The sequence below is a fragment of the Phytophthora infestans genome, genomic scaffold (genome assembly GCF_000142945.1).
Source record: "Phytophthora infestans T30-4 supercont1.8 genomic scaffold, whole genome shotgun sequence".
NCBI lineage: Eukaryota > Oomycota > Peronosporomycetes > Peronosporales > Peronosporaceae > Phytophthora > Phytophthora infestans.
This window is the reverse complement of record NW_003303751.1, coordinates 2,927,082-2,996,751: the sequence shown is the minus strand read 5'-3', so window position 1 is coordinate 2,996,751 and position 69,670 is coordinate 2,927,082. Positions and strand designations below refer to the sequence as shown.

Below are 69,670 nucleotides of genomic sequence, written 5' to 3'. Positions count from 1 at the left end.
TTGCACGGCGGAGCATGAACGCCTGTGCCTTGCTTAGTTTCTCACTGTCAATCTCGGTCATAAAGCTACCTAGCCAGCCTCTCACAAATTAAAAAACGCTCAAATGAACGAGGCGGAGCGCTGCGCAAAAAAGAAACAAATGGTTATCTTTTTCCGAACGGAGGTAGTAGCTTCAATGCGACATATTATCCCTTGAGCTTGTGGTCGATGTGGCGATGACTTCCGTCTCCTCCGTTGGTAGGCATTCGTCGTCTCGCACTCGCTCTTTAGCCACTGTAGCACTGTTGTCTTGCTGTTATTCGTGTCCTCATGACCACACTCATACACAGTAATATTTTTTGGCATGTTTGTCTCATTTTTGAAGTTTTTTTCTTAAAAGGAACTTGCATACACTTTACAGGAAGTACTGATATTTAGTTTCAAGCAAATCCGATAAGACAGCTGGATTCCTCAGTCTGTGAAATGGTAGTATGCTCTGTGAAAATGACCCACCCTCTGTGAAATGACCGTTTTCGTCTGTGATTTTAACGCACTCTCCATCTACAAAGCACGCCACTTCCACATTTAAAGCACTTCGTCGAATTGATCGAGGCAAAGAAATGGCATGGTTATCTTGGGCGGACGATCCTGCCAAGAAAGCCTGTCAAATCATTTGACTCAAATGTATGGTCAGATGGTCGAATAAGCCCTTTCGCAGCACACCTGCTGGTGTTTACGCTCAGCAATAATGCAGGTACGTGTACGCTGGTCACCAACTTCCTGAGGCAGGACTTAACCCTTGTTCTGTAGTACCTGTATTACAGTGCCCGCCAAATCATTAAGACCCCCGATTTGGCGGGACAATTCTGACAATATCTCGGCTTCTAGCCTGAGTTGAGAGCTGCTACTTTGATATGTTCTCTCTATTAGGCTTACAGAGGTGCCACTTGTGTTAACAACTTAGATTTCTATGTATCTGACAGGGCTGGTATACAAATTCAAGGTTTGGACATCAGCGTCAAATTATGAAGACCACATCCTTTTTATGACGAAAAAAACACTTTTATGAACAGACCTTACAAATTTCTATATTTAAAGAGTGATGGTCAAAATAAGTAGATGGTTGGCGGAAATGAGCGGGTAGCTAGACGCTACGGAGGCTGTGAGCCTTTCATTTTCTAATGGGCCACGGCAAGACCCTCTCCCAACAAGAGTACTGGTTTATCGTCGGTCTCCACGACGGAGGCGTCTCTCTGCACGAGATACAGGTCGGTCCCGTACGTCCGTCCGGAACGCAGTCAAGGCGGAGCGGGGACGGAAGGAAGACAGGGGTGGAGAGCGAAGGGCTGGGCGGCAACCGGCACTGACGGAACGAGAGCTGCGGCAGCTTGTGCGTGCCGCGGCGACAGGTGAGTTCTATGCTGCGGAGCTCAAAACGAAGTTCGACATCAAGGCGTCCGTGAGGACGATCCAGCGGGTTCTGCAGCGTGTGGACCATCTGGTTTACACCAAGATGGACCGCACGCTTCCCCTCACGGCAGCGCACAAGGCTGCCCGCATGCAATGGGCGGAAGATTACATACTGAAGCCAGGTAAGCCTCTCATATTAAAGTTTTGCTGCAATTTTGTATTATAACAATATTTATTTTTTAGAAACTTGGATTTACACTATTTTTTCAGATGAAAAGAAGTTTAATCTAGATGGTCCTGATGGATTCAAGTATTACTGGCGGGACATGCGCCAGCCTGCACAGTCTTATCTGCGTCGCCAAAATGGAGGAGGGAGCGTCATGGTGTGGGGCGCTTTTAGTGCAGCAGGTAAGAGTGAGCTGGCCATCTTGCGTGGACGTCAGAATTCAGGTGACTATATTTACACGTTATCTGAATATCTACTCCCTTTTGCTCACGCTAACTATGGTGTTGACTTTGTATTTCAGCAAGACAATGCTTCGATTCATGCCTCGCATGAAACGAAGCAATTCTTGCAGGAGATGCAACTCAACACCATGGCTTGGCCAGCTCGCTCGCCTGACTGCAACCCCATCGAGAACGTCTGGTCGGCGATGGCGGCCAAGGTGTATGCACATGGCCGCCAGTACCAAAACGTTGCTGATCTGGAGGCAGCAATCATGGCTGCATGGGACTCCATTCAGCTAGACTACTTGCTGAAGCTGATAGAGTCCATGCCTCGCCGCTGTCTAGCGGTGATCAAGAAGAAAGGTGGTCTGACTAAGTACTATTTTTTAATATAGAAATTTGTAAGGTCTGTTCATAAAAGTGTTTTTTCGTCATAAAAAGGATGTGGTCTTAATAATTTGACGCTGATGTCCAAACCTTGAATTTGTATACCAGCCCTGTCAGATACATAGAAATCTAAGTTGTTAACACAAGTGGCACCTCTGTAAGCCTAATGGAGAGAACATATCAAAGTAGCAGCTCTCAACTCAGGCTAGAAGCCGAGATATTGTCAGAATTGTCCCGCCAAATCGGGGGTCTTAATGATTTGGCGGGCACTGTATACCGTATGCAATTAGCCGCAGGACCCACCTCATGGTGCAGCAAACCACCGTTGACTCACTTTCGCATTCGCCTTCTAGCACTCAAGTCGTCAACCTCGCTCGACCGCAAGCACAAGGCAACTCATGGTTACTTCGGTATCCGGCGCCACTCGGGCGATTTTCGCTCTATGCTCCGTAATCGCTGCCAACGGCGGCTTTGCCACTGGTGCCGGTGCTCATGCCGACGTCGGTTCTTGCTTGACCAAGGCTGGCACCGAAAACTCGGTCCCCACCACCACGACTTGGACGATGGATATTCAACCGTGGAACTCGCGTGTGAACCCTGTGCCTAACGCTGTCGCCTTCCCCAAGACGGAGAAGGAGGTGACGGCTGCGCTTAAGTGTGCCGCTAGTGCTGGCGTTAAGGTGACCACGCTGGGTGGCAACCGCTCGTTCTCCAGCATGGGTTTTGGCCGTAACGATGGAGCTCTTGTCATTAACCTGAAAGCTCTTAAGCACCTAAGTACGACACGTCTACGAAGCTGCTGTCATTCGGTGGCCCTGTCATGATCTCGGAAGGCGCAAACTTCATGTGGAACAAGTACAAGCGCACTCTTCCCCACGGCCGTTGCCCTGATGTCGGCATGACCGGTGTGGCTGCTTCGGGTTTCGGCACCCTTTCACGTGCTAGTGGTACTGTGCTCGACAACATTGAGTCGGTCCGTGTGGCTCTTGCCAACGGTTCCATCGTGAATGCCGATGCTAATCACAACTCGCATGTCTACTGGGGTGTGCGTGGTGCAGCCAGCTCGATGGGCGTGGTACTGGACTTTAAGATCAAGACCCTTGAGCCCCCTTCGGAGCGTGTGACGAATTACACTATCGCTTTCAACTCGAGCTACAAGCCCACGCAGCAGGACAACGTGGATGCACTTATTGGTACGCAGACGTGGGCCCTCAGCAAGGATAATAACGACATGGTGTCGATCCGCTTCAGCCTCAAGACCAAGTCCGCACTGCAGGGTTTCTTCTACAGAGGTGGCGCCAAGTCCAAGGCCGTGCTTTGCTCGCTCATGAAGACTCTACCCGCTTCGATGGTCCTGACCACGAGCGAAAACGACTTCTGGACGTCCGAGAACATTTCGACTCCTGGCCTTCAGGAGGAAACTCTGAGTCCCCGTCGTTTCTTCTACATCGCATCGGTGACCATTCCTCGCTCGACTCCGCTTGACAACGCTTCCGCGTGGGAGCTGTTTTCCGGTACAGCCTTCGCTCCCAAGCTTCCGGACGCGTTAGCCTCCGGCTTCGTGGACATCTGGGGTGGTGCGTACGCCAAGACAGTCAAGGCTGACGCTTCGGCCTGGAAACACGACGACAACCTGCACTTGGTTCGTTGGGACATGCGTACGGCTACGTTCGACGTGAAATTTGCCGACAGCTCGATTGCCACGATGCGCAAGGGCTTCTACAGCTTCGTGGATGCTTACAAGGCTTCGCGGTGTGCCCGCCGGATTCACGACCTACCGTGACGAGAAGTGGACGGTGCCGGAGATGGCCGAATACCTGTACGGCGGTGGTAACTTCAAGAAGCTGCAGCAGATCAAGACGGAGGTCGACCCGAGCGAAATGTTCAACACGGACCCTCAGGCCATCCCCGCTTTGGCTTAGACGAGGATATTTACCTCCAGACTCCACAACGAAGCAGCTCAGACTCCACAACGAACGCACACTCTCCCATTGGCTAAAATACGTCCGTTTCAAAAGTTGTTCTTACGAATTCGCGCTGGAGAAGTAAAATGCCGATTGACTTATTGGGAGAGTATGGCTACAGCGATATTTCCCTTCACATTGCTTTCGCAAATGCTGATATTGCTGGGAAATTTATCAATGACTCTGCACTGAATACAAACAAGTCTGTACGGCTCGAGAACAGCCAAAACTTGAAGGGGTACTTGAAGCAATGGTGAGCCAGACTCTAATGAACGCCACTCAAATGCTGCTCCGCGAGGACGAGACCAGCGTTGTATTAGACTTGATCATTGAAGAGCCCACGTTGGTCCTCCCATTGAGCTCGGAAGGTGCTCCTCATGTTAAAGTCACTGCAGATATGCTGCGGCTTGCCCACTTTCCATCCAGTGTAAACGTATTTCCGATTCACAAGGTACGACACAACTGCGTATAAGTCCAGCACATTCATAATTAACCTCAGCGCAGAATTTAATGCAATCACTACTACGTACTCTGTCTTGACTGATGCGGTAGACCCACGAAGAATCGTCGCCTTGATGGTGCAGCGCAGGAGCAGCACACCCCATATTCCCAGCTCATAGCACTTCCAACACATTAGACTAGGTCGACTCGCCGCACTGCACGCGACTCCAGTCCGGATGCGCCAGGACACAGCGTCAGATCTTCACGAGCTCCAGCAGCACGTCCGGGCTCCAGTTGCGGCCGCTATCGGGCAGCAAGTCCTCTCCATTGACCTTCACGTCCTGCAGGTCCGTGATGGGCGGCGGCAGGACTTCTGTTCCGAAAAGGGCTGCTGCAGCTGCAACGATGCATGCTGGAACGCGACGACAAGGTCATGTGTACGGTGGTCGGCCTTTTTGTAGCAACACGTGGGAGATGAAACGGACGTATTTTAGCCAATGGGAGAGTGTGCGTTCGTTGTGGAGTCTGAGCTGCTTCGTTGTGGAGTCTGGAGCTTAGACGATCGTGTACATCGATTAAATTGGTGCTTCTATTTAGAAGATTCGTCTCAAGTGCTACAGTAGTAGAAGAAAACCGTGAATGTAACCACCACCCTCGAGGCTTTTGAGGCTTAGAAAAATGAAGAGGATCCCGTCTTGTATGTTTTTCGACTATTTTTTGAACTAGTACTACGTAGTATCTATGACTGGAGATCCGACATATGCGGACACCACTCTATGCCGCCAACTAGCAAAGTTGAGCCTAGCGCAGGTGTAATTTGGCTACGCGAACACGTATTAAATAATGGCAGGTGTTGGAGGCCAGGATTATTTACATGGAACTGTACACGATTAAGGTCAGGATTAATCCTGGACGTCAAATCATTTCTTATTTCAGTAGACATATGGGGAAGATACGGGAAGATTCGTTGAGGACGAGAAAGATACCTAACGTGTGGCTGTCCTTCTTCCAGGATTAATCATGTACGTTTCAGGATTAAATCATGTTTTGAAAATATGTACAGTAATGTCAGTAGCTTTTTACAGGATTAATCCTGGAATTTCCATGAATAAAATCCTGGAAAGATCTCTTAAAGGCTATTATCTCGTCAATCGCATTGAGTTACGTGCATAACAGATCCAAGCTCTCCATTCATGTGCTTCAGTTTACTGAGATCGCTCTTTATTCTGCAGAATCAAAGTTGAAATGACATGTATTTGGGTTTTTGCAGGTCTTGAAAGGCAACCATCCAGCCAAAGCTACATTTAGACCCGCGTTTGTGCAGCTTCTTGTTTCTGCGTTGGCTCCACCTGTTCTTCTTCGTGGGTTTGCTGCATATCTTCATGTTGAGCAAAAGCAGGGCGCTTTTCCTCAGTGTCATCTTGTTCAGCACTGACCGATGGATGTATGGGCAGCAGATGACCTTTCAGCATGTAGCAGAAAAGATCGAAACGACGCTTCGTGAGAGACGCAACGCTAATATCCACGGGGTGTCCAGTAGAGACTTGCCTAATGAACATCCAGCAGACGTAAACGCCGCAGCTGAAACCATCAAACTGGATGGGATTGTTTTGAGGGATCACGTCGTACTCGGTAAGTCCACCAATCTTGAGGCTGTTAGCAACAGCGTTGGCAGCTTTAATGTACGGACCTTGGTTTAGCGGGTCGTAGTAGTAGATCCGCTTTGCATGAACTTTCACAGCAACGCAGCACCAATGAAAATTCGAGAAGTTCAACGGGAGCAGTACCGTATCGACGCCATCTTCACGGGCCATCTTTATCACTCGTTCACGTGTGTTGTGGTCAACCACAGGCTCTTCGGTCCGCGTTCGCTTGGATCTTGCTACTGCTGACTGAAAGCCGGCAAATCTGCACGAAGAATAATTCTCGCAGAGCCGAATGCACAAAGCCCTTATCGAGGCATCTGATAGCCATGTTCGAGGGGAAGCTCTGTAGAGCAACGCATACTGGAAATCAGATAGGTTGGGAAGGCCCTCGATTCTCTTCTTCGGGTAGGTGGACAGGATTTCGTCGGCAACTGGGGTCGCAATTGCGTGGTACTCAGCCGGTAGTGAAGGACATCCTTCTTGTACGAGCCACTTATGCGTATCCAGTCCAAGTTTCACCACTTGCATAAGATTATGCACTCGCTTGAAGGTTTCAATTTGAGCTCGCGAAAAATTGCCCACATCTTTTATCCAAATCGTCTCCACGGATCCTTGAAGTTGAGCAGATCCGCTGTCTTGGCTGTTTTGGGAATCATCTATGGATATGGCATGGTTTGCTGTGTTCGACACCGGAAGGATCTTCATAAAAGCATCCAATAGCTTCTCCGGGAGTATGTAGAGCGGGTCCTGGATGATAACAGGATTTTTCAGGATTTTGAACTTAGGCTTTTTCTTCTCGGCCTCGCCGTGTTTCATAAGTACCCCAGACAATCGCCTTTGTGTCTCCATCAAACCCGGTTGCTCACGGTCCAGAGAGTTAATTAAGCGGTCAAAGTTACCTCTCCTGCGACCTTTCGCCCTGTTTCCGAGGCCTCATACCACTTTCGACCTTTTTTTTCGCCGGCGCTGGTCGATTTCTTCTGTTTTTGAGGTCGACCCACCTTTTTGGCCTTGGGATTGAGCCGAATCTTCACCTTCCCACTCGATTCGGAGGCTTCTTCACCTTCGCTCGAACTAATGTTGAACTCTGCCTCGATGTCATCTTCTGCGAAAGTACGTACAGGGATCTGTTTATCTGCATCCTCTTCACCTCCATCAACGCACTGTTCATCGCCTTGCCATTCATCCCCATCTTCAGATTTCCTCATCGGTACACTTTTCCGCTGGCGCACGTTCCTCCACTGATCTAAAACGAGCCGAAGCATTTCCTCAAACTCCGCTTCGTTCTCTATATCCGCCATTTCATTAGCGATATGGTGAGTGGCCTTCACCGCTTCGCGATATCGTTCTGAGTGCGTCCTCAGTTTTTTTTTGTCGATCCACGTTCTGCATTAGTAAACTTCTCATAACTGAACTGTTTAACCTTATTCAAAGGGCGCGACGAAGAGGTCCACCTAGACAATCGTCCACAAACCATGACAACATAATGCAAATATGCTGTATTAGTATAAGAACAAATGATGAGTAAAAGTATCGAGATCATGGAAAAATCCTGGATTCGCCACAACAAATCATGGAAAATCATGAATCATCACTATTTTACCTTTCATCGATGCGATTCCAGGGGATAACTGGACCGATAACATTCGTGTGCTTGCGGTATGCGATGGCATGGCAACACGGAAGGCACATCGACAAGGAGAAATCGCAGTCACGTCTCCAATCATCAATCCGCAGATTGTGCTCCGAGAAAACCCCTCCAACGACCACGTGATCAGCGTCGTCGGGATCAACAGTGAAACTGTACACTGCCGCTTTTGACAACGCGGTGGTGTACTGGTGTTCAATTTGTTGCGCCACAAAGTGAGTTGTAAATCGTAGGACGTTGTTCATCTCCTCGCCGTAATTGCTATTAACAAACTTTCCAATTCGGGACAATCTGTACTTGTACTCGTTTTCAACCCGGCGACCATAAGCAATCAGAGCCTTTACACAGCCTGCCATACTCATACTTCCATCGACCGCGTCCTTCAGTTTTCCAAAGAAATTCTCCAGTCGATTGTTAGTGTGATTCTTGAAGTCAGGCAGTTTCGATCGTAGATAGTAAACCCACCCATCTTGACAGGAATCCCAATTTTTCTGAAAATAATAAAAAAAATCCAACCCGACCAATGCGCTGACACAATCCTTTCAGAGACTCGTGTGCAGTCTTGTACTGTTCTTCACAAACCGCGTATACCATCTTGTGAATAGCACCGTCGATCTGACTTGTATCTTCGCTTGAAACTTTTCCAAATTCTGGCCTCGCTCGCATCTCTTTAAGGTATTTAATCACATGAAAGTGACAAATAAGAATTCGCGCCTCGGGAAAATTTGATTCTAGAACGCGAATTTCATTCATATCCTTGTCGACGACAAGGACTCGAAGCATGCTAATTCGCGTAGGATGAGACCTTTTGAAATGGTCTATGACCCTCTCCATGTGCCAGTCTCCATTGGCTTCGATTAAGGACTGCTGCACCACTGCCCCCTCTCCAAATTCATTTATAGCCATGAGCGTAAGAAGCTGGTAATTGTATCTAGAAATAAATTATTGAAAAATCCTGGTTAATCATGTAAAAATCCTGGACAATAAACTAATGCAGTACCGGTTGGTCTTGTGACTGCAATCAACAAGCAGAACTTCGCTGAACCGACTGTAAATACGGCGCATATGTGCTGAAACAAGAGATATCACACCGGTCTCACCAGCATCCGTTGTAGACACTAAACAGACATTTTCTGGGTCTGCAGCTGCAATTATCGCAATCTCCCGAGCAGTGGCGTCGTTATCGTCCAAACTGGAAATGCTAGAGCCGTGGTCACGAACCAAGTTGTCGACGTCTACCTGGATCACGTTCTGATCGTGTGTAAGTAGATAATCGTAGATCTTCGAACGTTTTGCGCCCACAGATAGCATTCCTTGCACTCGAGCATCTACGAGTGGATCTGCGACGCCCCGAGATGCTGGATAAGTAGCGAAAGCAGCCGGTGACACTCTATGGTTGTGCACGAAGGTTCCGTTTTTCCGTTGGAACTCACCACGTGATAAATTCCACTGGATTACGAACCGGAAAGGACCGTCAGTCAAGCGTATGTGCTGCCGCGGCCTGCTTCCTTCACTGCATGATTTTCGCTTCTTCCAGCCATGAGTGCAGATATATGTTCGTTGGTAGGGGTCAAATTGCTCTGGTACCAACTGCGAATCGTCTCCTCCCTTCCTTGTCTTCTTTAGGCGCTTGTTCCTCTCTGCTCTTGACATTGTCTCCTTCACTGGTAACACTTGCATCGTTCTCTGGCAGTAATCGGCAAAGTAGGTTTGCCATGCCTCCCAGCTTGTGTGCCAATTCACCGGCGCTTCAACAGGTACAAGAGCCAATTCTGCAGTAAATCCCCCATCATCCTCTTCCTCTCCACCATCCGATTCTGAACCACGCCCTGATTTTACATCCTCCACGTCGGGATAGTCACTTCCACCGTCGTTTCCAGGGATGGCGGGACCGCCACCGGTTTCCAGCGGATTTTCTTCTTCGTTACTAGCCGCTTCCGCAGCTTCAGACACTCCAGACACTCCAGCTTCTTGCGTATCACTTAGCCCAGGACCTCGAAGTCGCGGAGAGAGACCCCTGTTGCCTTTACGCGCGCTCCGGGCGCTTACATCGCTTCCGCCGACGTTACGCGTCATCTTATCGGGAAGCGGTAGAAACGCGAATGAGAAAAACCCGAAGTTATACATTTCGGAAATAGTCGAATCGGGGATTTTATTTTACTTTCAATCATGATTGGAATCCTGTACTAATTCATGTAAATAATCATGGCCTCCAACAGGCGCGTTAAATAATACTGTACATGTAGTACCTTACCTTACTACGTAGTATTATAGTACTTGAAGTACAGCAGTAATTAACCTCGTCGCGACGGACACGATATAAGAAATGCTTATCCTGGACTATACACGATAAGTAATTTCACTTAATGTTTGTATGTGGCTTACAATTTTTACGTAGAATAGGGACGGGGTGCAGAATTGTCTCTTCAACTGCTCGTCGGTCGTCTTTTCATTTTCTAAGAACTAAGACTTCGAGGTTTTACATGTGTGTATGAGCTACGTACGACATTTTTTTACAGTCAACAGTTCACACGCCATTTCCTCTCATTCGAGAATTTGCAGCGAATTTCCAAAGATGTCTGGTGCCCGTTAATAGTAATAAAAGCTTGGGCACTTCTAGCAAGCCGAATTACAGTCTAACACGTTATATAGATACAGATAAAACTGCTAGAGAAGCGTTTCCTTCTATACTACCAGAAACAATTTCAACGGCGACCGGCGAAAGCGTAAAGCGCGAGGAAACAGTCGCTCAAACGGCTAGCGATAAAATGATGATGTGCCATCTTATTTAATACAGGATATATTTAGGCTAAGCTTGTACGATACACAAGTGCCCTAACAGCAGTGCCAATACACGAGGAAGAGGCAAATGATCAGCGTATGAGCGACAGCAGGATGACGAGTGATGTTGTTGCTCATAAATAATATAAGAGAATGATAAGACGTGTCACTTACTTGTATTAGACTCTTTAGCGCTCTATCTCACCTGTATATTGCTGATCTGTTGTAGCTGATGACATTGATGACTCACGCAGTGATAGTGATCATTACTGTAATGGTAGCCAGCTTCCGCCAACGTTGTGTCGCAGCTCGCCTTACCTCTCACCGACTCCACATGAGTCCCGCCATGTGTCAACTCGTATGACGTATGATCGCCAGGCTGACGATGCGTCAAGCTCGGAAGAAGTCCCCGATAGTTAACGCAACTGGGCAAACGCCTTGATGCAGTTGATGAAACCGCCCGCTCAGGAGATGGTGCTGGCTCTCGCCGATCGGCCCGAATTACTGCGATAGCTTCTGGTGGGGTGTAACGGGGTACGTAGCCCTCAGTGTACCCCTAGCTACATGAAGTATGACGTGTCACACTATGACACGTCATACTTCGGGATAATTGGTACAAGGTGTAAAGGTCGTCCGAGGCCAAGCATTGGCTGATGACATTGCTTATCTATAGGTGACTTATAGTTTGTATATTTAACTCAAGCTTAGTCTACCTATAAATATACACAGCTTACAACTTACCTTGAACTAACACTTCGCTCCCTTTCGGTAAAAGGGGACCTGTGAGCTGCCGTTCGCGGAGAGTTTGTATACTCTCGGAAGCCAACTTCCTCTAGCGCAAGGTACTGTTTGACCCCGTCACACTTGATAGCGCTTGTAGTCAATCCACGCCAACACGGGTAGACTACCTGAACCTCTCTGAAGTTCGTTGCCTTGAATAGGAACGACTTCTCCAATCTGAACGACTCACAGCTCGAGTCGGTTCGGAAGATGGCAGGCATCTTCTGGATGGAGGCCCTGCAGAGCCTGGTGTCATCAACACCGGCCGAGTAGGTCGGGCGCGTCAATGCCTTTGATGCTTATGAGCAGTGGCTTATCGCGCATGTGCGGGAGAACCGACAGGCTCCGGCGGCGGAAACAAATCCGCCACACCCAAGGCTAATACGGCTGAATGTTAAGTCGTATGAAGGGAAGAAAGGTGAGAGCCTTCACTGCTGGGTCCGAGAGGTAGAGCTTGCGATGGACGCGGCTCTGATCCCGACCGAGCTAGTTCGTGTTGCTTTTGCACTCTCCAACCTTAGCGGTCGTACTAAGAGCTGGGTGTACACGCGGGAGGAAATATCCCCTGGATGTTTCACATCCTGGGCTCAGCTGTGCGAACGGCTCCGAGCCGCGTTCCTCCCGGCGAACTATGAGTACCGCCAGCGCTCGCGCTTCCTCTCGTGCAAGCAAGGGAGGCGTCCAAGAGATACAAGAACTCACGGCGTTCCTCGTGGAAAACCCACTCAGCGAACACATCAAGATGACTGTGTTCATGGACGGCCTTCGAGTGGGCCCTGCGCGCTCTCAGCTGTTCCAGGTGCAGTCAAGCACCCGGAACAGCAGATTCAGGTGGCTCTTCAGAAAAAATACAGCCATCGCCAGGTGCGTACGCCGGCCTCAGCATGGCCTGGGAGATTTTTGTCGTATATCGGTAGAGCGAGCCCCATCGGACCAGCTCTTATGGAACTCGGGTCCACCGAGCAGTGTCACATTCGCTGCTTCGGCTGCGGAAAGATGAGCCACTTCAAGCGCGATTGCCCTGCGGAAAGACTCTGCAGACGGACTTTCCCCAAGCCCGTCCTCAAGGGTCGCTGGCAGAAGCCAGGATCCCGAGGACAGGATAACGCCGGAAACCAGTAGGGGCGGGGCGCCCTACTGGGGAAGAGCTGAGGCTTCGTGAAACAAAATGAGAGCAAATAAAATTTGAACGGTGCTTTTAAATACGATGTGTCGACCATATACAGTGTGTCGACCACATAATGCCGATTTTAAACCAATAGGGGCTGTCTTCGATGCGATTGGCGAATTTTTAGCAAATCGACTCCGCCTTCGCTTCGCTTGGCAGCCAGTAGATCGCGTGGGTTTTATTAACCCTAATCGCGGACGGACTGACTGTTGTTAAGCTACTAAAACAACACTGCCGTCAACAACAACAACAACAGCACGGAGTCTTGCGACACAAAACTGGCACATCTAATAGCTAATTCTGAATCATGAACGCATGTTACCATTTGAAATTGTTTTAGCTTTGGTATGAGAAGTGATCAATCTTTAGTTATTCAAATAGGCAGTACAAGCGGGTAAGTAGTGCAAGCTGGACCTAACTTTTGCGGTGATGTGAGCTAAGCTTCATAGCGGCCCGTGATATCGAGCACAACGCTAAACTAAACATATTATGTAGGGTTTATATTAATCTTATTTGAAGTGCAGGTGGAAGATGAAGCTACAGTGATGGTCAACAATAATAAAGAGATTGTATCAAGAATCTTGATTCAAGATCATTAGAATAATTTTTTTTAATCAGGTAAGCATCATAACTGACCCAGATTAAAAAAATTAAAAAATGGCACGTAGGGGTTCAGCGCTTTTTTTTAATAATTATCCTGCCGAAGCATTAGGGAAGGTAAAAAAAAGTAAACTAAACCTAAGCTATTAATACCGCCTCGTAGCGGCGGCACTCGGCTAGTTATGTAACTAGTATAAATCCCCCGAGGAAAATTTCATTTGCCTCATACTGGCCAACCTGCAGGAAGAGATCCTGATACAGTAGATTTGGCCTTCTGCTTGGACGAGCTCGGGTCTACTCACGAAGTTCGTACAAGAAGGCGATATTAAGCGCTTGTGGATGCAAGTCCAGCTTATCATGAACCAACAGACCGATAACGATGAGGAGGAAGAAGGACATAACAAGGATCTATTGTACTGGCGAGATGAAATGCACCACCATTTTTTTGTTTTGCCCATAAATACAAAAGTAATTATCAGATTATGGCCGACAGACCCGCAATGGAAACAGGGTAGCACAGAGATCACAGACAAACACACATTGTTTGACTTTCCTGTCTTTTATTAAAATGGTGGACGCTCAAACGTCTGCGGGAAATTGATGCTGATCATGCATGCACAGAACATTTCTTGCGATATTTTTAATAAACAAAAAAAGCCTAAAGTGACAAGCTTTACGCCAGAATGCAACGCATCTGCAGAAGTTGGTTTTAGCTACAGGAGCAGCGTAGGGATTGCTGCATGCAGTGTTAAACGCATCGCCGACAGCCCCACTTCCTAGGATCAAATGTGCATAGAAATGAGTAAAAAGGGCATTGTTGATTGTAATACTAAAGTTTGTAAGGACCAAAACATCTGATGCCATATGTCAAGAACATAGCCTCGATTTTTTGGGCGGAACGAAAGACACGCACTTTTCGATTAAGTGTAGCATGTGCATTTGAGCAGATATTCAAGGAAGATTATGACTACTTAAGAGAAGAAATCGTTATCTTTCCAACAACAAAAAAGCTCATATAAATTGGGTAATTGGGTGAGAAGTTGTGAAAGGGGCAATGTTTGGTGTTGGGTTTCATCTTGCCAGTACAATAGATAACCTTCCACATTGCAGTGAAGTTTCTATCGACGCCGCGGGTGTGAGAATGAGGGACTTGACTTTCTTTCGAAAGACTTTCGGGTGGACACGCGCAGTGATAACACCACCGACAGTTGAAAGTTAGCAGAATAAAGTTGTTCTCAGCAGTTTGGCGAAAGTGTGCCATTCGTGAAAAATGTTTTTTAGACTAAAAAGTTTAACAGTGGGTTGTGACCACCTATTACGCAGCTCGAAAAACTGCAGGAGCAGTAGCATGCACCAAGAGTGGCAGCACTTTCAAGATGGAAAACCAGTCGCAGAACCATTCCAGATGCATCATCGATGACAGTCCGGCAAGGAACGACCTCAAAACCAAAACCCCGTTGCCGATACCTAGGCAGTAAACGGACTGTTCAACTGAAAGGCTTGTGCTAGGAAACCGGAAAGCAATCAAACATCAGTACAAAGAGCAAGATTGACGACTGTGAAAGCTGGGCCTTGAAAGGGTATGATCGGCAACATGGTTGGGCACAAGGCGTCCACCAACGAGAAAACTTAGATACCCCAAGTGTCGACGGTGAAAGCAATCAGCCTTTTGCATGCCATCGATGGCGATGGACGTCAAATCCAGCGAATGGAGCCTTCAGTCCAAGTAATTTCATCGTGGTGTTTGGCGCGACAATACTTAGTAGAAATCATCAAAGCTTTAAGCAGGCGGCGATGCATCGATGTGATCGGCCGTTAGCTCACAAACTCTCCGCTAAGCCCCCACTTGCGGAATCGAAATGCAGCCCACGAGCACACGCATACGTAGCACTGTAAGGCCCGTGAAGCCTCCATGCCAATCCAACGTCTTCTGTCCTCAAGTCGAGGCTCAACTGTGCACAATTTCTGATCATTTCTGTCCAGCTGTACAATGCGACGATGATTGGCTGAGCTCACTATCAAATCTCACTCTTTCGAGTCATGTCGGACCGGGTGGCGCCCCTCGGCTTCGTGTCGGTGGCGTGCGGCGCCTTCTTCTCGCAGATACGCGAGGAGACCCACACACAGCTGCCCCTACTGGACCGCACAGAGTCCACCCAAGCGTCCGAGACGTCCGCAGACGAAAATAGCGGAGATGGGGGCAGAAATTCTCCATCAGGTGGCGACAAATTGTTCTTTTTGGATGAGATTGACGTAGAAAACCCATTTAGAGACGTCCAGCAGCCGCGAAAGCTAAGTGAAAAGCCCCATAACGGGATGGAGACGCGTATTATCGTGCCACCTCGCAGTGGTGTCAAGTCCTCCTTGTCTGTGGGTAGCGGCCAGCTGGCAGCTTCGAGTGGAGACACTGGGAGTTTGTCCGTGAAGCTCTCGTTGAACAAGAAGCGACCTCTGCAAGTGAAGAGCGAAGAAGCGCAAGACGAGGCTAAATTGACAGACCAGTGGGATCTCGACACGTTCATGGCGAGCTCAAGGTCAGCTCTCAAGCAGGCAGAAGTGGAGCTCAAATTCCAATTATTGTGGAGCGAGAAGTTCGCGGCAGGACAATCGCACTCCATGATAACGTTTGACAGAGACATGGAAGCTTCAGACGATACGCCGCGCTTAACGGGAGGTGGGAGACCTTGCTGTTCCCTTCCTGGATGTACGAAACAAGCTCAGACTAAGGGCAAGTGTATCGCTCATGGAGGAGTCCGGGGATGCAAGGTGGATGGGTGCACTGCTACTGCAAAGTGGCGCAGTCTGTGTACGGAGCATGGCGGTCGACGTACGTGCTTGAAGGTTGGCTGCGAGAAACTGGCATTAAGTGGTGGGAAATGTCTTCAACATGGCGGCGGGGGAGGGAAAACGTGTTCGTTCCCGGACTGTGTGACGAGACCGCAACGACGAGATTTGTGTGCTGCTCATGGCGGCTTTATTGTGTGCAAGACCGAGGGTTGCGAGCGTAGAGCTGCCAGTAAAGGACAGTGTTCTCGTCACGCTATTGTGAAAAAGTGTAAGACGGACGGCTGTGAGAAAGCTGGGGCGAATCGTGGCTACTGCTACAAACACGCAGTGGAGGCGGGAGTTATAAAAGCCTCTCGAAAGCCGAAATGTAAGGAGGAAGGGTGCTTAAAGATCCAACTTCGACAAGGCTACTGCTCCCGACATGCCCAAGAACGAGGTATCAGTGTCGGTCGTACGTGTAAAGCCGAAGGGTGTAGCAAGGTGGCCCAGGCTGGAGGTTTCTGTGCGACACATGGCGGTGGAACACGATGTAAAATTGCTGGATGCAACAAGTCCACTGTGACCAAAGGATTGTGCTCTACTCATGGTGGCCGGAAGACGTGCAAGGTTGAAGGTTGCGAGAAGTGGGGGCTCGCTACTGGGTCTTTAAAAGGTTATTGTGTTGAACACGGCGGTGGCGATCGCTGCAAGCATCCAGGATGCACCAAGAGTGTGCAATACAATGGCTTGTGCTGCACGCATGGCGGTAGACTGAAATGCGAGGCCAAGGGTTGCAACAAGGCGGTCCGAGTGAAAGGATTTTGTCCTGCACACCATAGCAAAGAATTATAGATAAAAACGTTGGTCGGTTGAAAGAATCACGGTGGGTAGAAAAGGCGACCTTTGTTCCGTTGGAGTGAGCTGTTCGATGAATACAAGCTTGTTCACCCACTGCGAATGCAAGTTCTACAATATGTCGCTCATTTTTAGGCGGAAAGTTGATTCACACCCGCCCCCCCCTCTTCAATGTAATTCTATATGAACAGTAGTCTTAAATACAGTTTAGAGAAAAAAGGAATGTTTTCTACGCTTTCATGGCATTAAATTCTTACCATTTGGCAGTTTGCGTCAATCCAGGCACTCTTACCCCTGTCAGTGAGCGTAATGATATCCCCTAACAAAGACCTTTTCAACCGGGCTTTGATTTCTCCCGCCAACTCCAATCCCAGTATGTCACGAGGCACATCGCAGCCAGTTCACCTCAATCGCCTCAGTACACTTGTACTGCTGCCGCTCAAGAATACCCACTAAGAGTCGCGGTTCAGCCTCTACAAACGCTCAAAGTGACGCTCGATGTGGCTCTAGTAATGGTGTGGATTGTATCTATGTTCACCTTCGTTGATATCGACCTCGACACAGCGGAAAAGAATGAAGACCAACGCAAGGAACTTATCGATTATTACAACTCCGTCTCCGGTTGTATTGCAAACGCGATCGAAAAGTTTATTGGGATTGTTATCGAAACAGTGGTTGGTGTGGGGATGCTACTGAGTTCGCAGTGTATGACTACAGGTTCCGGTACAGTCGCTATGCCGTTTTGCTGTCGACTGCAGCGATCGGCTACTTGATTAGCAGCGGACTAAGTGCTTTTTAAATGTCCAGGTAGCACCTAGTCGTGCTATGATACAAATGGCCGCAGAGGATATGGTGCTCTCTAGTTCGGTAATAGTCGCAGAGGATGAAGTATTAGCACCGGCTTGGGACAAGTCGATGTCCGTGTTGACGGTCGGAAATTCTGTGTCAAACACAGTCTTCCAGTCATTCGTTTATCCTCCCCTTCGACGCCTCCAGCGATAAGATATGTACTCAGCTGGAGTATTCCTACATGTATTATCAGTCGACCGTCAACTTTGGATACCCGAGCTGTCCGTGGCACGCACGAGTGGTTTTGAACACGTCTGCCGAGAAGACACTAAAATTCAGCTAAAAAAACTGAGCTTGATGACTTGGATGACGAAAACCTTCCGATGGAGCAAAATACACTAAATGTTTTCTTAGACCTATTTCGCCGTAGCTGGAGTTGGCAGCGTGGATTCATCAACAAAAGTAATCCGTTGGAATCGCCCTTGATCGGAAATTTGAACAAGATGCATCGCCAAAAATGTCAGTCTCGGCGAAGTGCTAAACCTGACGAAAGCTACACGCCGGGAAATCAACTTCCTTCAGGTGTCCACACGAATGTTACGGTCAAGCCTGAAATTTTGACGAGGAAGACACGAGCACTACGACATTCGATTACTTTACTGTCAAGTATTCTCGCCCGAATAAATCGGATACCGTTGTCTTCGACAGTATAACGTTGGAAATGGCGTATCCGATCAACACGTCGTGTCGAGAAATGTGTGTCGGCTTACAAGAGATGATACTGAAAGATTCAGCCAATATATTCGATACCAGCAGTGCTTACACAAAGATGATACTGTACCTAAGAGACCCGCGAAGGTGAAAAAGCGTCGTCGTTTGGCTTAACAGTTCCTGCGTCGCAATGTCAAACAAGTCGATGATCTTTTTTAGCGGATTTAAACCGGCGACATGGGTAGAGACAAATTCATTCCGTAACAACGGGAAAAGTGTCGTGGTACCTCCAAGATTTGTCAGATTTACCGGCATATACTACATATAAGTACGGGTGCGGATTTTTCTCGAGTAATTCACGGATTTCTTTCGAGTAAGGCCCTTATTCGGCGACACTTCGAGTAAAAATTTCAATTTAGATTTTCTACATGCCAGTAGATATTAATATCTATCGAGTAAGCTTAAAACATGGGAACACCGTAAGCTCGCCGCAAAATCAAGCATTTTATTCAACAGTGGGAACCCACTGTCTGACGATGACGGCCCGTACTGCCCAATTATGCTATCAACTGGAATGCTGGGACCGAGCGACACCGTGCTCGACAAATGATACGTGCAGTAGCGTCGGCACGACGGTAAGACAACAAGAGAAGATGGGGGCAATAGCAGTGGCATGCTTCAGAAGCGCTGTACCGCGTCATCTTGATGGTACGACTTCGACAGACTGGGCCTCGACTCGAAGCTGCTCCTGAGAGCAGTGCGCGTTAGTCAGGCAGTTTTAACAATTTCCTGGCTCTCCAATCAATTCGCTTTTCAACTTACCTTCATGAGCTCAAGCCCCCTCCACCAAGCGTCGGTATTTACCCCTGCTAATTTCCAACAAGGTATATTTGAGCGTCAATTTGACGTCGAGAGCGCATGACATCAACTATCTGTTACTGAAAACTCTGCCCTTCTTAAATAAAATAATTCATTTTACTTAAGTGACCAATTATTGAAAATACTTTATTGCAGTCCCGAATAGCGCATAAATATTTCAAAACAAATGGGCTCGAGAAAAAAGGCTAGGTCAGTTCACATTGTCCTTGGAAGCAGGAAAAATGCATCCTACAGCAGTGTAGACACTTCCACAATGTTGGCGCCCAATAGAACACACGAGAATCAGACACATACTTGAAAAGTATCCGGTTATCGACACAATCTTATTGCACATTTTTACTCGACAAGCATCCGTTTCTAGCGGCTACTTGCAGGTGATCCAACATTTACTCGAAACTAATCTTTTCCCTTTAAGTGGGGCTTATTAATATTAATAAGTACGATGCTTAAAAGAGTGCCGAGATATTCGTGCGATACAGACGCTAATTCCACGCATTTAGTTTTGGGAGAAGATGGGATCCCTCTCCAAAACCTGAGGTTGGTTCTACCGGGTATGGCGATTTTTGGCCAGACTACAAAGGCAAAGTTGTTTTTTTACCACCGATATTTGATCACCTCAACGGAGATGCGGACCTAATGAAGCTAGTTACGCGGTGCTCCCACGAAGTAGAGACTTTTGTCGACCGACCTAAAAGAAATCATCTTTATATCGAGGACAGCCATCAAGCTGCGTGTATCGGTATACTTCATTTGAAAGCCCAAAGAGCATCAAAAGCTTGCACCGGATGGAGTATTGCAAGACAGCTTGCCAGGGTGGCCGAAGCTTCAATTTAGCGGCAACAAGAATCATGTGGCGGTCCGCGTGTCGATTCCGATTGCCAGCATGGCGCTATCATTATTATGTTGCGCCGTACTTGCCACCATTGGTGTCGCCAGTGTATGTTATCGCAGTCACTGACAGAATTGGTCAGCTGACTGACGCACGGACAGTGGCGAAAGCAATCATAAACGATCGCAAGTTTCCACCTTGGTTGCTTGAAATGAAGCTGGAGCACCAGCAAGTCCCGAGGAAAAATATAAATGACGAACTTAACAGAGGAACACGTGAGCCCTGTGGTGTGTAGGTAGCTAAGGCGTCGATGCTTCTTTGCTTGCCCCTTTTGCTTTTGCCGCTGTCCACTTTTCATCAGTTCCTGATAAGCGCAACAGCTCCTACTTAGACCTGTATGTTGACACGTACGAGAGAGAATCCATAATCGCGATGAAACGAGAGTTCATATCGCGTTGAATTAAAGTGCTTGAGTTCATAACGCGTTGAAACTTCAGTTTGATGACCACAAGTTACGAGGCCGCCAGTGTGTTCAAGCGAGTCAAATTCTCGGCGATATTTTCACAAGCGCTGATAACGCAGCTCATGACGATGAAATCCTCCATGGTAATCCGCTTCTTGTGATCGTCCACATACCCTAACAAACACTCGCCGTAGCTATGTTTCAGAGCTATCGCGGCTTCTGTGAGCGTAAACGCCTCGACGTTGAGTAGCGCTTCAGGAGCTGAACTTTCACTAGCCGACGACATGGCTCGGAAACGGTGTCGTCGGTTGGTCTTCAGAGTTGCCTCCGGGTCGTTCACAGGGGAAGATTCAGACTGCGACGCAAAAACTGCCATATCCACAAAATTTGACGAAGCTCGAGGTCGAGAATCCTCTGGCGCTGGTGGTGACACCATGGAGCTGCGTTTCTGCCTCCCTGGAGTTGACGGATCATCCGGGTCATCGGTTTGAAGAGAATTTCGACGAAGGATACTCTTACGAAGTAGACGGCCGCTCTTAGAGTGGGTCAGCTGGGACCCGTTGGGTCCAGTAATGACGTCGCCAACTGGGACTTGAGGCTGATCATCGTAGATCTCCAATTCCAGTCGGAAACCTTCGTTTAGCGCTTGCATGAACTCGTTGAAGGAGATTTTGCCGTCTCGGTCCTTGTCCACTAACTGCATGAATTCATCGACATACTGCTCCATTCCTCCAATGCCCTGACTGCCAGAGTACGGCATGAGTTTCTCGAGTAAAAGACTCAGCTCCGAGGCATCGACAACACCTCGACGATGCACATCAGCAATACGGAAAGCTTCCTTCATCTGCAAGTAGATGGCGTGGTCTTCAGCTGTGGAGCCTGAGAATTCCTCGCCAAATAACGTCACCAATGTATCGAGAGCCCCCTCGACTCCCGCCTCCACCACAGCCAGACTCTGATCCCACTTGATCTTGGCCACAGCAGGTGACGTTGTAGTCACATTGGGCAGCGGAGACGACGGAGATTGGACGTAATACTCTTCAGTAGTCGACTCTCCTGCCATCTCTGCAACCATCGCAGAGGTAGGAGAAGGAGGCTCTTGAGCTGCAGCATACGCCGCGGTACACTCAGCCTCGATACGACTCTGTTGCCAACGTCTCAACGGCTGGTCTTGTCCGCTACTTCGACGGTTCTCGTGCCAATCCACGAGATCCACCAGGACGTCAATTCGATCGAGGATCTCGCGACAGACGCTCAGGACATTCGTGTACTTGGCCGTCGAGAACTGAGGCTTCCACAGTGTCGGCTCCATACTAGAACCATTCAGAAGCTTCGCCTGCGTCTTCAGAAGTTCAGGGAGCGTATCTTTTAGTTGATCTCTCAGCGCCTTGATCTCAGTGGGGCTTAGTAATGCGTTAGCTATCTCAATGTCCTCCTCCGTTAGAACCCCCGTCGACGTGGCTCTCGGATGACTATACGCGATATGATGACGGAACACGTCGTGGAAAACCCCACAGTATTTCGTCAGCAACTGCTGGATGTTACTTCGCAGCAGACCACGCGCACTCCGAGGGTGGATCACAACTTCTACGATCATGAGGATGAGAATCCCCAGCGCATTCTGCGTGAGACTTGCGTACGATACTGTGGTCGAAGCCGAGGAGCTTCGGCAGCTGTGGTCGAGCAGCACCGAAGCAGCCATGAAAGCTGAGGTCATGCCGGCCAACGCCATGTAGCGACCACAGAACCACACATACATGGACCCCACTGTCCACACGAACAGCACGATGTTGTTCAGTGCGTTGTAAATGTTGTCGTCCGCCACTTTGCACACGAAGAAGCTGAAGATGGAGGGCACCACGGTTCCAGCCACCAGGCCCCCCACACGGTTCACGGTGTTGCCGTATGTCCCTCCAATATTGTCCTCCGCCACCATAGCGATCGCTGTCGGGGCTGTCGAGCTGAAGGCGAAGATGAAAGTCGCACAGCAAATTCCGATGATGATTGCCAGAGTCGTTCGGAACGCAAAGATGATAAGTCGTCGAGGGTAATTCACAGGCTGCAGCAGACTTCGACATGCCAACTTTATGAAATTCTTGACTCGGTAGCGAGCTGAAAAGTTCTTGCGGTTGAATTTGTCCTCAAACTCCAGCAACGAGACCACGAAGACGTGGAAAGAGTACACGAACACGTTCAATGGCATGGTTTTGCCCACGTCGTCTGCCGAATGAACGTCGGCCGAGAGGAGGTTCCCATACAGCGTCGTGTACTTTGCCATGAGACGCTCCAAAGCTTGCTGTACACTGGCGAATTTTGATGACGACATGGCTAGAATCATTGAACATAACAGTTAGGTTAACCGAATTCAGAAATAAAATATATCAGAGTTACGTACTTCGCGACGAGTTAACGATCTTGAGTGAGATATCATCGAGAAGATCGTTGGCCTCTGCTTGCAGCACGTAGAACCTCGTTTGCATCTTCTGGAGCAGCACCACGTGCGTCCAGTGACACGTCTCCGCCTCGATTGCAAATTTCATGGCGCGTAGATCTGCGAGTAACTTGGCGTACAGCTTTACGAGCTGCTTGGCCACTGTCTTGTTGAAGTGGAAACAAACTCCGAGTCCGATCAGCTCCTCCCACCAGCAGTCGCTTAGCAGCGATTCCATCGTAGTGAGACGCTCGTGGGCATTGTCGAGTAACCGGTCAAGGCGCAACTTGAAGAAGTCCATCTTCTTGATATCTTTGGCTCGGAAACAGTACGAATCGACGATCAAGTTCAAGATATCGCGGATGTCGTGAGGAGACGCAGCCATGTGGCGCCGGATCTTTCTCATTGCACTGCAAACACACAAGCATCACAAAATGGTGAGCACTTCCAGAATAATTATAGAATTAGAGTAACCCACCCATATATCAGACGTACAAGATAGGATACGGAAGAACCATAATCGCCAGCGCAATTAGAGTGCCCACAACGCCAACCGCACTGTAAATCGACAGCTGCTTCAGTAAGTTGTCCGTGCCGTAATAACTGTTACCCTGCGAGTTGTCCTTGAGAATATTCGTGAATACAGGATTCATCGGGTCCACAAGAGTCAAAGCTGTTAAATTACACACAAGATCATGATTAGTGTAAGGTTCTAACCTTCGATACAGAAAGGTTACAAACTTACTGAAGTACAGATTCGTGCTCACTGCGAACTTCTTGACGTTCGATTGCTACAAAATGCCACCCCAAACATCAGTATAAGATTCGTAAGGACTGGTAGTAATGTCCCTACTACAGTACGTACTATTGGTGAGAGTAGAACCACCAGCGTAAAGAGCGCAAGCAGTGGCAACGTGACGCCCCAGTCTTGCAGACTCACGTAGTACGTGCTGCCGTTGATGTTCTTTGAGACGGTCATGAGGTCTCCTTGGGTAATCGGCACGCAAGCGAACACAATAAAGTTGTAGAAAAGTGCAATGGCGACACCAACGTCGATCTGCCACACTTGTTCGAGCACACCGCCCACCGTATTGGAAGCAGCGTAGATGACCATCATGGAGGCGACTGTGAGGCCTCCCAGATAATAACTGGCCGGCAGAAACATCCACTCACGATCGTTGCCTTCGGTCTGGATCATCCCTGCCAATAGAACTCCCACCGAAAAGCGTACTGCCAGCTGCAGACGCTGCTTGAATACTCGCATTTCTTTCGGGTGTTTATTTTTCTTGACGCGAGCTACGCGACGACGTAGTTTCTCGGACGCCTCAGCCGACAGCATCGAGATGCTGTTCGACTTTTGCTTGCGAAGACGCAGGCGCATGGATTGCGTCTGAGGCGGTGGCGACTGCAGGTCTACGTAGAAATCGCTCGTTTCAGTGGCGGATGTCAATGGCACTCCAGAGTCATCGATATCCAGGTCCACGGAGATGTGGTCGTTGCTTGCCGAGCTTGACAGGTCATTTTCCGCTGCACTGCTGGTGTCGTATTGGAGAGGTGCCATGCGTTTAGGCTGGAGATGGCAATTATGAAATAGAGGAGCGGGTCCTGGAGTTGCAGGATGGCAGTCTCTCCGTTACACTGCTGTACGCGTTGCGCACGTCGAAAATGCGATTTTTGAGTGATTAGCGTCGCTTCTGCTCAGTCTCGAGTTGAGATGTGATACCCTTAGTAAAATATACTGTCAAAAAATGAAAAATGCCACATTAATTAAGAGCTTTACAAGTAATAAATAGTACCCGACATAGACGATTTCATTGAAAAAATAGACATAGCGAGGGATGTCAAAAGATGCTTGTCGCACAAAACGTCGAAGACCATCCAGCGAAAGACTAAGCCTCGTGGACTGCTACCGCAGCTCACAACGACGAAATGATTGATCCCTAACGTTGTTTCCCAAGCTCTGGCTGCTGAGAAATGTCTTGGATACGGCAACAGTCCGGCCTTTCAGCGCACTGGAATTGTTCGCCAAGGACGGTGCAGTTTCGAGCTGGTGGCGCCGTTCCAGCGCTAGACGCATTGGACAGGCACGAAGTCATTCCCGCAACTGGCACCCTTCAACACCACTAGGACCGGTCTGCGAAGCATGCTCGAAGTCAAGCTGCAGCTGCACTACAAGTACAGTGGTGGAGTTCCTTATCAAACGTTATGCTGCGTCTGATCGAGACTTTCAGAGTCGGAAGTGCGTTTTGCGGTGGCGGACCAACTGAGTCTATAACAATTTTGCCAACGCTCACAAGCGCCTTTGTCAACACATGCATACTGTTGCAGTATTACTGCATGCTGCTGAAGCAAGATACTGCTTCAGGATAGAGTAATCAACCTATTAACCCATGTAGACCGAACTCTATTCTGTATTATACAGAACAATTGTTTGACTTGATTAACATATTGCTGTTAGCTCGGTAAAATTAATCCGTTGCAAGCCGTTCGGCATGAGCAGTGTCGTAGACGCTGTGAATTGGGACATAGGAGATGTTTTGGTTGCCATAAATGCAACAATGTACCCACCATCTGTACGATATCTCTGTTTTTATTGGCTTAGAAATGATGTGCAGCGAATCTGTCAAAAAAAACTTTGATTATCAGTATCCCCCGGAATCCGATAGCAAAACGGTTTTGGCGCCAGAATGACTGGTCGCGCTAAAGGTTTGTCGGCGCATCGGCGCGTCGGCGCGTTCCCACACCAACTTTTCGGCCAGTTCTAGACTAGACGGAAGTGAAGAAGAACTAGGCTAGAACTTGGCTGAAATGTTGGTGTGGGAACGCATAGAACTGCTGACAGGGAGAAGGAGGTATTTATTTCAATGCGGCATGAGAAACTAATACTTCGCTAACTAACCTCGGCATGCTCTCATGCATCTTCGCTGCGTTTACGCTTACGGAATCGAATATTCTTTCTCAGGTGAGCAGGTATGGCAGTGCCGTTTGCCCAAGAGTCATGCCAAATTTGATCGCATGTGAGTCGGTTTCCTGCTTCGTTTTGGCGCACGCAGTTGCAGAGGGGGGCATATCCATCGTGCAGCTCCTCACAGGCCTCGCAGAAAAAACGGCTCTCAAACCCTTTGGTTTTTGGTGGAGCCATAGCAGAACAAACCTTGCATAGGTGCTGACGTCGCTTGTCCTTGTATTTTCTCTCTTGCTCTTGTAGTTGGTACTCAGGTCGAGGCAGTGTAATCGAGGCCAAGTCTTCTGCTTGCTCATTACTAGCCAAACTTGTCGCGGTGAGTGCTAATAACTCGACATGTAAGAGACGCATGTACTCTGCATGACTTGGTACTGGTTTGCCATCTTTTCGCATTTTTATCTTATGCACGATGAAGCCGTTCACGATGGCCATGTCGACGAACCCGAGAAAGAGCTGCCGGTAATACTTCTTGAAGGCAACGCATCGCTGGATTGAATACCTCTGGAGACGTAACTGGTCGTGCCTGTCAACGCCCCCCATTCTACTATGATAATCGGCAAGTAGCTTAGGACATGGCACCACTTGAGATATCGCGGATCCCTTCTCCTTTCTGGTGACGGTGGTAGCCGTGGTTGCACAGCCGGTAGCAATTAGATTCACAGGTTTTGAGTCCATCCAGGACACAGCAACCAGGTCAGGGTGATCCTTCGACTGGGCAATACGATAAGTTCCTCGGGGCATCGACACGGGCCGCTTTTTCTGTGTGAACGCGAATCCAGCTGGCCACCCGAGACGGTCGCTTCGGTGTGTCCCGACGTAGTAATACCCTTTCTCCATCAGCGCGATCGCGAGTGCGCACGATGAGTAGAAGTTATCCGCAATTATAAGACGTTTTCCGTGCTGCCCATCCAGAGCTAAGGAGACGTTGCGAATGACAGCTTTCTGCGCGACTCCCTTCGCTTTATACTTGGCTACTTTTCGCTCTGCAGGAGTCTGCGCGTTCTTCGACTCGTCCGAGGCACGCATGTACACTTCAATGCTGAGCCATACAGAACACCAAGCACAATAGTAGTCAGCTAACTCCGTATCCGACAGAACATGCCATTCTGTACCATCCGGAACAAGCTAATCAGCGTAGCTTATGCTGTATCGTACAGAGTAAAAAGAGAATACGAACCAAGAACAATACCCGGATTCCGCACAGCAGGTAATGTACACCTTCGTCCCGTACTTATGCGGTTTGTCCTTGTTGTAGACGCGCACCGGATTGAACTTACTTCGGTTAGGAATGGTCCCCTCGTCGAAGCTAATGCGCGCTCCAAGTCGATACCCTCGGCGAAACGTCTTCTCCAGTGTCTGCAATACAGGTCGCACCTTCCAAGCCTTGTCAATCGTAGCAGCGCCCGCGGCTGAGCTCTGAAAGTGAAGGTATCTCATGATGGTACTAAAACGATCCCGAGACATGTATCTGTTGAACGTTCCTCGGGTATCGCTCCATCCTCCTGTGTCCGCCAGTGCTTGTCGAGGCCATCCGTTTGACTGCACAACGACCGCGCTATCAGCAGACCCACCACGTGCAAAATTTCGTGAGCCTTTATCGATCTTGTCTTCGTCAGCTTCTCCACCAATGCTTCTACTGGTTGTACTGTCTTCTTGGGGTCCTTTGCACTAGCCTCGAGCTGCTTAGCACGCTGGGCGGCAGCGACACTTAATATACACTCGATACGATACGCCTCGGACTCCTTCGCAATGTGAAACCACAACTTCTTAGGGAGAAAGTAGAAAAATATACCCAACGGCGAACTGGCGAAGGCTGCGGCAGACCTGGTGGGCCCCCATGTTCCGTTGTATAAGTCGGTTGCTTCATCAAGCTGTAGGTCGCCTGTACTCCGGATTATACAGAATTACAAACATGTTAGAAAAACTACCAGGCACAGCATAAAAAGAGGCAGCTGAAAGTACTCTGTATGATACTATCTTACCACAATGGTTTTGATCATAGATCTCCCCACCAGAAGCAGCCATCGTGCGCATAGCAATATCATCTTGTGCAAATTCGCTGCTGTCGTCTTCAAACTCGTCATCTGATTCCACCTCGCTTTCGTATAATTCGGATAGGTCCCCAGGAGCATCGACAGGATCTCTAACAGACTCAACGTCTTCTTGAGGTGCCAGGCTATGGTCAGCTATGCTCACATCGTCCGCATCAACAGGCCCAAACAATCTTTCAGATCTCATCGCGTCGATAAAGTGTGGGGAATCGAACACATCCAGACCGGTCCAACTGGTCGCAACCTCGCCACATCCTTGTTCTGTAGGAGCCGTCACACTACCTTCGACGTCATCACCGTGCTCTGTATCTGCCGCCGCAGTCGGTTCCGTATCTGCCGGCGCAGTTAGCTGCATGGCATCAACTTGCTCGGTATCCGCCGCCACAGTCTCCTCCTCGGCGCCCCCTTGTTCTGTATCCGCCGGCACAGTCTCCTCCTCGGCGTCCCCTTGTTCTGTATCCGCCGTAGCAGGTTTCTCCACGTCGCCCCCTTGATCTGTACCCGCCGCCACCGTGTCATCTTCCACTGCACCAGACAAGAGGGTTCGCGAGGGCATTCGTTTCCTTGCAGCTGCATACGCGGCCTGCTTTCCCATTGGAGGCCGTCCGGCAGTTATTGGGCCCCGAAAAGAGGGGGTAAGAGGAGGTATCAACCCTTCTCGCATAGCAAAACCCCACAACGCTTTTGTGCCTAGTACATTCAGCGTTAGAAAAAAGCAAGTCATGTTTATGGCGGGCAACACGCACCAACAAAGTACTCCACTCCTGCCTTGTCCTTACGAAGCCGACCTTTCACGCCTGGTTTTACATAGGTGTGCTTCGAGTCCAGGCCTGTCGGCGGTCGTGCCCTCCATCCAGCCTTGATCAGAGAGGCCCATAAACGCTTGAACTCCTTTGGGTCAATCCACTCCGTCATTTCTGGACGATTTCACGAAATGGTGGGCGAGAAGATGGGATGAAGTTAGAATTTTAAAACCTATGGACGAAATGCGTGGGCGAGAAGATGACGGGACGAAGTTAGAATTTTGAAACCTCTGGGCATTTTATATTGCCTTTTCTATTGCAGAGGAATAATACCCGTCTATCTCCCGGTCTGCCCCATCCCCACAAATACAAACTCCTATATGCGCAGAATCGCTGTCGCCAATTGCGTATATAAGCTTGCAGCATACTTCCCACTGTCATATTCCATATTCTGTATAATACAGAACACCGGGCTTAAAGGGTTAAGAAGTCTTGGAGAAGTCTTCACCCTATAGTTTTCATTAATCAACCTATTAAGAAGTCTTGGAGAAGTCTTCACCCTACAGTTTTCATCCTGCTCAAAATTTGTGCACCGTGTCGAGAGGGGACACATATCCGTGCACCGGAATAGGTAATTGCCGTATGAAAAAAATAACGTCGAAATCGACATCCGCAAAATGGACTGCACGCACCGAAAATAAAACGTATTTTATTGGCGTTTGTAAAATAGATAGAATGTAACAGCACCACCAAATCGGGCGTGCTGGTGATGCGATGCCAAGTGTATGCAAGCTGTTCGAGCAATCAAAGTCATGTAATACATGTTTTGCTCAATTAGTGAAAAGAAAGTTGAAGCTGTCATGACAATTAATTTGTGTTCGTGCACCAGTACAGCCGCGACAACAACATTCATCGGACTTTGATAATTGGAGGCCTAAAAAAATACAATCAATTGCTAATATCCGGCGGAGGGAGTAAGTTATTAATAGGACAGGTGTGCCAGCTAACCAAGGAGGAGGCTGCGAGGGTTGATTCACAGCCGTCACACGAGTTATAATGTAGCGAATTGTCACTAATCCGTACCAAAATAGAGCTAAAAGTTGATTCATGGCGGTACATGTCGGTCAAGCGGCATCATCAGCTTATGCGCATCGGTCAAGCAAAATTGGGTTATTAATCCATGTATCTACACAGAAATTGCTGATGTACCCAGTACAAGTATTTAGCTCATCCGGTACATGAGCGGAGACGAGATATTCTCACTGCTGCAGGATCTGGACAAGTGCGTACGAGCTCCTTTAGTTAAGTACTGACAAAGTTGGCCCTTTTCAGTGCAGTCACGTACCATTGCAACGCTCCGTTCTTGTGTCGGGCCGATTCGATCCTATTTTGGCAAATACGTCATGCCCATTTCTTCAAATTTGGCTCCAATGCTAATTACCTTTTTCTCATGGCGAACTCGTCCCAAGAGAAACGCGGCGATCGAGCCAATCAGCGTGCGTTGATGAAATATCGTCACCGTCGTCTTCGTGTGCTTCAGTCCATTCTGAGCCACAGACACTTATTACCATAATCCAAGTCTCTTTTTAGAGCTCAAGCGGCATCTGCGCATATAAACCACCAATACCCACAAACCATGAGCACGATCGAAGCCAGCTCGGAGCGCTCGTCATGGAAGACCGAGAACCCCAATCAGGCGCGTGATGCCATCTCCTGGGACGCATACACTAGCGGTCTCAAGGCAGGCGCTGTCGCCGCCGTATTAGCCGCGGGAGCGGTGTACTCTGCAAACAAACACTGGCCGGCTTTCCGCAACCGCCTGAACGTGAGTGGCAAGACCGCACTGGTGGTGTCGCCCTTCCTCGCAGCCTTCACACTTGAGGCTGAGACCCGTTTGATGCACGGAGCACGCAACCCAGAAATGTACCTTGCCACAATGGACGGCACGTACGTGGAAAAGGAAGAGAAAGTGTCGCAGCTCAAATTCTGGCAGAAGAGTGCCAACTTCCTGTATGACCACCCGTATCGCGCTCTGATCACCGTTGGTGTGCCGCTGGTAGGCGGAATCTATAGCTACCAGCACCTGAACAAGGGCATCTCCACTTCGCAGCAGATCATGCACACGCGTATCTACGGCCAAGCGGCTGTAGTCGTTATGCTGTTGAGCTCTATGGCCTTCCACGACTACATGGCGAAGCGCGGCAAGTTCACAGTCGAGGATAATGAGGACTAAAGCGAATTCAGGATATTGTAGATGACAGCTCGAGACGGATCATACTCACCCCTCGATGGCAGAGGCTTTTTTGTAAGTCTCACTTTGTCTCCATTTCGAAAAGATTTTCCATTTTGCAGGCTCGACTACCCAAAAGTTGACCAAAATAAAGTGATTTTTTATTGTACGCGGCGACCTTTTGCTTCGTCTTGTAAATTTGGATAATCGACGAGGAGTTTCACAATGTCATCGCATTTTTCGGGTCATGGCTCAAGATGGCATCAGTTGGGAGAACGCTCTGGAACAAGATGACAGCCAAGCCTCTTGTCCGCCCGAGCGATGTGGACGTGCAGACGCTGGTGGCGCCATTACCTCCAGGCGTGGAGATGCCACGTCGAACATCTTCCAAGCCAAGACGACGACGCACCAGCAGCGGCAAAGCCAGCAAAACCAAGCCCATATCCAATGCGAATACGAACACAAACCGGCCCGACGGCTCGCGCGTGACCCAGCAGCAGTGGAACATGTGGGAACCTGTGCTGACGCTCGGGTGGTCGATCGGAATCTGCTTCGCTCTAGCGGCGGTATGCATCGGGCTTGGAATTCTGATCGTCTACACGTCGGGTACACTCACGACTCTGCGCGTAGTTTACGACGGTGGCGACGAGGCACAAGCGACGCAGCCGGACGGTAACGTCACGCATCTTTCCAATTGCCGCCTTGATTCATCGAATGATTCCAATTCATTCCACGCCGCCCATACCTGCTACGTGCATCTGAAGCTTCCGAACGACATCAAGAGTCCTGCACGAATCTTCTATGAGCTAGACGGGTACTACCAGAACCACCGCCGCTTCGTGTCGTCCGTCATCCGTACACAGTTCACGGACGAATGGCGACCAGAAACAGCCACCTCCACACTCGAGTGTCATCCCATGAAGTCTATCACTTCCGAGCTCTGCACGGTAGGCGTCTGTGAGCCCGAGTCAGCTGCCAGGTATCGCGAGTTTTTCCCGTGCGGTATCGTGGCCAATACTCTGTTCAATGACATTTTCTGGCTGCACGAGGGTATTTTGCCGTCGGGAAAGAATCTTACGCGCACGGATATGACGTCCAGGGGAATAGCACGTAACTACGCTGCACACAACAACAAGAATCCGACCTGGGATGTCTCCACGGACACCTACCTGCCTGTGTGGCTCAACCCGAACATGAGCCGCATCATCCCTCCGCCCACAGGCTCAACAGCTCCACATATCACTTCCGACTACACGAACAGCACCGCTTGGGTGCACGATGCGCAAGACTCGTACTACGGTGTAGGCGTCGGTCTGGAGAATGAGTTCTGGCGCGTGTGGGTCGAGGGCGCCGCCATGCATCCGTTCCGCAAGCCCTACGGCCGCATCGAGCACGATCTTCCAGCCGGTACAACGCTCACCTTTGCCGTGCAATCCAATTTCTTCGTACGGTCGTTCGGCGGTGCCAAGGCGTTGGTACTGGAAGAGGTGGGCTGGTTCGGCAGTACTAACTACATTCTGGGAGGGTTCTTCCTGGGCGTTGGCGCCATTTTCGCAGTAGCTGGCATCTTCTTCACAGGTCGCAAGCTGTACAACCCTCGCGCGCTTGGAGATGCGTCCGCGTTGGCGTGGAAGAAGAATTTGTAGCGGACGTTGCTAGTCGCTGATATTAACAAAGAGGTCCTGGACAACTTTTGCCTTCGCTCTTGTCCTTCTTAGAGAGGTAAGTTGATGAATGAGGGAAGTCTGTACCCTTCACACCCTTCACCAATCTGGTCAATCTTTGACAGATCCGAGATAAACCCGCGTGATCGTTTCGTTTACGATTTCGTCCACTTTATGTCCATCTGCTGACGTACTTGAAGAGAAATGTCTTCTTAGAAGTCATCTGTTACCATGAAGTCTTTTGACTAGGTGTAGGGGCGTTCACCCCAACAAAATGATCACGCGCCCACTGAGAGTCTCAGTGAGACCCTGAAGAGCTGTCCGACCCACTCACTACAAGCACCGTCGAAACCTCAGGGGTAAGTTCATTCTCCAAATCTCCACGTCGAGACCAAGTTACATCCCATCATAAGTGTCAAGCTTCAAAAACGCCATGAGCTCCGTCGAACACAACGCGTCGTGGGAGTCCGCGAACCCGAACAAGCGTCGCGATGCCATTGCGTGGCACGCGTACACTAGTGGCGTCAAGACCGGCGCAATGACTGCCTCGGTCGTGGGGGCAGGTGTCCTCTCTGCCAACAAGTATTGGCCGGCGTTTCGCAACCGTTTGAACACAAGTGGCAAGACCGCGTTGGTGGTCATGTCGTTCCTGGCTTCGTTCACAGTTGAAGCCGAGAATCGACTAGTGCATGGAGCGCACAACCCCGATATTTACATGGCCACTATGGATGGCACGTATGTCGAAGAAGAGAAAGAGGTGTCCAAGCTCAAGCTCTGGCAACGCGGAGCCAACTTCCTGTACGATCACCCGTACCGTGCGCTTGCCTCGGTCGGTGTGCCGCTCGTCGGCGGCATCTACAGCTACCAGCACTTGAACAAGGGCATCTCGGCCTCGCAACGAGTGATGCACACCCGTATCTACGGCCAGGCAGCGGTGGTGGTGTTGCTGTTGAGTTCGATGGCGTTCCACGACTACATGGCTAAGCGTGGCAAGTTCGGCGAGGAGGAAGAGGAGGAAGAGGCGCATGCCTAAGTCAACGGCAGAGACAGTTAGGTTGCGACAGGAAGAGGATGCCGAAGGCGAAGGCTGCCATCCCTGTCGATAGTTTTAAAGTACAATCCATTTATTTTTTTGTTTTGCTACGAAGCTGCGAGTGTGTTGAGCCGTGTCAAGTTTAGAGCGATGTCTTCACAAGCGTTAATGAGGCAGCTCATGATGATGAAGTCTTCCATTGTGACGTGTTGGTCCTCGTCGTCCAGCGACCGCAGCAAGAGTTCGCCATAGCTCTGCTTCAACGTCGCTGCTGCTTCGTTTAAAGAAAAGGACTCCACGTTTAGAAGCGCAACATCGGTGCTTTCAGTGCGAGTCTGTGTCCACCAGCGATGCCGTCTGGTAGTAGTAAACCCGGTCTCAGGAATCTTTGGCACTCTTCCGTCGCCACTACTGAGCACATACGAGTCTTGACCTGACGAGGAAGACGGCGGGGTGAAGAACATCGTTGATCGAGGCATAAGAACTCTAACGGCCGAATTAGGAAGCGTCATGAGTGCGTCACTCGTAGCAATGCTTGACTCCAGCAAATCAACGGCCGAGCTGTCGTCCGAGACATCCATCGAGGCAGGACACTCTTGTTGCTGAACCGGAGGCTCCTTATTCATCTGATGATCTGCGTTGCTAGGGATCATCTGCGTCGTGTTCTCATAGATCTCGAGCTCAAGCCGGAAGCCATCGTTCAACGCCTGCATGAACTCAGCAAAGGTGATCTGGCCGTCGTGGTTCTTATCCACGAGTCGCATGAACTCGTCGACGTACTGCTCCATGTGTACATCTCCCTGACCCCCAGAATACGGCATGAGCTTCTCCAGCAACACAACGAGCTCCGAGGCGTCCACAGCAGGCATTCCGAAATAATCATTGTATTGCTGCTTCAATACAATAGTTTACACTTAATTATTGATTTTTACAAATTGGATGACTTTGTCCAATTAGTTATTTTGTATTTACAACAAAGTACTTTATTTTTTCGTAAAATCTAGTTTTCTTTGCTTTGTTTTGCGTAAATACGGAGCTCGGTCTCCAGATGGCTGTTAGCAACGGTCGCTCAAAACGCGAACCTGAGGCGCTCGTCTATCATTTTTGATCTCACCATGGCTCTCGCCAACACCTTCACGACCAAGCACGTCTGCAGCTACTTTTTTACTGCCAGCTTGGCGACTTCCAGTCGGCCACCATGAAGCTTCAAGACGACAACGTAACGCTTCTCGATGTGCGCGATATCTTTGATGCGCTCATCGAGAAGCATTCCGTTGTGAAAAAGTATCTTGCTGCCGACGCAAATACGTGGACTTCGAGCGAGCGTGCGTTGTAGCCCTGTCAGGCGCCGTGGACGAGCTGACGAACGACCAGGAGCTGATGTTGCAGCCATTTGAGACGGTACCCGCAATTACGACACCGGACACCAGGCACGGACGCCCACAGGGCTTTGCCGACAGAGTCTTGGCGACTAGAAAAAAGCGGCGCGGTGCAAAGAAGATATTTGATGGTGTGCTTTTCATCCCGCCGACGTCAAACACCGTGGAGCGTCTTTTTAGTGTGGCGAAACATACTCTTTTCCACCATCGCCAGCGTATGCTGCCTATTCACCTTGAAACCGTGTTGTTCCTGAAGATGAATCGGCGTTTCTGGGACGCAAACACTGTAGCAGCTATCGTGAACGCAAAGTAATGTGCAGTGCTGTACATCTAAGTAGTTAATTTTCCAATACACTACTATTGATGTCAATTATTTATTTCTTAAGCTGTAGTTTTTGTAGCAATAGCTTATTTTGGCATGGACCTTCAATATGATTGCAATTGTATTATCGGAATGCCTGGTCCACAGTCCCACTGTGGTCTTTGTCAGCGATGCGGAATGCCTCCTTCATTTGGAGATAAATTGCGTAGTCATCTGCTGTTTTGTACGTGAATTCCTTGCTAAACAGCGTCACGAGGGCGTCTGACGACTCGTCCACCGCCGACTCATAGCCATACCGACTGCAATCCCACCTCGCTTTAGCCACAGCAGGCGTAGCATTCGAGGGAAGAGGCGGTAGTGGCGCTTCAGGGATCAGATCTCCAGTTGTCGGGGCCATAGCAGTAAAATACACTGTTTCAGGATGTTGAGCTCGCTCTTCCTCCTGCTCGTTGAACGCAGCAGTGCACTCTTCGTTGAGACTCCCAGCGTTCCTGCGCTTTAGACGGTAACCTTTATGGACACAGTCTTTATTCGACCGTTCCCTCCATTCCACGAGATCAGAAAGTAGTCGTAGCCGATCGAGCAGCGTCCAGCACACAGCTGGCACTTGAGTGTACTGCTCGTTCGAGAACGTGGCCTTCCACAAGCTGGGCTCAGCAGTAGCGTCTTGAACGAGCTGCTTCTGCTGCTTGAGAATTGCTGGCAATATGATGGAGAGCTCCTTGTGTAGAGCTCTCGTCCCCTCTTGACTCAGTTTTGCTGTGGCTGGATTCATTGAGCCTATCTCGTCCACACTCGGTGCTGTGGCGTCTGTGCTGGTGATATGGTGTGCAAATACTCGACGAAAGACCTTGTTATACGTCCCCAGAACCTGCTGGATGTTGGCGCGTAGTAGCCCTCGTGCACTCTGTGGCTGTAGACATACTTCCACGACCATCAAGGTAAGAATGGCCACAGAATTCTCTGTCAAACTTGAGTACGAGAGAGCTTTTGTCGTCTTTCTACAACTATGATCGAGCAATACGGAAGCGGACATGTATGCCGATACCATCCCAGCCATGCGTAGGTACGACGAGCTGTAGCAGACGTACATGGAGCCCACAATCCAGATGAACAAGACGGCGTTATTAAGTGCGTTGTAGAAGACCACGTCGGAGATCTTGCACACGAAGAAGTGGAGAATAGAGGGCACAACGGTGCCTGCCACCAGTCCAGTCATTCGATTCCTCATGTTCCCATACGTACCACCAACGTGGAATTGCGCCACCATAGCGATCGCTGTCGGGCCTGTCGCGCTGAAGGCAAACACGAACGTGGAGATGCAGTACGCGATCCCGCCAGCGTCGTACGCACGGCAAACATGATCATTCTCTTCATGTACATAGTGCCTTGGTAGATACTGCACCACACCATCTTAAAGAACTTTGCGATACGATATCGACAGGAGAAATTCTTGAGACTTAAGCGCTCTTCAAACTCAAATAAAGTGTGGACGAACGAGTGGAACGAGTAGATAAATACGTTGAGCGACATGGTCTTCCCCACATCCCCAGTAGTGTGCACCTCAGCCGACAGCATCGCACCGTATAGTTTAGTGTATTTCTTCATAAAACGACACACGGTTTGTTCCAAGTGGGTGAATTTCGGTGTGGGCATCTCTGTCGAGGCTTCGAGTACTCGTTCGGCGATCTCCTGTAATAAATCGTTGGCTTCAACTTGCATAATGTGAAGACTCTGCTGCATTCTCTTCATTAAAACCACGTGTGTCCAGTGTCCATTCTCAGCCTCGATAGCGAATTTCATCGCTCGTAAGTCTTTCAGAAGCCGAGCGTAAAGCTTGACAAACTGCTTGGCCACATTTTTATTAAACGTGAGGCACAACCCCACACCCAGGATCTCTTCCCACCAGCAATCATCCAGAAGCTCCTCCATCTCCGACAATCTGTGTTGTGCTGCGTAAAGCAGTCGGTCGAGTCGTAAGCGGAAGAAATCCATTTTCTTGATGTCTTTGACTCGGAAACAGTATGAGTCCATGATCAAGTTGAGGATCTTGCGAATGTCAGTTGGAGCATGACCCATGTGCCGCATCAGTTTCTTGGTCGCACTAACAGTTAAGGAAATGGTTAGAGTTCGGATGTTAATAAACCATTATTGGTATTAGAACTTACAAGAGCGGAGTGGGTACAGCACTGTCATCAGGCAGATCAACGTGCCAGCAACATCGATGATACTGTACACTGCTAGGTTTTTCAAAAGGCCCTTAGTGACGTAATCGCTGTTGTTGAGGTCCTTCAAAGCTGTGCCACCAGCTCTCGGATTCATGGGGTTGATAAACTTCAGCACTAATCAAGAAATAAACAGCGTTTAGCGTTAAAACAAGAACGGTTAGAGATGGTGTTGACTCGAACGTACTGAAGAAAGCATTAGACATCACCGCGAACTTCTTCACGTTGTGTTGCTAAAGATCCAGAGAAAACAAAACGATTCAGTCTTTGCACTGAAATACTCTTCAGGGGTTGACGTACGATCGGTAGCAAGAAGATCACGAAAGTGAAGGTGAGCATGAAAGGAGACACCAATCCCCAATCATGCAGACTCACAAAGTACGGCGTATCGTTCAGATTCTCCGGTACCGAGATGAGATTTCCCTGTGTGATGGGGATGACTAAGAACACTCCGAAGTTGTACAGCAACGCTATCCCCACGCCCAAGTCGATCTGCCAGATCTGCTGTACCACGCCACCAACTGTCGGTGCAGACGCGTAAATCACCATAATGGCAGCATACGCTAAGCCCTCTAAATAGTAGAACGAGGGTAGAAACTCGGAGCCTGTAGAAGATGCTGAAGACCCCGTCTGAAGAACCCCAGCCAGCAGAACCCCCGCAGCAGCTCGAGCTGCACAGCCAATGTGTCTACGGAATGCTGGACGATCCGTTAGTGCAAGGATTGGAACACCGACGTCCTCTAAAACTGCATTCGAATTTACCTCTTTCTTCAGGTCGACGACCGGTTTTCTTGACTCGCGTTACGGTTTTGCGGCCTCGAATTTCGTCGTTCGCCACGGAGGAGGAAGCGGTCGACAGCTGCTTGCGAAGTCTCAACTTCATGGACTGAGTCGTCGGCGTCGTGGGCGAATATAAGTCCATGTAGTTCTCGCCTACACCGGTCATTCCGCTTGCCATTTCTAACGCCGACGGACTTCGAGCCCTCGACTCTGGCTTGAGAGGACGCGGAATCATCGCGAGAAATTCGTAGTGAAGTTCATCTGCCGGCTTGTAGATTGGGGTGTTGCAAAACCTCGTTTAGTGGACGCTATTATCATCTGGTGAGAGAAACGACCATTCTAATAGAGTCAACCCGTGTTACGATGAGAGCATCACTACAGCAGCCTCTTCAGTGTTGAATGCTAGGATTCCATCGTGGCAGAGATTTGCCTCATTAGTTTTTCTCTTTTCAAATACAGTACTCACAATGAAACTTTAGCTAGTATTGTAGCTACAGGACAGCATCACCCTTTATCATCTATACCGTTCCAATTCCTGCTTACTCATTATACATGCCCTCAAGCTCGGAACCAAAGCGCTTGACGATAACTGGGCGCTTGAGTTTGAATGTCGGTGTGGCAAAGTCGTTCTTGGGGATGAACTGCTCCACGTGAATGTAAAATTTCTTCACTTTTTCGAAGCCGAATAGTTTGTACTCAGTTGCTAGCCGCTCCATCTCGTGAGCGATGTCGGTCTTCAACTCGGCTCCAGCTGGAGACTCGGCGCTACAAAGCATCTCAAAGGAAGCCTGAAGACCTTTACCTATCGCCCATTTGGCCACGATCTCAGCATCAGGAACGATAATGCCGACGAGGTAGCTCTTCATCGAGTCACCATGTACGAAAGCCTGTGCAATGAGAGGACTCTTGATGTAGATTCCCTCGATCTTCTCTGGGGCCACATACTCGCCTTGCGAGAGCTTGAAGATGTTCTTCTTGCGGTCAATGATACGCAACGTACCGTCCGGATTCCAGCAGCCAATGTCGCCCGTATGCAGCCAGCCGTCCTCGTCTATCACCTCCTTCGTGACGTCTGGCTGCTTGTAGTACCCCACGAAGAGATTGTCGCCTTTCATCAGGATTTCACCCCGAGGACAGGGCTTATCTCTACTGGTATAGTTCATCTCCGGTAAGTCTTCGAGGCATATCTGCACGTTGCCTAGCGGGATCCCAATGTGGTCTCCAGGAGGGATCTCATCGGTTGAACATGATATCACAGCTCCAGTCTCCGTCAGTCCATGACCTTCCAGCATCGTTGAACCGAATACAATCTGACAGAACTCCTTCACGTCCTTCGACAGAGGTGCAGAGCCGTTCATCATACGACGAACATGTCCACCCAGCGCCTTTTGGGCTTTACTGAAGACTAAAAAGTCCCAGAACCAATGCGTCTTGTAGCCATCTTTGAGGTAATACTTCTTCGAGGCGTAGGCTGTGTCGAACAGCCATTTCTTAAGGCCTCCAGCTGCTGCAGCTCCTTGTGTGACTTTGTCATGGATCCGATTCAATAGACGCGGGACTGAGGGGAACACGGTGGGTTTCAGCTCTCCGAGGTCGTCCATTAGCAGCTTGACATCGCCGGAGTAGTACCCGACAGCCGCTCTGCTGTAGATACACGTCGTCTGGATCACTCGCTCAAAGCAATGAGCCAATGGCAAGTAGGACAGGTGAATATCAGTCGGGAGTAGGAGAGTGAACTCCAGAGAACAAGCTGCTGCCGCCATCATGTTGGCATGAGTGAGCATCACCCCCTTGGGGTCCCCAGTAGTGCCCGACATGTAGCAGATCGTGGCCAAGTCAATCGGAAGCGGGGGATCCGCAGACACGACGTCGGTCTTGCCGTCCTCGATCAACTGACTCAACGTCATGAGCTTCACCTTGTGTTGTTCCGCTAAGATCGTTTCTTCTTCATCAATTTCATCCTCGAACTGCACTACCGTCTTGACACTGGGACATTCGTGTACTACTCCCATGAGGACTTTGAAATGTTCCTTACCACAGAAGACGATACTCATCTCTGTGTGGTTTAGAATGAACGGGATGGCAGTAGCCCCCAGTGTGTCGTACAGCGGCACCAATGTGTAGGCCATACGACTTGCACTGTGCTCGACAACGGACCATTGATAGCAGTTCGTAGCAAAGACTCCGACGATGGCGCCTCGTTGCAGCTCGAGCATGTGACTCATACCCGACGCTGCGGCCTCTACAACCGGTAGGAAGTCATTGAGCGTCACCCACTCGTAAGCGCCTGGTTTGCCCGTGACTGGGTCGGTCTTTCTCCACCCGAAGAGTTTGTTGCTTCCTTCTGGGTCGAACTGGCGACGGAGCTCCGTCAGGTTCTTGTACAGCGTCATATCTGACGTGAAGCCGCTTTTAAGGTGACCCATGCGGATCGCTCCGTGTGTGGCAGTAGCCAGAGGTTCCGAAAATGTTATTTTTATTGAGACTGGCAAAACAGCAATAAAAATAATTTTAAGTGCTTGGAGCACCACGGGTGCAAAAATTATTGGTGTTATTGCATGCAACTAGCCGAGTGCCGCCGCTACGCGGCGGGAAAGAATGAATGTCGTTCCTTGTATTTTGCCTCCGTTCCGCTCGCCACGGGCTCGCTTCACTACTCGCACGGTAGGTTGGTAGATTTGGCTCAGGCGGGCCCAAAGGCCCGCAGGGTTGCAAAAGGTGCCGATTTGGGCCGCCTCGCTGCGCTCGGCAGCTTTGAGGCCAATCGGGGCCACCTTCGCTGCGCTCGGCAGCCAGTAGGAATATTTAAATTATTTTATCCAATGATTTGTCCGGAAAAGCGTGACAGGCACGACAATTTAGTGTGACGGACAGACAGGTTGCTGCAGTAGATGTTTAACCCCTTGAACGCGAAGGTTTTCCAGTGCACCCATTTACCGAAACCCTTTCGACGTTAACGTGTATGTCGGGGAAGGGTTTTAATAGTTAGACTGGTATAAAATTAATCCTGTAGGATGGTTAAACGCATTGAACCCCAACACCTAGGATGGTGAAAATTTGATATCGTGTATCCTACAAGAATATTTGACTTTGAAATACACTATACCAAGATATCGTGTCTAGGAACGTACAAAAACTGCTCACAGCCCAGCGCACTTTTCTCCTAAATATAGACTTCAAGTTCAGGTAAAAAGGGAGATACAGATTTCATACTTTTATCAAGACATATAAGATTGCAAAATCATCTGCTTAAGGTGTCGCAGCGTCGTTGTGACGTCTCTTTGACGGCCTACTGGTGTCATCATCCCCGCTGTCACCACTCGCAGACTTTGCTTCTTCGACACTACCGGCGGCTGGCCTGCGCGCGCGGATCTTTCGCTTTCTCTGTGACGGCGGCAACAGGCTGCCGTTACGCCAATGCTTGTGCCAAATCTCGAAGCACGAAACGGACTCACTGTTGTTTGCATGCTTGACCTTGTTGCACAGGTACACACGCGACGCCAGTGGCTGCTTTGAGCTTGTGTGTAGCTTGCAGGTGCTACAGTAGAATGTAGTCTCGCCCCCTCGCGACTCGTCGGAGCCCTTAAGCACCGAGCATACTTTGCATGCTCGTTGACGTCGCTTTCGACCTTTCCCGTTGTTTCCATCCCTCCACTCATCCACCTGCACCGGTACGTGGGTTCGCTGCATTGGCGGAGCGCGTGACTTCTTCGGGTACGCTCCACCGCGCGGAGAGCATCCCAATCCGTCTCCTGCAACTGCGTCAGCTCCAAATGTAGTTGCTTCAGGAACTTGACATGGCTGAGCTTGGGTTTTCCATCAATAGCACGCCGTCGATTGTACACAATAAAAGCATTGACTGTTGCCAGGTCGATGAAGCCCAGAAAAAGCGACTTGTAGTAAATCTTATACTTTAGAGCCAATGAAGAGAGTACCTTATACAACATGAATTATACAGGGTTAGCATCAACACTATCTTGTACATACAGCAGAAATGTACTCACCTTTGGAGGCGAAGTTGATCGTGTACATCAACTCCGCCCATGAAAGTTCGGTAATGTTTCAGCACTCTTGGACATGCCACCTCGACTTGCTCGCCAGACTTCGCTCGGCGAACTACGCGATCTTGCTCAGTACTTCCACCCGCACACAGCAAATGCACAGGACGGTTGTCCCACCAACACACTGCTTTCATACTCGGCACTAATGTGACTCGGCAACAGCGTAGGTACCGCGGTGTACATCAGCAGGCCGCTTCTTCTTCTTCACGATAATCTCTTTGCAAAACCCACCGCGGGTTGGTCATCACTGTGCCTATACTGTAGAACCCCATTGCTAGGAGCTGCATGGAGAGTGTCGGTGACGTGTAAAATCGGTCAGTGACCACTAGACGTTTTTCGATGGTTCCTCTTGCTCCAAAAACTTGCCTCAGGTTGCGAATAACGGCAGCTGGTCCACAGTTGGTGTCCTTCGAAGAGGATGACCTGTCCGTTTGCCACTTACCACAGTAGACTTCAAACCTGTATCATACACATTTATGTTGTTACATACTTGTATCCTACAGCTTAAGAGAACTTTACAACAACAAAAAACGGAGCGTGCCGTGAGGCACGCTCTCAACTCACCTGAGACAGTATGCTGACGCAGAGCAGCACAACATGAAGAGCTTGGTCCCCCATTTATGGGGCTTGTCCTTCATGTAGACTCTCACCGGTTGAACGTTGATCTTGAAGGCAACATTGCCTCATCAAATGCCATCACTGGAGGCGGTATGTAACCCGCTTTAAACTGTTGTTGGAGCGCGTCGATCACAGGACGCAGCTTCCAGGCACGATCTGTTGCGGCGCGGGGGTCGTTGTTGCTGCTGAAGTGGAGATTTCGAGAGATGTGCATGAAGCGATCCCGCGACATGAAAATCCCGAAGCGTCCACGAGGAATTCCTCCTTCGTCTGTCGTCTTCCAGTGATTCTCCAGCTTTTCCTTGTTGGGAGCAATTGTTCGAGCAAATAGAAGCCCAACAAATACGCACAGCTCTCGAGCAGTGATAGGTGGCGTGGAGAGTAATACAGCCTTGATCGCATCGCGCGTGCTCTTCTTGAATCCAGGAATCTTCTTTTCTCTTTGTTCCTGCTTCGTGTACTGTCCTTCAACCCGTTCGTCGATCTTTTCATCAAAGTATTCGTTGCTTGCCTCCGCGATGTCTTCCCACAAGCGAGGCTGCATGAAGTAAAATAGCACCCCAGAAACTGTCGTGGCCGCTTCTAGACTTCTCGGTGTAGGTCCGTAGTGTTCTCGGAACAACTGCGGGTAATCCTCTTGCATATTCGCCGTGCGAGGCTCATAAGGCTGGTCGAGATATGGAAATGGACTGTATGATACAGGATTAGACCATCCATTGCTTGCCATATCCTTCAGGATATCAGCGCTAATCGTGCCGCTTGTAATACTAGCCATACCACCAACCGCAGTTAAAAGATCGTCGTCAAACAATGCTTCTGCTGGATCTTCATCATCTTCTTCCAGCTCGTCTTCGTCTCCGCCTTCCGTTTCATCTCCGAGTGCACTGTCAGCGCCGTCAGAACACCCGTCATCGTTTTCAGCATCGGAGACCATGGCTTGGTATTCCTCAGGATCGTCTGCGTCTACAGTAATGTTGATATCTGGTACAGCACAAGAATACAATCTACGATCAGTATCCTGTATCACAAACGTGTATATACGATCTAAAACGCACCATCACAAAACGCAGCAATCCTTGCCGACCGGCGAGGACCCGTATTCTCTCCTTGTCGTACGGTCTCATCAACCTCGTCAAACGCCGGGTCCAGATTGCGTTGAATCTCGGGATCATCTTCCGAGCTTGGCTCATCGTCAGACTGGAGGCTATAAGTCATACGAGCTGACACGTCGGGGTACTCGACTCGTGGGGTCGGAGAGAGATGAGGCGATGTGCAGCGCAACGTTGGTGAAGGCTGGCTGCCATCACTATCACTGTGCGAGACGCCATTAACTCCATCTACAACACAGCAGCAATATACATGTTAGATCGCACGCTAAACGGTAAAATACAGGTAAACACAGCATCATACCTATGACTGGCGTTGGTTTTTGGGCAACAGCATCATTCGTGTCTCTGCTGTCTTCATTTTGCTGATCACCACCTTCTGTATTGCTCTCCTCGCGTAACGTAGCTGCTGTAAGTAACACGTTTGTATTATACATCATTAGCCGGCAGAATATCGTGTATATTCAAGACCAAGCATCACAATACCGCTAGACGTGGCATCGACGTCTTCCTGAGGCTCAACGCATTCAGCAGTCGTAGCAAAGGCTGCTTCTGGTAGTGTAGGCTGCTGTGCTTCTTTGGCAGCTTTCTCTGTTTCAATATAACACGTTAGACTGTCATTATGCGATGCAAAATAATTCAAGGTCTTACCAAGATCAATGCGGTCTAAGTAGCGCATTAATTCCTCTTCTCCGACGAAAAAATCGACGCCACGGGTGTCCTTCTTGGTCTTACCAGGCTTCAAGTATGTGAAGTCAACCGAGAGGCCAGCCGGCCTCTTCGAAGACCAGCCTTCCTTCTTCAGCTCAGCCCAGCGGGCGCGAAAACCTGACATCTCTTGGACTCGGCGCAAATTTTTTAATGAGTGAAATGAGTGGCGTGTGAGCTATTGACTGTAAGAATTTGTCGTACGTTGTCCACACCACACTAAAACCTCTTAGACTTAATTTTTAGAAAATGGAAAGACGCACTTCGAGCCGGAAAGAAGTAGGTGAGACAACCCGGCACCCCGTCCCCTATTTCATTTAAAGTTTGTATACCTCTATACAAACGTCAAGTCAAAATTCCTTATCGTGTATGGTCCAGGATAAGCTTTTTCTGATATCGTGTCTAATACAGGCCGTCGCGTTCAAGGGGTTAAGATATACAGTGGGCTGATACTCGTCTAGTTGGTGGGAGCCTCACCACGCACAACCTTCCGGACTGTGGCAGCGTTCCAGTAGGCTCAGTTCAGCGACCAACCATCAAAATGAGAGGACAAGAGTGCGGCAGATCGATCGTAGATTGCGGTTTAGCTGGACCGCTGGTCTGTAGGGCTTCATCAGCCCGGTTAAAGGTTATTGCCTGGAGAGACCGCAGAATAAATTATTTGATTTTGAAATGGGAGCTCGAAAATAAATTATTTTACTGCAAAATAAAAAATATATTTAATAAAAATAACATTTTCGGAACCCCTGCCAGTAGCGCTGTCTTCCAACTCGTACGTGAACTGCTTCATTGGTGCTTTGGCGTGGGGTATGCGCAGAGTTGTGCTCGGGGGTCGGCGGATTGCAGACTGGACGAGTGTGGATTTAACGGACACCCGGGTGAGTGAGCACTTGACTCTTCGAAATGAGGCTGGGCTCGGCTCATTCCTTAGGCAACGATGATGCACTTCATCTTGCCTCATTCCTGTCCCTATCTGGTGCCATTCCTGGTACAGTACTGTACATTTAGTGGGCCTCCACTGGTGGCTCAGAATTAGTTAGAACGAACTCCATAACACACATGTGCAGATTTCTTACATTAAAATCTAACGCTATACGGGGGGGGGGGAAGAGGGGGGGGGCGATACCGTCACTTTTTGTTTGGCCGCTCACGATGCCATCACCAGCATTGCCGCGAAAGCGACAGTGATAACGGCAGAGACGGAGGTAGTTGCGGCAGTCGTAGCACTGGATGATCCGCTGGCACCCGAATCGGACGCGACGCTGGCGTCATCGCCGACGCTGACACCGCCGTCGCTACCGATTTTGGAGCTGCCGACGATGTCGATGCCCATGGAGGCAGAGGTCGGAAAATACAATACTGTATTGTATTGATGGCAAAGTTTTGCCGCAATAAAAATTTCAATATGAGCACTCCCAATAATAAAAATTGCCGCAATTGAAATATATTGGAGCAATATCTAGCTATGTCTTGCCCTTCCGTGTACTCTTGCACCAGCCATGATCCCCGTGAGTATGCTGGCCCGGTAGTCGACTGGCCAAGCCACGCCAAGCTCGTCATCATTAATAGTCGTTATCATGTTCTGTGGTAGGTCTGACGACGGCTAGCCAGGTTAGTTCTTGAAACCCCACCCAAGAAACTAAAAAGTAGTCTTGCCGGTCTTGACTAGTTTTCTTAGCGTATATACTATCAGCAACATATAAGGCGGGGCCATCATCGAATTTTGAAGTTTCATCTTCTGAGTCCGTGTTACTCTGGAGAGCCCTCCATGTTTCATCTTCTACTGTCGTTTGACGTTAGCAAGTGCGAGGAGTTGCTTGTTTCGTTTGCTTTTACGTAACCGGGAAGTCTGGAAATGTAGCTGCTGCTTCACAAGCGCACTATACTAGGCAGCGGCTGAACCTACAATTCTTATCTAGAGGACGACACAACACTTAGGCCCTGTTCCGCAAAACCTCTAGAGGTGAACAGCGGATTTGCTTTTCCTCTGGGTTGAGACATTCCGCTGTTTCGGAGAATCCGCTGGAGCCGCATGCGGAACACCCAGATTTCAATCTATTTGCCGTGTAACGAAACTCTGCAATATGATACGTGAAATTATAAAAGAAAATAAAGTTTATTAGAAAAAGAGATGAGCAAAAAGATCTCAGATTCAATCTGAGTCTGAATTGTCCGTCAGCAGGTACTGCTCTACCATATATCGGCGGCTTTCGTCGTCCATCCCATAAAACATGGTTGCCGCGTTCGGTTGAGTTGCTAGTAGCTTAATGAACCTGAAGCGCTGGTGAACTGGGACTTCGTCCGTAAACATATCCTTAGATTTTAATTGCTTCGTCCGCGCAGGTAAGCTGTCGGCTTTTGATGTGTCGAGTACTGATAGAGGCCGCAATCACCTTCTGCGCGTCAGCCATAGCTCTCATCGAATCGCTCATTTTTTCCCCAGTGGTCTTAAGTCGTTTAGGTGAAGGTCCAACAATTGACACGTAATCTGTACTTTGACGGCGAGAGGATCGACTTCTATCAGTTGTTTCTGACCCTCCACTGTCGTTATCGATATTGCGATTGAGCCCTGATATGTTCTGAGATCTGTATTGTTGCTCGACATTGCATGCCTCTCGTTCTGCTGCACTTCTATCGTCAGTCGAACCTTCATCGCCGGAGTCGTTGCTTAGTCCACTCAGAGACGACGGTGCCGGTCGTGCAAGGCTTATAATATGCTCATCGTAAACAGCGAATGCACCGGTTGCAGCGGTGCGAGACATAATTATGTCCAGTTCGTGGTACATAAAGAGAGGTCTGCTTTTGAATTCTTTTGCTTGAGGGTACACAGCGATTAAGTCGTCCCACACAGAATCTGGAGCCGTAGGCATCCCTGTGGTAGGGTCCCACCCAAACCCACTGTTTGCCTTCATTGCAGCGTATGTCCTGTATTTCTTTTTCAGCTCTGCAATCTTGCTCTGCAGTTGCTTTCGATCTCGTGTCTGGCCGGTCAATAGCCCGTCGTTGAATGCTCTGACAATGCGATTCCAATTCGCTTTCTTGAAGTTTCCATTGTATGAATCACCAAGCCGCACGACTTCATCTAAGACAGCGTTGATGAAGCGAGCTGTAAGGTCTTCAGTCCAGCCAAATGTCATAGCTCACAAAGCTGATGATGCCGGAGCTGTGTTGGCTTTCGACAACTGAAACGGGTCCAGCAATGATTCGTAGGCCCTCCCAAAAAAACAGACTCTCCAAAAAGAAACCTTGGTTGAGAGTTTGGATATTTTTAGTTTTAGCGCAAAGATATTACTGTGGGTGCAATACCTGTTTTTATATTCTATTATTGGCTTATGATGCCGACAATTTCATCCAGAATGCTCATCGAACCATTCCCTAATTGTGCTATGGACGCATCCAATGAGGAAGGCAACATATCGGATGACGGAGAAGAAGATCAGATTGTGCTCGTTATGACAGGACTAACGTCGTACTGGTCGTATATTCGAGCTCATTTTGCAAAAGAGGGTTGCTGTACATCGATACTAAGCGGCGCTATGTACTACGAGGAGCTGTTAAACAGTCGAAGTCCGATACGCTTCTCGAATGTCGCTCGTATGAGTGTACAAACTTTTCATTTGCTACTTCGTGAATTAGAAACTACCCGATTGCTACCATCAACGTCCAGAATTCACAGCGGAGAGCGCTTACTAATTTTCCTGTTCATACTTACCGGAAAAAGTAATCGAGCAGCACAAGATCGATTTCAACATGGGCCGGCGACAATAGGCAGGATTGTTCGGCAATGTTTAGCAGCAATTAAGGCTCGATGGGATAAATTCGTTTGTCTCCCCAACAGTACAACCCCCGTCGAGATTCAGCAATCTGCAAAGTTCTTCCCCTACTTCAAAAACTGCTTGGGAGCTGTAGATGGAACTCACATCCCAGTGGTTCCTCCCGCTTCAATTGCGCCGCGGTTCAGAAACAGAAAAGGTTTTCACTCCAGTAACGTGCTTGGGGCGTGTAACTTTGCAATGGAATTTGTGTATATCCTCCCTGGCTGGGAAGGTTCTGCACATGACGGTCGAGTACTAAAAGATGCTGTTAGTCACAATTTTCATATCCCGAAAGGTACGTAACCTCACTTGTCATGAAAAAAACTTTACATAATTTTCCTATTGATGCGGCCTGTGTAGGTAAATACTAGTTAGGAGATGCTGGCTACGCGTTAACCAGCTACACAATGACTCCTTATAGAGGAACACGTTATCATCTTAAAGAGTTCGGCGATGGTCAGCAGAAACCACAGACAAAAGAGGAGTTGTATAATCTGCGTCATTCATCGCTGAGAAACGTTATCGAAAGAGCGTACGGAGCTATCAAATTCAAGTTTCCAATTCTGCTACACATGACTTCATATGCGCTTGCAGACCAGATAGGTCTAATACAGGCCGCGTTCGCAATTTTCAACTTCATTCGTCGCCATGGCGATGAATGTTCAGACTCAGACGGGTCCACCAGGGAAACCGAGAACGTAAGCGACGAAGTAGAAGACGCAGGGGACACACATACGGACGCTACGGACGACAGCGATATGAAGAAGCTTCGAGATGAAATAGCATCGATGATGTGGCAGAACTACCTTGTGACTCTTGCTGGAAGATACGGTGAGGTCGTAGTGTAGCTAGTTTTACACCACTGAACAATTTACAGTAATGCCCAGCACGTGCACAATGTATAAAAGTCTGCGAGGCTATTCCACGCAGATCATATTTGCTATTACAGGGCTTTGTCAGTCCACTCGCTAAAATAAAACTCTATCTGACCGAATTCGGGCGGATAGAGGATAGAAGATTTCGAATCGATTTGCTCTCGAATCCGCATTCGGAGCACGCAGAGTTTTGAGTGATCCGCTGGATGGTAAAATTCCGCTGAAATGGCCTCAATCCGCTGGAATTTGTACCTGCGGAACATGGCCTTAATGATATGTGGTGATTATTCTTGACAAGATAGCGAGTCAAGAATAGTTTTCTTGACTGAGCATCTTGTTAGAATATTTGTTTCTAAGCATCGGAATGATGTAGCAACTAATAATTTGTGCTATTAGTTGAGATTAGAGTAGCCTGTCCCTTTAGTTTGTTTCAGCTCGTTGCCGCAAATATTGCAGCGAAACAGCCCTTGACCTAGTATTGTGAAGAAGTAGGCGGCGATTTGCTTGTTTAGGACCATCGTAGTTCAAAAATGAAGTGAAGTTTGAGTTGTGGCTCGCGTATCGTAGCTTACCAAGACACTCTCGTAGCCACCGGTTTCAGGTTGGTGTGGAGATAGTGTGATGAACAGCAAAAATGATGTCATAAGATCTGATTGGTGATGTCATATCGAAACAATTAAACGGTTCCTACCAGGGAGCCTTTTGCCATATTTATTGTCAATAATTGGTCCAATACCAATTGTATCGATAAGCTCAACTACCAATAATACATATTTATATTGCAAAACCCAATAATTTATTGAATCGCAATTATTATTTCCGACCTCTGCATGGAGCTGCACTTGTTCACAACAGGGTCCACCAGGTCGCTCATGAGGTTGAGATTCTCGTTTAATGGCAGTGTGCAATCTTTCGGGCTGATGACGAGAATTGCGGACATGAGTGAGCGGCAAGTGTCGGTCTCGCAGATGGTCACGAGCTGCTCGTCCGACGGAGCTCGGCAAACACGACGCCAGAGACGCTGTTGTGTTGGTGTTTGTGAGCAGTGCACCGAGCTCGGATTGCTGGCGCACTTCAACGGCGGCGGCTCGTTCGGCGAAGAGGGAGGTGACTGCGATGGTCAATGCGAGAGCGGCGACCTTGTTCATTTTGCTTGGGCTTTGACGTGTGTGTCCCAGAGAGCACGTTGACTACACTAAATGAGCTTTGTAAACCCTCTATATTGTTGCCAGCAACTTTCTGGACGACATGTCGGAGTCCAGCCTGGACGACCAGCTCTGCTTGGCGTTCGCTGTTCCACTAACGTCGGAACGGATAAGAGAAATTCCAGTAGAGACTCCAGTAGATATCCGTTTTAGAAAAATAATTATCGACTGAATTCGTTACGTTGCACTAATTTCAAGCTTGAACTTGGCGAGTTGCAGGTCTTCACGCAACTCAACTTCGTAATGGTCACGTAAACTTGTCATTCGACATCTTTGCTGGCACGACAGCCCGTCGGACGGGATCATGGTCAAGTCCCGCCCACCATTCGCACTTCGTCCCTCGTAGCAGCACGATGCAGATTCTGCACCGCTCGTCTCGCATCGGCAGCTTCGTCGGTCGATTGGCGCCGCGTTGGTTGCGCTCGCTCTCGATTCCCAGCTCTGGGTCGACTGTCTCGTTCTCACATGAGCTCCAAAGCGAGCCTCGCGTTGCTGGGCGAGGTCCTGCTCGAGTCTGCCCCGTTGAGACGCCCTACAGGCCTCACATGACGCTCTACACCAATCTGCTTGACCGCGCCAAAGTGGACGACGGTAGTCGCCCCATGTTCGGCTCGAGGCCAGTGGACCCGACGACGGGAGCTGCAACGGGCGATTACGAGTGGAAAACGTTCGCTGAGTTCCTGGATCATGTGGATGAGACAGCGTCCGGTATGAAGCTTGCATTGGGCCTCAGACGACAAGACACGGTCGGAGTCTTCAGTCGCTCGCAGTACGAGTGGACACTCGTCGAGCAGTCTTGCAACCGGATGGCCTTCACACTCGTGCCGCTGTACGACACACTAGGTCCCAGTAGTGTGCCCTACATCCTCAACCACACTGAAATGAAGGTAGTATTCTGTGCCAAAGAACAGACAACCACACTGCTGCACTGCCTGCCCGAGTGTCCACACCTGAAGACGATCGTTCAATACGAGAGCAACTTAAACGAGCAGCAAGTAGCGGAAGCGAACGAGCGAGGAGTCAAGATCTGGGCGCTCGAAGACGTCGTGAAGATCGGAAGAGTCCACCCGGCAGACGCGGACCCGCCCAAGCCGGACGATCTGAGCACCATCTGCTACACTTCAGGCACCACCGGAACCCCAAAAGGCGTCCTGGTCACGCACGCTAACTTTGTGAGTGCTGTGAACGCTTACCGCCCCATGATCAAAGCCAACCGCGACGACGTGTACTTCAGTTTCCTACCGCTTCCACATGTGGCTGAGCGATTCTTGCACGCTATGATGATCACCGAGGGGGCAGCTATCGGGTTTTATCATGGTAAGGTGGCTCAAATTCTGGACGATGTACAGAAACTACACCCGACTGTCTTCGTGGCTGTGCCGCGACTTATGAATCGCATCTTTGACCAATTAAAGCACAAGGTGACGGCCACTGGGGACGCCAAACACGTTGAGTACTTCTACCAAGCGCTCGACGAGAAAAAGCGTTTAAACATGCTGAAACACGACCAATACGATGCTGAACTGTTCGACGGCTTCAAGCCCGTTCTGGGTGGCCGAGTGAGGCAGATTCTCACAGGTGCCGCCCCCATCACAAGCGAAGTGAAGGAATTCTTCCAGTACGTCTTCGGTGTCCCTGTTTTGGAGGCTTACGGCATCACAGAGGCCTCGGGTGGTGTCGCTTGTTCGAGTGCCTTGATGCCTCAAGGTCCTCATGTGGGCGTTCCTCTCCCCGGTCTCGCTATATGCCTGGGGGATGTACCGGAGATGAACTACTCGAGTGACGAGGGATACGGCGAAGTCTTGATGAAGGGACCGAACGTGTTCTCTGGCTACTACAAGCAACCAGAGTTAACTCAGGAAGTGCTTGATGAGGATGGGTGGTATGCCACAGGGGACATCGGTCGCTGGAACCCTGACGGTACGCTGAGTATCGTCGACCGGAAGAAACATATCTTCAAGCTTTCTCAGGGAGAGCATGTTGCCCCGGAGAAAATTGAAGGCGTCTATCAGAAGAGCAGCTTTGTCGGACAAGTGTTTGTGGACGGAGACTCGTTGCAGAATTATCTCGTCGCTGTTGTGGTGCCTGACCCTGACGTTGTGAAGCACTCGACGTTTAAAAACTGGGAGACGGATTACGAACAGAGACGCGAGTTGGAGAAAGTGGTGCTGGCAGATATGGATGCACTGGCTCATGCTGACGGTCTGCACGGCTTTGAGCGAGTCAAGAAGATTCATCTGACCTCCGAGGCCTTCACAGTGGAGAATGACCTTGTCACCCCAACGCTGAAGCCCAAAAGAGCCAAGCTTGCACAGTACTTTGCTGATGAGGTGAAGACGCTGTACGACGCAGGTAGTAAATATGAATAAAAACACTTGGGACACAGTAATGTCCACTTTTTTTGAGAGGGTTCCCTAAGGATACTGGACTGAAGAAACCCATCGAAATGTGCATCTGCCCCCCCTTAGGGATGCACTCCATCTTGGAGTCCATGCTCACGAGGCAGGTGCTGTTTTGGAATCCTGTTTTCTACGGACAATGCATCGTTTGCCTTTCATGTTTCTATTGATATCGAACGACGATTCATGATGTACAACTTGTAATGTCTCTGCAGGTCTCTCAGCCTTTCTTACAGATGTGTGTTTGAACCCGGAGACGCCCTTGCAATGCTAAATCCAGAGTTTAGTTACGTACATGAAGTGGTGATGATGGCCATGTAGTACATGATGTACGCAATAGCTTCCGTGCCTATCGAAAATCGGTGATAATCATCGGTCAACGCGAAGATTGAAGTTCAAAGTCCTTCAACATGCTTCTCTCAACAGTCGAATAATTCTGTTGGCGATGCTACTACTCAGAGTCTCACTCTTCAAATTGCTCTCAAGCCCCCAGCCCCTCTTTCATCAACCATGACTGTATCGCCCAAGGACTACACGCTCTTCACCCCCTACAAGCTTTCAGAAAGCCTCGAGCTCAAGAACCGCATCGTCATGTCTCCACTCACTCGTGCTCGTTGCGACCCCGTCACCCACGAGGCTGGACCCATGCAAGTCGAGTATTACTCGCAACGTGCTGGTGCTGGTCTCATCATCACCGAATCCGTCGCTATCTCTGTGCAAGGGTTTGGCTGGTACGGAGCTCCGTGCATGTACACGCAAGGCCATTGCGATTCCTGGAAACCAGTGGTGGAAGCTGTTCACGCGAAGGGTGCGAAGATCTTCTTGCAGATCTGGCACATTGGGCGTCAGGGCCACCCAAGCTTCAGTGGTGAGGTGGTCGGTCCATCGGCTATCGGTCCCGTCTCCGGCCACACGCGTGATGTCAATGCCGAGAAGGCTCCTTACGAACTCTGTCGTGAGCTTAAGACTGAGGAGATCCCCGAGGTGATCGATGACTTCCGCAAGTCAGCTCGTCTGGCAAAGGAAGCAGGATTCGACGGTGTCGATATCCACGCAGCGAATGGGTACCTTCCTGACACGTTCCTCCAGTCCAGTACCAACAAGCGCACGGACAAATATGGAGGTTCGGTTGAGAACCGTGCTCGGTTTTTGTTAGAACTGGTCGAGGCGCTACAGAAGGAGTGGCCTGCGGAGCGTATCGGTCTGAGCCTGTCGCCTAATGGCTTCTACGGTGACACCGGCAGCGCTGATAACTACGAGATGTGCTGCTACGTCGCTGAGAAACTCAGCAAATATGGCCTCGCCTACTTGGCTACATTGGATGGTTTCGGCTTCGGCTTCCAGGACAAGGGGCGTCTGACTAAACCGCTCGATGTGAAGAAGAACTTCAAGGGAACAGTCATGGCCGCTAACATCTACACCCGCGATACCGGTGAGGGCGTTTTCTTAAGTGGCGCTGCGGACCTTGTCAGCTTCGGACGTCCGTACATCTCGAACCCCGACTTGGCTGAGCGATTCCTCAATGACTGGCCTCTCAACGAGCCTGCCGGGTACGAAACGTGGTTCGGCACACGCATGCCTGGGCGTAGTGGATACGTCGACTTCCCTGTTTACAACGCTGCTAAAAAAAGAGCGGTAACAGCGATTGTTATCAAATCACAAGTACCATATTAACGGAAGTAACAAAACGGAAACTCGGATAAAAATAGTAGTGCCTACACTTCTTTTTCTTTCATTCTTGTGATAATGTCTGAGTTGCCGGAGCTACCGAGGTCGATAGACCTGCCAGGTCCACTGCGACGGCAGTCTTCTCAACGTCCTTCTTATCGTCATGCGAGTCTACTCAAGCCGGAGATGCCACCCCATTTACTTAAGTTGCTCCAGAAAACTCCCGAGGAACAAGAACGTGTACAGGCAGCCAAAGCGATTCTGATGGATGAGCCGGCACTACGAAATGAACAGAGTTTGGACCTCGTGTACGGCTGGATGCTGCAGAATTGCAAGCAGTACAGCAACAATATCTTCGGTGCTGCACCAGAATACATCCGTCGTGAAATTTGTCGGCAGATGAGACTCATGAAGGTGAAAAGTGGAGGTCTCGTCATTCGACAAGGTGACACTGGAGATCGCTGCTATATCGTCGTGGATGGACTGGTGGATGTGTATGTCAAAATGGAGAAACCGGGGGAGGTCGTAGCTTCGCCTCCGCCGATGTTGTCAACTATGAAGCCGCGACGGACGTCTTGGCGGTTAAGCTCAGAAGTCAACCCGGCACCTGTCGACTTCGGTGCCATGGTGGCGAACCTCGGACCAGGAGCAATGTTTGGTGAAATCGTGCTGCTCAACCCTTCAGCAAAACGAAACGCCACCATCAAAGCGTCACAGTTTACTGAAAGCTGTGATTTAATTTGTCTAGAACGTGCTGATTACATTCGTCTGGTTCGTACTGCGTCTATGGAGGCCTCGCACTATAATAACGCTGAAGTACTCGACAGAATGTTTCTCTTTAGAGACTGGGTGAAGCTCGGTGAGCTAAATTTCTTCTAACCCGAATTGAGAATCCTTTGTAGTTTTTAACTTTTTTTTTACATTTTGTAGAGAAAATGCGCCTAGTTAGTGCGATGAGATCACGTCATTTTACAAGCAACGTAACAAGTCTTCAATGATTTGTGGGAGGTAAGTCCTAGGTCTAACGTTTTGAATTGGCCTTTTTTCAGGATTATCTTTATCGAGCTGGTACCGATGCCAAGTGGATGTATATCGTGACATCCGGTGAAGTCATGGAGCGTATCAATTGGACCCTCGACGCTGGCGGGAATGATGCCGCCATGCGACGACTTCTTTTGTCGCAGTCTTCTTCACAAAAGCATCCCGAGAGAATTGTAAACGTAGAGCTAACTCTTATCGGCCCGGGGGATGTCGCTGGAGAACTACCTTTCGTCACTTCAAAGCGCGGAGCTAGCTTTGATATTAAAGCCGTGACGGATGTGCAGGCACTCGCCATCGATCGACGCTACTACGAAACGGTGATGCTTACTGCAACTCGTGACAATAAGCCCGAAGTTTACGCTACAGTGAAGAAACTGCGAACTTTCAGCCAAGACCGTGAGGATTGGCGTCAGCAGCGAATGGCGTGTGGCATTTCCTATCCCAGTGCACATGTAAATGTGTAAGTGTATTCGTTTTTTTTTTCTTTTTTTTTTTGTACTAATCTTTCGTCCCAATCGTGTCGTTGTGTCAGTACTTGGCATTTGATGCGCATGTCAAATGTTTTGTGTCCAAGATGTGGACAGCGAGGTCACTTGGCTGCGGATCTTTCCAAATGTGACAGCGCCCCACCTCGTCAACCGCCACCAAGCACCAATAATAACAGTGGGAGTACTGGAGCGAAACGCGCACCATGTGCAACCCTACTATCGCGAAAAGTGTCGACAGCAAGATCGTCAACTCAAAGGTTAGCTCTTCGCCATGTGACGGAGGGTCTAAAGTCATTTTATAACTGCGCCTTTTTCTCAGGAGGGATGACAATCATCAGCCAAAAACAGCTCGCCCAGACAACGCCGTTCGGGATCTTTTTGATGATTCTTATCTTCCCTCAGGGAAAGAACAGCTTCAACGATGCCGAGAACGAAAATTATAACCATAAATGCTTCATACTTTTGCTACTGTCCGTCGTCTTTCTGTCAGAAATTTACACAAAGTCACAGGTGAAAAATGTGCCAGGGTTTTACCCCTAAAGTACAGTAACTATGGAATGGTCTCTTATGAATATTTTGGATTTCAAACCAATTTGTTAAATTCTTTGGTCGGATACGGATTAGTTTCGTCTCACCCTCGACGCCTCTCATCACTTATAGTGAATTGTATGTTGGTTGGCTAGAGCGCGTTCAGCGAGAACAAGTTCCAGAGCAGGAAGTACTTGCTGCTGTGCTGGCACTTATAAGCATCACGTCAATGCCGGGTGCCATTCTCTTTCCACCTCACGAGGAGTTTTAGATAGATTCTCTCCATAGGAATCAACACTACAACCAAATCGGTCGCTCTATTTTTTGTTTTGTGTCTGGCGGTCGGTGTTGTGCCTTTCTTCGCCTTCGGTGATGCTGTTCAAGCGATCCATCAGCTCGCTCTCGAAAAGAATGGTATTTTTTCTAATGGTTTAAAAATGCGAACTTTGATTAAAGACCGATTAAAATATTTTTTGAATCGGTATTAAATCTTGGTCTAAAAAGCCGACTGGTCTAACACTCATAGCTACGATAGTATGGATATTAATATCATTCTGAAAAGTAGTTCTCTTTTCGTGGCCGATGCTATTCTGCGGACTTGCCATCAAAAAGTATTATGCACGTGATATTTGAGTATGAGAAGAGCAAGCATTTCTAAAACTACCTATTAGAGAACTTTCTTGCAAGATTTTGGAGCAGCATCGTCAGAAAAGGGTTAAATCCGACGTTCCAAAAATATTTTCGAGTAAGCTTCAATCGGTAATCTATCCGTCATTTACTCATTTTTTTTTTATAATACCGCTCGAAGTACCGGTATGAGGCATGGACAGCCTGCTCCAAATTACCGGTATGAGCCCCAAGCGATAAGTGATGATATTCATCCATATAAGTAAGACATTAAGACATTGTCCATTGAAGGCCACTGCCCTACCAGTGGTGAATAGAGATTCTTCCGGATAGTGATAAAATGTGGTATCACTACAAAGAGGATTGCCTGCAAAACTTGCAACTTGCACACCAGAGAACCATATTGGCTACATGTAAAGATTTGCAAGGACGCCTGTTCGCGTGACTTTGATTCGCTCTCCACAAAAACAGTCGTCGATTTAGGAAAAAATTATTTTGCAATGTTCGGCCCGAGCATTGCAAGATAATCCGAACTTCGGCACTCTGACTCAGACCACCTGGAGATGCCATATTCTGTTCTCTGACTCAGAGTCTAAGGACCGGTCTCCGCACATACTGCACGGCTGGTTTGCTTTAGTAAGATCTTGGTGACGATTTGATATGATACCCTATTAACAATATTAAAAGCCTGCGTCTCATGTGCACAGGGATTTGACTAAAAAAAGTTTATAATTAATGCTTATAAAAAGCAGCACGGATGAGAATTCTTGCTTGTACTTTTTCAATGTAGAGGGACATGTACATAGCTGTAGTTATTAATATAATAGCCACAACGTCGAGTAAAAGGAGAAAATAGGAGAAACACACCATCGCTGGGATAACACACACGGGGCTGGGCGACGTGGGTGCCATAGCCGCGGCGCCAACTAAGGTGAGTTTTGGTGCCTTTGGACCACGCAGACTCTTCGTTACACAAGTATCGCTGCTTATACCGCTCATATAATTCCGTAATAGCTCTTCTGTTCGCAAACTACTTGTATGTAATTATTTGAAGCGCCTCCTCTCCGCTGCATTTAATTTATGTTTGGTTGCAAAATGTAAAGGTATCGCCGGGATGTCACCCACTCTTGAATACCCGTCGCTCAGAAATGTAAGATACTACTGTACGTAGTAATAATCTGAAAAAAAGGAGTTAATTTAGGAACTCCTTCCGTGCGTTGCCCGGATATTATCGAAAGTAGTGCGCTTCCTCATCGTTGAAGCAATCCTTCAAGCCTAGGTATACACGAACGAAGCGCTTTATAAATGCTGGCTTGTCCCCACACGGTGCAGGAAATCTTAAGGTGTTGCGCCGAAAAAATTGGAAGCTCATTTATAGCGCACTATTAAAGACTCCTGGCTACTTGTAGTTCAGCGAAACTCAACACTACCTATACCGGTATACATGATTATGTGTCCGCGTACGATTTGTTGGTCTAGATCGCATTCATAAACGCACACTTGCTTTAGCCGCTAGGGTCTAGCGTGGGCAATTGTCACCTCATTTAAGGTGATCGATGTATCACTCCACTATACTTTAAGACACCGACTAGCAAAGCTGAGGCGTAATATGGCTACGTGATATATTACAATACATCTCCGCTGTTATCCTTTCGAACGAGACATACTCTGTTCACTCTAGTTAGTCATGCCATGACTAATTATGGTGCTAAGGTTGGAGAAGAGAATTCTGGAAATTTAACTGCCCGTTATATTAAAACTACTCGTATGTCAAACCAAACAGACTAGAAAGTAGCTGCCAAGATCTGTCAAAATTCAGTGCTTTTGTTCAGAATTGATGAGCCTTGTAAAATATTCTAGATTTGTGACGTCACTTAACGCCTTAGTTTCGCTAAACATAAGAGGTGTATATTTTTTTCGGCATCTATGTTATGTTGAGTCGCTTAACAAAAGAGAAAATTCGACTCCTACCGATCTCACGAATGCTCAATACTGACGTCAAGCCAAATGTGCGAGCCAAATGCACAGGCTACGGGTAACTGGACCGAAATATCTGGTTGAAGGGGATAGAGAGAGGCGGTGACACCTACTACAGCGGTGGCCGACAACCACTGAGCTCTTTCATTCTTGAAAAAGAGCGTTAAGTCAACCAGCAAAGAAGGAAGCAGAGATGGTTGCGACGGCGGGCAAGACACCTCGCTACACCTTGACACCAGAAGATCGCCAGCGGTGTCTGGCGGCGCTGGGAGACCACCACCGACGCCGCGTTCGTCGAAACGCGGAGAGGCAGGCAGCAGAACCAAAGCAAGGCGTCAAGGGTGGCAGAGAGAAGAAGCGAGCCAGGAAGACGCCGATGAAAATTGCAAAGTCCAGGCCTCCGCGCGCCGAATCGGCCCCAGTCGAAGAGACGGATGCAGAAGCAAATACCGCTGAAGCTAAAGAGACTACATAGACGAGGGTGGATGGGTTTGTGGTGGAGCCTGAGGTGGAGGAGGCAGTCGCTGATGTGGTGATAGCTGTGGCTTCGGGCTCGCATCTAATGCCGGTTCGAGTTGTCCTAAGCCCATCGAGACCTCGTGGCTTCCTCGTACACAAGCAGGTGGTAGCAGCTACGCAAAGGTCGCAAAAAACGGTGTCGAAGTGTCCTTCAATAAACTTCAGAGGCAGAAGCCGCCGTCGAATCCTCCGAGGACGATAACGGGCACAGCTGTTGTGGCTGCCGCCCCACGCGTTACTGTTGCTTGTGTAGCCAACGGCGACCGTAACATCATGGCGGCCGGCGCACGCGAATGCACTGGCCTTGGATCGGAAGAGCAGTCGGGCTTTGATGTTGATGACGATGACGCAGATAGGGAGTGGGAAAAAGACTGGGATATTGGATATCTTTCCGACGAGGACCTAGGAGACTTAGTGGAACTGATCTACCAGATTCGTTGCGCAAGTCGGTTGCTAAGAATGATGTCCGTTTGACGGAGAGAAAGCACTCTGGCTGGGAGAATGGTAAGTTATGTTGGACACTATCCAACATATGTAACTTTGATTGATCGGTTATCAACATAATAGCAACACTATTTAATACAATGATATGTGCTCTGTAGAACGGTCCAAGTTTGGAGACAACGTCGGGTCGTATGATCCATCCGACAGTGCGCTTAGTGTGGCTGAAGATCCTCTCGCACTATTCTTTTACTTTCTACCGCCCAAATTATGGAGGCAAATTGCGGCTGAGAGGAATTGCTACCACACCCAGTCAATCCCAGGCCGAGTGCAGATAATTCAAGCGAAGCAGCGTCGTGGTGGTGGGGAGGTGGAAGACATTGCAAACATTCACCGGCGACTAGCCCGTGTGAAGCCGATTGACCCTTGGGAGGTGCTGGGCGTCATTCCGCTTCTCATTGCAAGGATGTTGGCCCAGTGCGGAAGGGGATTGGTGCTCACTGGGAGCTGACACCTGCAGGCGCTCTGCCATCACCTTGCTTTGGCAAGTTCATGTCGCGCAACAGGCTCTTCCACATCATGGGATATTTGCACTTTTCGAATAACAAGTCACCGCAAGGCGATAAGGACTGCGTGTGGAAGATTCGGCCAGTTGTTTGTGGTTTTCAACGTACGTTTGGGCGTGAATACAAAAGTTCTCATTAGCTTTGCTGAGGCTAGCCTTCCATCGAGATCTCGCTACAACCCGACCAGGCAATTCAACAAGGACAAGCCCCGCAAATGGGAGACAACGGTGCTCGTGGCAGCGTGTGCAGATACTGCATATTGCATGAGGTGCGTTCTAGTTGGCAAGCATCAGCTTGCCACTTAAGTTTTGGTCTAAACGCTTATGTTGGAAATCCAGCATGTGCATTGCAGATAGCGATACATAATTCGCTTTGAACTAGCTTTGTTTGTGTTTGCACTACTATTTTCAGAATTGAGGTGTACTGTGGCGCCAACGACCATCTTTTGGACTCCGGTTTCGCCGACAACAATTTTTAGCGAAGCTGCCGTTCTCAGAAACATGAACGCGTAATGTCCAACGTCATCAACGTCTTTCTGGCGTTTGGTAGTCACAGACCGATTTTATATATAGGAAAAACTCGCGTTGGAGCTCTTGCATCGGCGAATGTACATTACGGGAACGATTCAGACGCGTGTGACCGGATACGTAAAGGGTGTGAAGAACATTATATCCTACAAAACGGTGAAGGGTGTGAAAGAGCTCGTTCCGCCAATCAAGCAGGCCAAAAATATGCTGTTCCCGTAGATAACAGCAGCAATGTGGATGGACCGCGATCCAGTTTACATGCTAAGCAGTGGTGGCAGCAGAGAATCGGTCGTTGTCAGTAAGTGGTCCTGTGTGTTTGTCTATTTGTGACATGGCTAACTATATATTATTTTGGCTTGCAGTGCGCTGTATTAGAGGTCAGATGAAAAAAATTCGGCATCCGAGCTGGATCCGAACTATCACAGACACATGGGAGGTATTAATGTGCACGACCAGCTCCGGATGCAGCGCTACAGCGTTCGGCTTGCGTACAAGCTAGGAAAGTACTACAGAACGTTATGCCTGGGGTTGCTGGACATGGCGTTGGTGAACGCCGTTATCGTATATAGACACAACCAGCGCACAAATGGGTACAAACCACCGAAACACTCTGCTTTATTTAAGACACTCATGGAGCAGCTGCTTGCTGTTGATGAAGACGCTTACAAGGATATAGAGGTGAGGCGTTATGCTGGAGTTGTTAACATACATGATTTTACCGATCACGTCTATGTTGTTATTGATATGATGTTTAGAAAGCTACCTCCGCTGAGGGGCGTACGGCGGCGTCACCAACACGAGGAGAGACACCACGAAGGGAGGAGCAATGCCGTGGACGAAATCGTATTGCCGAAGGACACGAACTTGCAGAGAACCTTGGTATGGCAGACACTGAGACTGGAAAGAAGCGCCGCCACAGGAGCTGCAACGTGTGCGCTGTCTACAAGGCTGTGTCGCGCAAGTTCACTAAATACGTCTGTCCAGAATACTCCGAAGGGACAAAGCGGTGTGTACATGGCGTCGATGTTGGGTACTAGCTTGTTTGTAGTGCCGCCTGTAAGTTGTGCATCAGGAAGTATCTGTGTAATGTTGTTAGGGAAGGGAGGGAGCGCACCTGCTTCCAGACTTGGCACCTTGACTGGAACAACGGGAAGGACATCCGAAGTCGCTTGCTGCGCGACCACAAGATGCGCGACCGTCCACTAGCGAAGCGCCCAGGCAAGGATCGACACTGCCAACCGAATGCAGGCCGTAACGAGGCACGCACGAGTAAAGCGGCAGCGAGTGTCTCCGAGGCTGATGTGTCCGATGATGACGACGGACAGGATCCGGGTGAAGCCGCTGCACCAGCCGATGAGCAGACGTAGAGCGTGTTTTTTTGTCTGGGTAATCAATTCAATTGTGCTTGCATTGGCTTCTTTTTTTTTTGTGGCTAAATCTCACTATCTTGGCGTGTGCAATGGTACACAGACGATGGTTTAAAAATATCATTTTCATGTTGTATCCTTCATCATGCGCAGTAGCGCTACTCAGATAATCCAGCATGACCTTTTGAAATGTTGGATATGCTCGTTTTTAACCCTTGTGGGCCGTGCATTATCCATTTGCACAGCTGGACAAAAACCTGGTCCATACAAATTCCTACACTGAATTATGTTGAAGCTCCAGCATAAGACCAAAATATACCACTCACTTTTTGGCTGGAAACTAAAAGGTTAACCGCGAATGCAAGATTAATTTTGAAGCACGACTAATTAGAGTAACCGGTATACTGCCCCGCTCTCGAAATTACAGCTTATTGAGCGTTTACAGGATGTAGTGCAGCGACCATTTTGGGGTACACCATATATCCCTATTTATAAAGTTGGGTACCTCCTGCTCCCTAAGCTCGAGCTCCAAAGCTTTTCCATGCTGTTAGGGTCGCCGTTGCTTACACAGGCAACAGCAACGCGTGGGGAGGCAGTCACAACAGATGTGCCCGTTATCGTCCTCGGAGGATTCGACGGCGGCTTCTGCCTCTGAAGTTTATTGAAGGACACTTCGACACCGTTTTTTGCGACCTTTGCGTAGCTGCTACCACCTGCTTGTGTACGAGGAAGCCACGAGGTCTCGATGGGCTTAGGACAACTCGAACCGGCATTAGATGCGAGCCCGAAGCCACAGCTATCACCACATCAGCGACTGCCTCCTCCACCTCAGGCTCCACCACAAACCCATCCACCCTCGTCTATGTAGTCTCTTTAGCTTCAGCGGTATTTGCTTCTGCATCCGTCTCTTCGACTGGGGCCGATTCGGCGCGCGGAGGCCTGGACTTTGCAATTTTCATCGGCGTCTTCCTGGCTCGCTTCTTCTCTCTGCCACCCTTGACGCCTTGCTTTGGTTCTGCTGCCTGCCTCTCCGCGTTTTGACGAACGCGGCGTCGGTGGAGGTCTCCCAGCGCCGCCAGACACCGCTGGCGATCTTCTGGTGTCAAGGTGTAGCGAGGTGTCTTGCCCGCCGTCGCAACCATCTCTGCTTCCTTCTTTGCTGGTTGACTTAACGCTCTTTTTCAAGAATGAAAGAGCTCAGTGGTTGTCGGCCACCGCTGTAGTAGGTGTCACCGCCTCTCTCTATCCCCTTCAACCGGATATTTCGGTCCAGTTACCCGTAGCCTGTGCATTTGGCTCGCACATTTGGCTTGACGTCAGTATTGAGCATTCGTGAGATCGGTAGGAGTCGAATTTTCGCTTTTGTTAAGCGGCTTACCATAACATAATTGCCGAAACCAGTATACACCTCTTATGTTTAGCGGCAAAACAGACGGGGACTGAAGGATTACGCACCGAGAGTTCCGTGAAGTCCTTATCAATGCGGATGCACTGCAAATTCTTCCAAACAGGATTGTTGGCTATAAATGCTTCAAGTGCGGTCAGCAGTCTCGCCCACTTCTCGTTCTGGAGTAGCACATGCTGCACGAACTGACCTTTCAAAGGTGGCATGAGCCATAACGGAGAAGACCTTGTACTTCTATTGATTGGTTCCGTGCGTCGCATAAATCAGTAGGACCTTAGAAAACTGGTTTAAGGTCGAGCGCATGTGTGTCTTTTGCAGAGTAATACAGTTTGCGACTCTCTTTTAAACATAACAACGAAGTGTTAGTTTTAAAGTAATTCAGCAAATTTGCAGCACCAATAGTAAGCTTTTCATACCTTGTCACCCACGTCGTCAGCGCAAATAGTCGCCCAACATTTCATGGAGCATCTCAAAACTTCGACATCCATTTCTTTCCGCTTCGCGCTTGAACTCGGGCCGCTTTCGTGCTCGGGATATTTCAATTGTGGACAAGGTGTGAGCATTCTGCGAAATTGGGTTGCTATCTGAGTTGTCTTTCATAAACTAGAGGATACTAGCCTTTTTCGCACTGGTTTTTCGCAACTCATCCACAGTCTGCAAAGCACTATCATCCAGAGATACACGATTAAACTAGTGGCTTTTGAAGGTGTACTCGATCAACGTGTGATTGTGTTCAAGTCGGCACCTATTAATCTTTGAGACAACCACGCGGCTCCCTCTGTTGGTCTCTTGAAACAGACGTTAATCTGATAGCAAATCATTGGATATGGCATGCATACCTAATTGGCGCTTGGGTTAGCATCCAAACGAACGATAGTCAATACATAGTCAGACTGTGCCCGACTGTAACCATAATGAATCTGGCGTAATCCCTTTATTTTTTCTGTGCATAAACACAATACACTGACACAAATCGCCATACCTGCGCGGAGCACCCCGAGGCTCGAGTTTCCTGGTTAGGCCATTTACTTGAAATTTGCGACTGGTACTTGCCATAGCGCGTACAAAAGTAAGATTTCATGTAATTCGCTCATTCGATAGGAAGCCTGAGCGCTGCCGAGCCCTGAGCATCAATTCTAGCATATCGCGCAGCCGCCGAGGTGTTGACCCGGATCCGATCGAGTTGGCAGAACGTTAAACACAAAAGAATATCGTGTTAGCAAGCATATGGTATAGCATGTCTCATTGCTCTTTTGTTGGCTACCTGGAATGTCTGTGCTTGATAACGCGCTAGGTAGCTCTCGCAGTTCTCCCACAACTGGAGCCGCGCCTCCCGCGTCGAAGGAGCGACGACACAGACTTTGCCTGGCTCTCGCGTGCGCTGGTCGAGGTTCCCGGTCTCCACGCGATTCGGGCTGGCGACGGCTGCCACTCACTTGAGGAGCCGTCGGATGCGTTGGTCCCGCTATCGCCGTCGATGTCATCCACCGACAAGGGACGCTATTACGTGCGCGACCGCGGTGGCATTTTCGCCCCGCTTATTGCACGTTTGCTGAAGGGTGGATATTTTTCGTGGTGGCGGATCGGTATACGTCTATACCCCGTACGGATATTGGAAAATGAGCAAATGGAATGACAGATATAGATTGGCGGAGGGCCGATCTTTCTTCTGAGGCTGTCAAAATAACTCACTTCCTTACTGTAACTCATCGTTGATCACGGGTTTATGAGCTCGCATTTTCGTAAATCCATTACCTGTCTAACCTCGTTTTGCCAAAATCGCTACAAATCGCAAAACTAGTAGCGGCACTATTAAGCCTTGAAATATTACGCCAACAACTTTACTACGCCTGAGAGTCAGTACGTTTGCTGATTAAAAATTAATCCCTCAACATCGGTTTACTATGGGGGACCTTGGGGTCCCGCCAATGCTTTCAAATGTTGCTAGGGGCTATCTGTGCATAATATTGTAAGTTCTACAGAACTGTACATGCTCTCAAGATTTCCGAACCACTCTGGAACCGCATCGATCTATACACTGCAATTAATCGGAGCGTGCATTAAAACCGCGTTAAAAAAAGATAAATCCGCGGTAAAACGTAGAATAGGATTACAGTACGGTCAAGTTATATTAAGTACGAGGCTTACCAGCGCGTAAGCTTGACTACGCTGGTTGAGAAAAAAACATATGGGGAATCCTCGCCTACCGGAGCATATACAACACAAAGGAAGTCCCGCCATTACCCTATCAGTACTAGCTAGTCGACCTATGACTCACCCATTGTACATCTGCGCCAAGGTAAAACTCTTGTTACATTCAGCCAACTCCAAATTGACGGTTTGTCAGTTTGACATGTGGTTGATCCTACACTCCTGACCAAGTGGATAGTGCGTCTGCAGGCTGTCGAGTGAGGTTCGGTCAGTCCCGCCCTGATGGCGGCTCAGTATCAAGCTTGGCCAGCGTTGCTGCAACAATGCACGAAGTCATACAATGGGCATCTGGACACGTGTTCCGACGTCAACAACGTTCTGGTCAATTACGGCGTTGTTGTTTGCTTGGCTCGGTGCAGGAGCTGTTCGTGAATAAATACACCGTCTATTAAAACTACTTTGTGAGGAAGATGAAGGACATAGCAGTAGTGTTAGTTCAGCTGCCAGCTCAGGGTTTCTTGCCTTTTGTGTCTTTGCTCATTGATACAATGCCTCTTTCGGAAACACCCCGGGTCTTCGCGACAAAGCTAGCTTTGCGCTCAACGAAGCGCGGGTTTGCTGACCCGGAGGATGCTGAAAGTCTAAAACTTCGATCGTTCGGTGCGCTTGCCGTCCGAAGGCTTCCTGGCATCGAGTGTTCAAGACTGTATCAAACTCCCTCGACTAAGTACGAGCTGGATTAAGGTCGTCTCTAAGTGCGATTATGCTAAGTTCGCACTGAGTTAGGCTGAAAAAAATCAAGGTTCGACAATGCCGGATACGCTACACGGTCACGTCTGGAGATGTCGATTTACCAACCAATTTTTGAGGTCATCGGAGCCGCACTCCGCTCAGGTAGTGTGAATGCGAGCGGTATGTGGAGAAAATACGGCATCGGTGAGCTATGACTGATAAAAAGTTTGCGAACGTCGTGGTCACCGTGAAGGGCTCGGTAAAGACTTTGAAGGACATGGCTACGTATGCAATGAAGAAGCCCTTGGCCACAGTAACTGACGGTGACATCATGAGCTCTGTTGTGATCCGTTGTCCCACGCTTCAGAACGAGTTTGTGCCAGATGTTACGAGTCTGTCGTCAGAAACTTAAGGTGAATATATCAATCATGGACTGTAAAGCCCGAATTTCCCGCTACTATGAGGCCTTTAATTGAATTATCGAAGGCAATGGCCTACAGCCACTATTTGGTACAGGCAACGAGACTAAGGTCGGTTACAAGGGCAGGCGGAAGGCGTGCTTTCGTTGATTCATGGAAAATCTGCAACCTTCGGTTCTCAAACCCCGGATTAGTCGTCTTATCGACTTAGAGAATTTGATGATGTGACCCTTTTTGATCTTATACTGGAGCATGCGAAGGTGCAATAGCGCTTTTGCTGAATTTTCCAGGACGATACAACAAAGTCCGATTTAAAACCAGTAAAGCCAGACCGGAAGCCGCCGCGACCGAAGACAGCCACAAAAGTGCCCTCACGTCCGCCGCCACCTTCCGCCCAAGGAGCCCGGGTGCAAGCGCATACCTTTCCACCGGCTCGCCAAGACGGTTATTTGGTGTGCAAGGGACATTATTGTCTGCGGACTACCCGACGGCGACGGCTGCCCAGAGGAAGCACGACATCATTACCGACCTGATAAGGAATGGCGGCTGGGGCTGTTCAATCTAAAGCTGTGCAAGCTGGTTCCACTTGGAACGTGGTGTGCACCAATGGACTAATTAGAGTGTCGTACATACCTGACACGGACGTCGACTTGACTGTGATCCCGACTGGTATGATCGATTCTTTGCGAGCTGCCCAGCGGGGATGGAGATAAAACCGACGTTTCCGCCTATAAACGCAACGCTGGCCGATAGGAGCGTGAAAGTTTGTAATAAGGAAGGGATTGTGAATTTAAATATCGTGACGATTGCTGGAAGAGTACATCTCCGGGCTGTGCCATGTCTGAATATGGAGGGAGAAAGGGACGAGTTACTATTGGGTACAGATGCGCTAAAGAGCCTAGGTATCGATATTGACCAATCACTGGATCAACCGGTTGACTTGGCATTACTGAATGACGGGGGTGATGTATATCCAGTGGGGGACGAGCTACCGCCACCTTTGCCACCGCCTGCATCCACCATGACGTCTACAGAGCTGCGGAATCGGGCGGTGCAGAATGCCCTCCCTCAAGAACATGTTTGATGCTGTAAGAGATATATTGGAGCTATTTCCTGAAGTGTGGTGTCATACTATCGGCTTGGGACCTGCGGCATTTAAAAACCACTAAGTGTGACGCTTCAAGCTGATGGCGCGCTATAGCGTAGTCCTCCACGTAAGTACGCGCCTCTTCAAGCTGCGCTTATGCGCGAGTATGGGAAATCGCTGCTTGCAGATGGGCTGGTGAAGCAGAACAATGCTGCACGATGGGCATGTTCAGTAGTTCCGGTCCGTAAACCAGGTTCCCGACATCAATTTCGGCTGACGATCGACTATCGTCCTGTCTATCGCCTGTCGATACCAATTGCTGGTGTTATGCCATCGATAGCGACGGTCAGAGACTCACTAGAGAGCAAACATTGTTCACCAGGTTCGATATGACTCACAGCATCTAGCAGCTGCCGCTGCATCCGGCGAATCATAAGCGCTCTTCGGTTGTGATCCTAAATGGAATATTCACTCCACAACGAATTCCACCAGGGACAATAACTCATATCGTTACTTTCCGTCTCAGATACAGACTGTACTGGCCCCCTAATCCCCCTGAGAGCGTTGGTGTGGGTCGACACTGTGATTTGCACCAACAATTGAAGTGTTGCTTGAGGCGATCCGAGGTCGTGTCGAACGCAACATGAAACTTTATATGACCAAGGGAGCATGGGATTTTGTCGTGCGGACGCTTAATTTTGACCAAGGGTGTATGTCACGATTCTCGTCGAGTGGATGATCACTTCCGCTGACCTACAGCGCTTTGTGCCTGTGACAAAGTGGCAGCACAATTCTTGTCCCGACTATACTCGGATTATTGCTCCGTTACACGACAAGCTAGAGGCGGAGAAGAAGCGAATTGACAGGCGCAACCGCAATGCTCTCAAGCATATTGCTTTACAGCGGGGTGCGCAGTAAAATTAAGAAATAAATGATAGTTTTACATATATGGCCACCAATTTATAGAATTGTTT

At 49.0% G+C, this 69,670-nt stretch overlaps 14 protein-coding genes across 14 annotated transcripts; 9 read left to right on the top strand and 5 right to left on the bottom strand.

The window, feature by feature from the left end:
• Positions 1-2,621: 2,621 nt before the first annotated feature.
• PITG_06585 (berberine-like protein) lies at positions 2,622-4,145 on the top strand (the record flags this gene model as incomplete). The annotated part of the gene is made up of 3 exons (XM_002998628.1): positions 2,622-2,969; positions 3,020-3,881; positions 3,949-4,145. The coding sequence occupies 3 exons, from the start codon at positions 2,622-2,624 to the stop codon at positions 4,143-4,145; spliced, it is 1,407 nt and encodes a 468-aa protein (XP_002998674.1).
• A 292-nt stretch (positions 4,146-4,437) lies between these two features.
• PITG_06584 (uncharacterized protein) lies at positions 4,438-5,618 on the top strand (the record flags this gene model as incomplete). The annotated part of the gene is made up of 3 exons (XM_002998627.1): positions 4,438-4,638; positions 4,830-5,135; positions 5,568-5,618. The coding sequence occupies 3 exons, from the start codon at positions 4,438-4,440 to the stop codon at positions 5,616-5,618; spliced, it is 558 nt and encodes a 185-aa protein (XP_002998673.1).
• Positions 5,619-15,291: 9,673 nt separating this feature from the next.
• Positions 15,292-16,869, top strand: PITG_06581 (uncharacterized protein; the record flags this gene model as incomplete). Its single annotated transcript, XM_002998626.1, has 1 exon — positions 15,292-16,869. The coding sequence occupies one exon, from the start codon at positions 15,292-15,294 to the stop codon at positions 16,867-16,869; it is 1,578 nt and encodes a 525-aa protein (XP_002998672.1).
• Positions 16,870-20,592: 3,723 nt separating this feature from the next.
• On the bottom strand, positions 20,593-24,535 carry PITG_06580 (uncharacterized protein; the record flags this gene model as incomplete). The annotated part of the gene is made up of 5 exons (XM_002998625.1): positions 20,593-22,871; positions 22,939-23,384; positions 23,470-23,647; positions 23,720-23,765; positions 23,840-24,535. The coding sequence occupies 5 exons, from the start codon at positions 24,533-24,535 to the stop codon at positions 20,593-20,595; spliced, it is 3,645 nt and encodes a 1,214-aa protein (XP_002998671.1).
• A 5,778-nt stretch (positions 24,536-30,313) lies between these two features.
• Positions 30,314-31,132, top strand: PITG_06579 (uncharacterized protein; the record flags this gene model as incomplete). The annotated part of the gene is made up of 1 exon (XM_002998624.1): positions 30,314-31,132. One exon carries the CDS (start codon positions 30,370-30,372, stop codon positions 30,964-30,966), a length of 597 nt encoding a protein of 198 aa, XP_002998670.1.
• Positions 31,133-31,220: 88 nt separating this feature from the next.
• PITG_06578 (protein kinase) lies at positions 31,221-32,609 on the top strand (the record flags this gene model as incomplete). Its single annotated transcript, XM_002998623.1, has 1 exon — positions 31,221-32,609. The coding sequence occupies one exon, from the start codon at positions 31,221-31,223 to the stop codon at positions 32,607-32,609; it is 1,389 nt and encodes a 462-aa protein (XP_002998669.1).
• A 399-nt stretch (positions 32,610-33,008) lies between these two features.
• On the top strand, positions 33,009-33,774 carry PITG_06577 (uncharacterized protein; the record flags this gene model as incomplete). The annotated part of the gene is made up of 1 exon (XM_002998622.1): positions 33,009-33,774. The coding sequence occupies one exon, from the start codon at positions 33,061-33,063 to the stop codon at positions 33,658-33,660; it is 600 nt and encodes a 199-aa protein (XP_002998668.1).
• A 187-nt stretch (positions 33,775-33,961) lies between these two features.
• On the bottom strand, positions 33,962-35,053 carry PITG_06576 (uncharacterized protein; the record flags this gene model as incomplete). The annotated part of the gene is made up of 3 exons (XM_002998621.1): positions 33,962-33,995; positions 34,084-34,553; positions 34,829-35,053. 3 exons carry the CDS (start codon positions 35,051-35,053, stop codon positions 33,962-33,964), a joined length of 729 nt encoding a protein of 242 aa, XP_002998667.1.
• Positions 35,054-35,547: 494 nt separating this feature from the next.
• Positions 35,548-38,601, bottom strand: PITG_06575 (uncharacterized protein; the record flags this gene model as incomplete). The annotated part of the gene is made up of 8 exons (XM_002998620.1): positions 35,548-35,600; positions 35,662-36,103; positions 36,155-36,730; positions 36,772-37,465; positions 37,526-37,703; positions 37,774-37,819; positions 37,887-38,284; positions 38,349-38,601. The coding sequence occupies 8 exons, from the start codon at positions 38,599-38,601 to the stop codon at positions 35,548-35,550; spliced, it is 2,640 nt and encodes an 879-aa protein (XP_002998666.1).
• Positions 38,602-38,905: 304 nt separating this feature from the next.
• Positions 38,906-40,792, bottom strand: PITG_06574 (long-chain-fatty-acid-CoA ligase, putative; the record flags this gene model as incomplete). The annotated part of the gene is made up of 1 exon (XM_002998619.1): positions 38,906-40,792. One exon carries the CDS (start codon positions 40,790-40,792, stop codon positions 38,906-38,908), a length of 1,887 nt encoding a protein of 628 aa, XP_002998665.1.
• A 6,219-nt stretch (positions 40,793-47,011) lies between these two features.
• Positions 47,012-48,611, bottom strand: PITG_06571 (uncharacterized protein; the record flags this gene model as incomplete). Its single annotated transcript, XM_002998618.1, has 3 exons — positions 47,012-47,232; positions 47,507-47,965; positions 48,572-48,611. The coding sequence occupies 3 exons, from the start codon at positions 48,609-48,611 to the stop codon at positions 47,012-47,014; spliced, it is 720 nt and encodes a 239-aa protein (XP_002998664.1).
• A 1,876-nt stretch (positions 48,612-50,487) lies between these two features.
• PITG_06570 (long-chain-fatty-acid-CoA ligase, putative) lies at positions 50,488-53,123 on the top strand (the record flags this gene model as incomplete). Its single annotated transcript, XM_002998617.1, has 2 exons — positions 50,488-50,656; positions 50,974-53,123. The coding sequence occupies 2 exons, from the start codon at positions 50,488-50,490 to the stop codon at positions 53,121-53,123; spliced, it is 2,319 nt and encodes a 772-aa protein (XP_002998663.1).
• A 540-nt stretch (positions 53,124-53,663) lies between these two features.
• On the top strand, positions 53,664-54,827 carry PITG_06569 (12-oxophytodienoate reductase, putative; the record flags this gene model as incomplete). Its single annotated transcript, XM_002998616.1, has 1 exon — positions 53,664-54,827. One exon carries the CDS (start codon positions 53,664-53,666, stop codon positions 54,825-54,827), a length of 1,164 nt encoding a protein of 387 aa, XP_002998662.1.
• Positions 54,828-55,007: 180 nt separating this feature from the next.
• Positions 55,008-56,793, top strand: PITG_06568 (uncharacterized protein; the record flags this gene model as incomplete). The annotated part of the gene is made up of 5 exons (XM_002998615.1): positions 55,008-55,680; positions 55,752-55,801; positions 55,871-56,322; positions 56,395-56,607; positions 56,670-56,793. 5 exons carry the CDS (start codon positions 55,008-55,010, stop codon positions 56,791-56,793), a joined length of 1,512 nt encoding a protein of 503 aa, XP_002998661.1.
• Positions 56,794-69,670: the final 12,877 nt, after the last annotated feature.